The sequence below is a fragment of the Symsagittifera roscoffensis genome, chromosome 9, assembly GCF_963678635.1.
Source record: "Symsagittifera roscoffensis chromosome 9, txSymRosc1.1, whole genome shotgun sequence".
Classification (NCBI taxonomy): Eukaryota; Metazoa; Xenacoelomorpha; order Acoela; family Convolutidae; genus Symsagittifera; species Symsagittifera roscoffensis.
Genome location: NC_087070.1, coordinates 38,667,921 through 38,740,009, shown reverse-complemented (window position 1 = coordinate 38,740,009; position 72,089 = coordinate 38,667,921). Strand labels below are relative to the sequence as shown.

The 72,089-nt window shown below is 35.5% G+C and overlaps 1 protein-coding gene across 1 annotated transcript; it reads right to left on the bottom strand.

Moving 5' to 3' along the window:
• Positions 1-27,048: 27,048 nt before the first annotated feature.
• LOC134853925 (sperm-tail PG-rich repeat-containing protein 2-like) lies at positions 27,049-60,265 on the bottom strand. Its single transcript, XM_063869897.1, has 11 exons — positions 59,679-60,265; positions 39,761-39,890; positions 38,446-38,581; positions 36,582-36,740; positions 35,733-35,954; positions 35,187-35,300; positions 34,726-34,879; positions 32,121-32,261; positions 31,102-31,214; positions 28,068-28,251; positions 27,049-27,385 (listed from the first exon to the last, which is right to left on the bottom strand). Exons 1-11 carry the CDS (start codon positions 59,791-59,793, stop codon positions 27,138-27,140), a joined length of 1,716 nt encoding a protein of 571 aa, XP_063725967.1. The 5' UTR covers positions 59,794-60,265; the 3' UTR covers positions 27,049-27,137.
• Between the last annotated feature and the right edge of the window lie 11,824 nt (positions 60,266-72,089).

Below are 72,089 nucleotides of genomic sequence, written 5' to 3'. Positions count from 1 at the left end.
ACAAAAGCATTTTGTTTTAGTTCGGTTATTTTGAAGAGTTACTCACCCTTGAGTACCTCTTATTAAAAATAGAAGTGTGGTCACAAAGAGTGGATGTAGCACGGTGGGTTAGGCCGGCTATAGAGCATGCTCAGGACGTCCTCTCTGGTGGGTTAGGCCAGGAGTGGGAGTATGATTTCGTGCGGTTTCTTTGAGAAGTCCTGTTATGTGATAACGTTTTATGTTGGTTTTATGTTGGTCTTTCTTACGTTCCTTTGGTTGTGTCCTTTTTTCAAAAATCAAATTGTTTTTGTTATGGGTTTGTCTTTCGACTTTTTTGTGTTTTTTATTTCTTTCTTAGACTTTATAATAGTCTTCAAAAGAATAAATTATCCAGTTTTAAACTGGGTTAATCCGGTTTGGGTACCGTTGGTTTTCTTTTCTTAGTCATGCTGTTATTTTAGATTTGTGGTGTTTAGTAAGCTGCGTTGGTTAGTTTGTTTTAGTATATAAACCCTTTCCAACCGGGTTAAAGGAAAGTTTGAAACTTGTTATCGTGTGTTAGAGTTGTTGAGTGTGAAAGCTTGAAACTGAAATTCATTATTTAAACAATTCTTCGTGGGCGAGCTGTGCGAATTTGGATAGAATTCTTGTGCGAGTGAGTGAAAATATCAAAAGGTTAGTACTGCATTTGCTTCTTATTAATTTACTACATAGAATTTCAATTTTACTGCTAGTTGTTGGGGAAAATTAAGTTACAAATTTTCATCATTATTAGATTTACTGCATTTGGGAAAAAATTTATAAATTAAATTACTGCATTGGTATTATTTTTATTGAATTGTTTGGTGCAAAAAATTAATAGAGTTTTAAACAGTTTGAAGAAGTTTTCAATTTTTATTTTCTTTTGTGAATTTTTCAGATGATCGTTGGATGAAGGCTAAAACTCTAAAGAAGTGTGGTGGGCAACTTAACAGTATGGAAAAGTCCGCGTCAAATGCAAGTCATAGAATAAACAATACAAGCGAAAAACTCGTTGGGTATACAATTTTCAATTTAATTTTTTGTTTTATTAGAGTAAGAGGAAGAAAAAAAGAGAATTGTATAAATAAACTATTTTAAATAGAAACTTGAATGACTGTAAATCATGTAATTTTGATCACCCTTTTGCATAAAAAAACACCCCTTATTTGAAAAAAAAAACGAAAAACAATTCTATTTCCATCATTCGTTCTTTGGAAATACTCCAAACCACGCCGAAGACACAGTTTGAGACTGTAACTGTGATCACTTTTGCTCAGAATATTGTGCAAGCAGCTGCATCGTGCAAGCAGCTGCAGAATATTGTGCAAAAAACTAATAGAAGTTATGTAAACTAAAGGAGAAGTCGAGTTGTAATTTGCGGGCCCTTTAGATAAATTGTGGGGAATCAGCAAACGCATCCTATTATGTATCGATTTTTCTAAAAACTCCCTTTAGCAAAAAAATTAAAAACACGTCAACACATTCAGTTTCAAGATCACATGTAGCCAGTCCACCAGCTTTTTTTACACAAAAAAAAACACTAAACTCACTACAAAGTCTCTTAATGGATCAAAATCGTATTTAAACTTATAGTCGAAAATATATTTTTTAGATTCATAGAACAAAACAACGAACTAATAGTTGCAAACATACTACAAAATACTTTCTACGCTATCGCAACGTTTTTTGGAATAACTTACTCTTACACTCAATCACTTTAGATAAAAAAGAGTTGATCATTTCGAGCACTAGAAACATGACTGAATAGAAAACAACGCAATTGAGGGCAGCGATCGCTCGAAAGCTCATCGAAGTAGCAATTCTACAAAATAAAACAACAGACAAGGCGGCAAACATCAAATCCAGTCCCTTCTATCAAAACCGTATCAAAAAAAAGATAACTGTGCCTAGAACATTTGGTTATCGGAAGGAAGGACAAAAGAAAGAAGACCCTACACTAGACCTTTGAAACGGAACGTTTTGTGGTCAAGAGAGCTTTCAGTAACCCTTGACAAATAGCACAACCTGAGGATATTGAATCAGCTTTCAGAAACAATCTTGTTCCGCAAAATTTTGATTAAACAATCAAAGCTTTGGCTAACCTTTATTATTAAGCATCTGAGGAAAAAAGAATTCCCCGACAAGACTCAGGGCTCTCAGGACCGTCAACTAGTAAACAATCGGGTTCCAGAACTATCAATAAGCAATCGCACCAATAGCGCTAAAAAAAGCGCGCCAAAATTTTTAAAAAAAAGACGATTTAGGACAGAGTGTCAACGTTGAATGGAATCATCTTCAGTTTGGAAGAAGAACCCGATCAACCGTTGCTCAATTTTACCCAAACTAGGGGGACACCAGAAGTACAGTCGCTAGGACCGTTCTCAATCAGCTCTCCATCAGACCTAATGACAATAATCGAACGCACTCCTAACTACAAAAGCCTAATAGCAGAAACTTCGTTCTGCACCTTCGTCAGGATCCTCAACGAACCCAGTGATGATTGAGACGTGCTCATTTTCCGCAGATTTGAAAAGTCCCACAATCAAAACCAGATAGATAACAACATAATGAGGACACAATTAATCGAGCGACATCTCCTCAGTGTTGGATTATACATTTTATAGAGGCTCCAATAAAGTTGATAATTTTTCTCAAATTTGAAAAGCGCAGAATTTAAATTTTCTTTTTGGCGCGGTTATCTATTTTTTTTACTTTTACTCATCGGGATTTGGCAATTCTTATATATTTTTATATTAGCTTTGGTCAATGTTTTTTTGCGAGACAGCGTTTAATCATCTATTTTATTATTTTATTTAACTTATAGGCAACTTTACAATGTGCTAGTGAAAATTTATATGTACAAAATCTCAGCTCTATTACATATGTGCATACACCTCATGAGTTTCCTTCCTGATTTTAGTAGTTTTGATCCTTGTTGTGTCAAACTTTGTTGCCCATTGGGGTGAAGGGTGAATGAAGCAAGTATGAATGTCAGATTGTCTACCCTTTAGTTACTTAGATATAAAAAAAACGTTCTTGCCTTAAAGCAGGGTCACAACAGCGGTTCGCTGTGAAGAGCTGTAGAGCTGTACAGCTCGTATGTTGACCTTTCCCTCGTGGATCAATGGTCTTTAAGTTTTTAAACGTTGTCAGACTGTTGTTTTAGATGTTAGTTTGGTGTGTTTTTCAGTTGTGTGTCTATTCGAAATCCAGTGGAGTACACGGGCCTTTTCTAAGTGATTTCGAAAGAAACACTAGCAACTCAACTTTTTCTCATGATATTCTGTTAATCTTAGTTAGTCGTTTTAACATACCAGTGGTATCATCACTCTTTTTAGTAACATATTTTTTATTATTCCAAAGTAACCATATTCTTCAATTTAGGCTCGTAATCAAGCGAGCGAGCATTCGTCCAAAAAAACGATCATCATCGTTTTCTCCCTAAGAAGCTTCTCATCTTATAGTTCCGGTAAACTGTTTTTTTTTAAACGTAACTAGCGTCATAATCAAGCTATATCTGCAATTCGCCGAAATAATTTTGACTTTCTTTTAAAATGTTATACTATAATAATTTAATTGAAATGTCTCTACGACTCAATAGATCAGAGCCGATATTCCGAACGATAACAGAACTACCCGGAATTGGAAGAAGTCCTCGAACAAGAGACGACATACGACAAAGTAGAAACTTACCAAATAGTTTTATGATCGTACGGCAAAAGCCAACACAAACTTTAATGTTTAGAATCTTATTAGCAATGAATTTAGATTTTCATTTGCAAATATAAAATTTTGAAGTCAATCTTCATGATCATTTCAGGCGCTAAACAAAATTATTAATATGCAATAACGATTGATAAAAAGAAATCAGATCGTTTTCTTAATTTCTGCTGTCTTATATAAAACATGTTTGAAAAATATTTATTGAAAATGAAAATAAAAATTAGTAGCATGACAATAAATTGTTAGTAATCATAAAATCATCTGTTGTCCCAGCTTTATCACCTAAACATAACAGCAATCATAAAGCTCACTAATATCATTAAAAAATTAAATCTTTTTCTTAGATAAATTTAAACAATTTTAAACTTAAATTCACTTAATTTTAAAAACAGGTCACCAAGGCTTATCCTTGGATCTTAATTAATTTTCTATTTCACTAAATTTAAAACCTGATCATCAAGGCCTATCCTTGGATCAAAAAGAACAATTTTGTTCTCCCCCACTCACTTAGCATGTGTCTAACGACCTCAAACGTCGATTCACTATCCAACCCTTCCAAACGACCCAAGATTAATAGAAATTTTTAAATAAAACTAACCATTCAAATTAAGATAAACAGTGAAGAACTTCGGTTATTCATCCTTCACTTGAACCCTCCTCTTACCAGACCCAGGATAAATCTTAGACTTAGTACGTTTAAAATAGTATCTAACGAACTACTTGCGTTCTAATTATACATGAACCTTGTGGATCGATTTACTATTCTCCAACCCTTGAACACAATCACTACCCCTAAGTAAGATTAAGTAAGTTAACACCTTAGCTTAGACTAGCCACGAGAAAGCAAAAAATCATTCTTCGGAATCGATATACTTTTCTCTCCAACCCTGAACAAAAAGACGCAGGTTAAGCTAACCAAAAAATCGTAAGGACTAACAGTCTAAGAAAATAGAAATCACCTAACAACTTTTTGCATCCCTCATCCTAAACCTTATGTCATTCAAAAATCTAGGAAATAAACAAACAATCGTTTTACACAACTGTGAGATAGATAACCAAAAATACGATCTTGTAATCACACCTCATACACAAACAGTTGGATACATTAGAACAAAACGATTAACAATAAAAAGAAAAATAATAAACAAACAAAGACAAATCACACGAAAAAGATTTTCAAAAAATAGAAACGCATTTTCAGAATCAAAAGCCGGCAATTTAGATGAACTCTACAAATTAAAAGAATCAATTGACAAAAATTGTCCCATTCACGATCAATTATATTTTTTCGATTCAGAAACAACCTCAAAAAATTCATCAAAAAGAGGAAAAAAAAGAATAAAAAAGCAAAATAAACACAAACCAGTAGACTTGTATAATTGGAATCAACCATTTAGACACATCGATAGTTATATATTAACAGTCATTAAACAAAAAAAGGAGCCACACTCAAAGTGACGATAGTCCAGATGACGATAGTCCAGATTTACCCCTTCCTCATAGATGCACCCGATAATAGAGGGCAACATGATTTTTGCAAGAATTTACTCTTAAATTTGTTTGAACCCGGAATCAGTCCATGCAAAGCAGAATTCCCAGATGTAAAAATCAAAAGACAAATTATTGAACATTATCTGAAAGATATATGTAATTTAACACAACAATATGGAATCTACACCATAGAATTCAGCACACCAAATCCGAATCATCGAAAATATGTAATTCAAACAGACGATCTTGAATTAGAATTTACAAAAGTATTCTTAGAATATATTAAAAGCATACAATATCATAATTCACAAAGAGCAAACTCCATATTCACTAACGAAGTTTTTGCAATAATATATACCTATATTTCTATATTAGAAAAAACAGAATTTCAAAGTATCTCATCAACTGAAACATCCAAACATACAAAAATACGACATGAAATTACTTTATTTTCAACCTTCCTGCATATAATCAAAGAAAATTTCACTAAAGACGATGTTTCACAACACACAAAACATGACTTACAAAAAATTTTAGCATGGTTTATAATAGATTATTTCACACATAATATAGACTTAATTTCACAAGCAAGAAAAAATTTCAGACCTCAAAATCCAAATGATGATACTGCCATTACAGAACAGTCAGACTACGTTTGGAACCCTGAATGGTCTCATCATGCATTCATAAATATCCCACAATCAATCTCATGTCAAACAATAAGTACAATATCTTACCAAAGAGATTATGTAAAAGTAGTACCACTAACCATCGATGCAACACCATTAAACTACAATACATTTTTACCTGATACGCGAAATAACAGTTTAAACTCGACCGTCATACACAATGAAAACCTTAATGGAACTAGAAATCTTACACAACAAGATATCCAAACACCATCACACTTCATAAAGAAATTGTCCAAACAACAACAACTACACAACAAAGTATTTCACCAATACATCCAAATTTAACAACACCAAAAAATACAAATACTTCATTGGCACAAGTAACCTTGCAATCAACCGTTAAACCTTCGGTTGCTCCAAAATATTCACAAATGGATTATCAAACATATAGACCCATGACAGTACCATCAAAACCACGAAGAACGTTCACAAGAAACACTTTTGCAGAACACAATTATAATTATGCACATTCATCAAAAACAAACTATACCCCACAAAAAACTAATAATAATCATGTAAGTTCTCACTATTGGGATAACCCAATGACAACAACCAACTCAGTAATTTTTCGGACTAATTCACATCCTCCACAGGAACATAGTGAAAATTACCCATTCTTTCAACAAAATAAAAATAAAAAGCAAACACCTCATCATACGGATTACTTATCATCTGATGATGATTATTTACAACCAGACATTTTTGCACCATATACCCAAGAATATCGCAAACAAGGATCGCGACGACCTCATACATATAATAGAATTTTTTCTCCAAATCCAACAGATACACGAAATCAACAACCAATCCATATGCCAAATCCAACTAATACACAATCTTTTCAACCAATTCAACCACAAAACCCAATGACTATGCACTCGTATCAACCAACTCAAATGCAAAATGAAATACCACTCCCATATTACCTTCAGCAACACGAAATAACAAAAAATCAACTTTAAAATTTTTCGCAAATGCCAAATGCCGCAGAATCACTACAGATGAAAATGAATCCATACCTAATGGGTGGATCATCAATAACATCAAATAAACCACTAATGGTATTCACAGGAACAGATCCTGAATATTCTGTAGAAGATTATTTAATTGCAGTAACAGCAAATTTAATTTCAAATATAGGACCTGAACCAATTAATACACCACTACATCAAAATTGGATAAATCGACGCACAGCGTTGATACAAACAACCTTAGATGGCGCAGCTCAAAAATGGTTTTCAGTATTACCTATAGAAATAAAATCAGACTGGAAAAGATTTACACAAGAATTTTCAAAAATGTTTGACTCCGAAAGAAATAAACAACACCAAAGAGTTTTATGTAATAAAAATAGAAATAATCGAAATAGAAGTTATTCGAACAATCGAAATCAGAATTACCCGAACAATCGATCAAGAAATAACTCATATAACAGATCAAACTATCACAGATCAAACGACAATTATCAAAACAGATAACGAAATAATTCACAAAATCGACATTCAAGTTATAATAATCGATATAGAAATTATTCTCAATCACCACATAGAAATAATAACCATTATAAAAATTTTAAACATCGCTACAGAAGTAGTACACCCAAACATCAAAGACATATTAATCAAGTACAATCAAATGAAGAAATAACATCAGACCCCCCAGGTATTGACGACACAGGAAATAACGAACTACAACTAAATCAAATAAACTGTGGATCATCAGACACAGAAAGTGATACAGAAAACACTATCTCTATAAATATGATAGCAGTCGAAAACGACTACGAACGTATTATATATGAACAACCTTTTACATCACATATATATGAAAATCAATTGGAACTCCTTCACAATTATTACATTGAACCCATCAATACTACACAAACTGCACAAGAAATAAACAAAATTAACACGGTAAATAAACCCAATGAAAATGACAAAACAAAATGTTTAAACACAAATCATATCTATCAAAATATACAAAAAGACTCCAATTATTAGATATTTGTCAATCCACAATTCTTAACGAGGAACTATTCATAAGTAATATAATAAGCAAGGAAAAGAGAAACACTGATTATTTCACAAAAACACCATATTTTAAACCAACATTCAATATAAAAAACTACACAAAAGAACAACAACAATTTTTAACGATGTTTAACTTTGAACACTCGCAAATTACACAAATCGAATTTGACAAACTAGCAAAACAACTGTTAAAATATTCAACAGTCTATGCAACATCAAAATTTGATGTTGGGAAAATCAGTTCATCACTACATCTCCCGTTAAAACCTGACGCAATTTTCAAAAAACAAAGAGCAGGTAAAGTACCAATTCATTTACACGATAAGGTAAATAGATTAATGGATATTTTAGAACAATACAAAATTATCTCACCAGTAAACAAAGAAGAACAACCAAAAGGTAACACATTTATTAACCCTGTTATAATCCTAGCAAAAGGAGAATCATTAAAAATAGTTTTAGACGCTAGATATCTCAATTCACTAACAGACGAATCAAAATTCAATTGGCCTATTGAGCCAATACAAGTTATTTTAACAAAAATAAACGGAAAATACTTTACAACCGCAGATATGAATAGCGCATACAATCAAATGCCACTAGATGAACAATCACGACGTTTAACACAATTTGTTATTGGAAATCAACAATCTGAATTCAACCGCCTATTCTATGGAATATCTATAGGACCAGCAACATTTTCAGCTTTTATGAGCAAAATTTTTAGACCACTAATACTTAAGAAAAACGCAATCACCTATTTAGACGATGTTTTTATGCAATCACAGACAAAAGAAGAAATGTTTACAGTTTTAGAACACTGTCATAAAATAATTCAGAACGAAAATCTGAAGGCCGCCCCCGATAAATTACACTTCTTTTTAACACGAGTTAAATTTTTAGGACATAACATAGAAAGAAACACAATCACTCCGTTAAAATCACGCATTAATGCTATTCAAAAACTTCAACCACCAACAAACAAAAAAAAATCCAAGAATTCCTTGGAATGTTAAATTTCTTAAGCAAGTACGTTTACAAAATGCAATTATATTTAAGACCATTCTATAACATCCTCAGACAACAAAATAATTTTGAATGGACCACTGAACATCAAACACGATTTACAGAAATAAAAAAACTTTTAACTGAACAAATTTCAAACACAATCCCAGATCCAAATCAACCATTCTATGCAATGTGCGATGCTTCAAATTTTGGCATCGGCGCAGCATTATTACAATCACACAATGGTACAAATAAAATGAACTTTATATCAGCAAATTCCCGATTATTCACTCAAGCAGAGCTACGACTCTCAACTCTAATGAGAGAATGTACAGCTATAATTTATACACTTACAGAATATGAATTTCTGATACTTGGATCAAAACATCCAACAGTTCTATTCACAGATCATAAACCAATCATTTTTCTCTTTACACAAAAGTCAAATCCTAATCATCGAGTTTATAGATTTCAATTAATTTTAATGAAATTTCCAAACTTACATATAGTTTGGACAGCAGGAAAGAATCTTGCATTACCAGATACATTAAGTCGAAATACACCACCTGAATTACTTACACGAAAAACTACAGTTGAAATACCCAAAAATATAAAATTTTACCTTGCAAAAGACGAAACATCACCCCGACTAGAATGTAAATATGCAGTAAAAACTGACATTGAACAATCACAAATAAATAATCTCCAACACTTCCCACTTTACTTAGATTGCCAAAATAATCACTACGAAGTTGAGCTACTTGGAACATCCACTTTCAAACCAATTCCATACTCACAATGGATAAAAAATAACACCCAACAAAAACGAATAAAACACCACTCGCATAAAAAAGACCTTTTTCCGTTAATTGAAAAAGAAAATTTAACTGATAAAATAAATTTATCAGGACCCCAAACAAATGATTCAAAATACAAAATAAATCAAGTTTTTGACCTCCTTGACCCACTTGACACAATTCCTTTATCTAAATTAGAAATTGAAAACATTTTTTTCCCTCCAACAGATAAAATTACAATTAATAGCTTGAAACAATATCAAAATCTTGACCCAGTAATTAGACAACTAAAATCATGGCACAAATACAAAACTAAGCCCGTAAAGGCAGATACCACAATTTTAGGAAATAAAACACTCCTCCGATATTTTCGAAAATTTAATAATACAACAATTAATGAAAACACAGACCTTCTAGAATATCATTTAAACGATTCTACAGTTCCCTGTCTCCCTTTAAGTATGATTCTAATAGTTTTTAACATTTCACATACACAAAACATTAAAGGACACACTGGATCAGAAAAAAAAACAAATTCAAATTTTACACAAAATTTTTATTTCCCAAATGCACCAATTTGGATAAAAGTACTATGCAATGATTGTATAGTATGTCAGCTAAATAAACCTTATCCAAATCAAAAACAAATAGCACAAAAACAAGATTTTAAAGGACAAAGTTTATTTTTTAACCACCGTATATCATTTGATACAAAAGGACCAATTTCACCATCCTCTGAAGGAAACTCCTACATTATGGTAATTGTTGACGCATTTACACATTATGTAGCACTCAACCCAGTACCACATTGTAAGGCTTATTATGCTTACATAACACTTTATGAACACTGGATAGCCAAATTCGGATTACCCGAAATCTTAGTTACAGACAACGGTACAGAATTCATAAATAATGAAATTATCACACTATGTCATTTATACAACATTAAAGACAAACCGCGTACATCTCATGCACCTTGGACAAACGGTTTAGTCGAAGGTATGAACCGTTCACTACAAGAATATCTTAGATGTATCATAAATGGAAATGATACAAGATACACAGAATGGTCAGCAGATGTAAAATTATTTCCCTTAGCATATAAATCACAAATTACGACAACTCTAGGAATGTCACCATACGAAATGGTTTTTAATCAAAAGCACGTAAACCAATTATGTTTACAGCAAACTCTCATAAAAATACACAAGGTCATTGCCAACCAAATGAAGACTCAATTTGTTATAACCTACCTTTACACAAACATGATGAAGATCATTTTCATCATCAACAAATCCTTAAATTAGCCTCCGGTACACACACCGAATGGATTTTAAATAGAGATAAAAAACACAATGAAAATTACCAAAAAGTAACAAAAAAAATGTTACAAAGACAAAACATTAACGAACAAATAAATTCACGCTTTACACCAGCCTTAGATTTAAAAATTGGAACATTTGTCTTAATACCTAATTTTAATACACAAAAAGGAATTTCTAAAAAATTACAACCCCTTCGTAAAGGACCATACCAAATAATCGCCAAACCCACAGACGTAACATATAAAATCACCGATTCAGACAAAAAAGAAATTGTTCAAAAATCTTTTGCCTTACTACCCAAAAGAATACGCACTACGCGAACTAACTCAATTATATTCTTTCACAGGTTTAAAAGTTATTCAAAATCACCCACATATGGAAAATGAAATAAATGAACAAAACGACATTCACCTTGAAAAACAAAATAAAAAGCCAACTACAACCAAAAACAATACAAAAAAGAGATAAAAAAACACCTCAAAATGAAAGGAAAAATAGAAAAATGATAGAAAAAATAATACCCCAAGAACAAGTCGAGAAATCAGAACATAGAGACTCATCACGATTTAGAAATCAACCACGTAAAAACTACAAAACCTTCATCCCACAATCTAAAATATTAAAGAAAGTTGAATTTCAAAAACAGCTTTAATTTTAAAATTAAAACTATTTGCAACTCTGAAACATTTTGAACTTTCATTTTTCAAAATAACATGCTGCAAACACGCAGCAATTCTAGTTCAAAATTAGCCAATAGGATTCATTCAATCCGTAATCTTCTATAACTCTAACACAAACCAATTAGACGAAAGATATTACACTCCAGGCATATCTATAACTATAACTTTACAACCTCCAGGTCAAAAATAAGCAAACCACTCAAACTTGACTACTAAAATAAATACCACCATAATATCATAACCCTCCCTTACCTAATAACGCAAAGATCAACAATATTTTCCCAATTCAGACCTCAAAAACCCCCCAAACAAAAAATGCTAAATTAGCCTAAAGTAAAAGTACGACCATAATAATTTAGCCTAAAGTAAAAAATTCTCAAAAATACCCCAGATCACCTGACAAATAAAAATAAAGCAAAGAAGACCTCCCAAACACCATGAAATTCGCCCCCAACAATTTTTCACAAAACTCAACTCCTTCACAATTATTACATTGAACCCATCAATACTACACAAACTGCACTAGAAATAAACAAAATTAACACGGTAAATAAACCCAATGAAAAGGACAAAACTAAATGTTTAAACACAAACCATGTCTATCAAAATATACAAAAAGACAGAGAAAAAATTTGGACAATACCATTTCTCTTAGAAAGTCGAAGAAACAAAGAATTTCAACCACCAGATCTTGAAATTGATTTTTTAATTGATTCAGGAGCAGAATCAAACTTAATTAACATTCCCACAAGGAATGAAATCAAAACATTCCACCCAAAATTAACGCCTCTTGCAACCTCTAGTAAACTAGCAACAGCACAAGGATCAACATTAGTAAATTATGGAAAAGTTCAATTATTCCTCCTCCCCACAAGAACGATGGAGCAAAATATAATTCTAAACAAACCATTTAAACAAATATTTCATATCACTGATATTAAACACAATATCATTGGTATACCATTTATATCTAAATATATACCAACAATCAACATCTTGAATAGTAAACTACTAATCAAAGATAAGTACACAAAAACAAAAAATACAGCTCTAACATTTTTTCAAAGATTAAATAAACAACCACCATTCTTTTCAAATTTTTATCCAATTTATAACCAACAACGGAAACACCTGAAACCACTATCAGGAAACATATATAACTTTTCAATAAAACAAGTTCACCAATATAATAAAAGTCAAAATAAACAACAACTCTTTATGTCAGACTTTGAGTTTAAACCTATTCATAAGTTTTTCAAAATCACGATTTCATCTATAAAATATTTGAAAAATACGAATTCAGACATCATTTCGCTACATGTGTATAACCAAGTAACATTACCCTTAGGACTTTTAGGATATTGCGAAACAAACGCTACAATATCACCCATACATGAAAAAGCATACCGCGTAAATAATATACTCCAATTATTAGATATTTGTCAATCCACAATTCTTAACGAGGAACTATCCATAAATAATATAATAAGCAATGAAAAGAAAAACACAGATTATTTCACAAAAACACCATATTTTAAACCAACATTCAATATAACAAACTACACAAAAGAACAACAACAATTTTTAACGATGTTTAACTTTGAACACTCGCAAATTACACAAATCGAATTTGACAAACTAGCAAAACAACTGTTAAAATATTCAACAGTCTATGCAACATGAAAAATTGATGTTGGGTCAATCAGTTCATCACTACATCTCCCGTTAAAACCTGACGCAGTTTTCAAAAAACAAAGAGCAGGTAAAGTACCAATTCATTTACACGATAAGGTAAATAGATTAATGGATATTTTAGAACAATACAAAATTATCTCACCAGTAGACAAAGAAGAACAACCAAAAGGTAACACATTTATTAACCCTGTTATAATCCTAGCAAAAGGAGAATCATTAAAAATAGTTTTAGACGCTAGATATCTCAATTCACTAATAGACGAGTCAAAATGCAATTGGCCTATTGAACCAATACAAGTTATTTTAACAAAAATAAACGGAAAATACTTTACAACCGCAGATATGAATAGCGCATACAATCAAATGCCACTAGATGAACAATCACGACGTTTAACACAATTTGTTATTGGAAATCAACAATATGAATTCAACCGCCTATTCTATGGAATATCCATAGGACCAGCAACATTTTCAGCTTTTATGAGCAAAATTTTTAGACCACTAATACTTAAGAAAAACGCCATCACCTATTTAGACGATGTTTTTTTGCAATCACAGACAAAAGAAGAAATGTTTACAGTTTTAGAACACTATCATAAAATACTTCAGAACGAAAATCTGAAGGCCGCCCCCGATAAATCACACTTCTTTTACGAGTTAACACGAGTTAAATTTTTAGGACATAACATAGAAAGAAACACAATCACTTCATTAAAATCACGCATTGATGCTATTCAAAATTTTCAACCACCAACAAACAAAAAGAAAATCCTAGAATTCCTTGGAATGTTAAATTTCTTAAGCAAGTACGTTTACAAAATGCAATTATATTTAAGACCATTCTATAACATCCTCAGACAACAAAATAATTTTGAATGGACCACTGAACATCAAACGCGATTTACAGAAATAAAAAAACTTTTAACTGAACAAATTTCAAACACAATCCCAGATCCAAATCAATCATTTTACGCAATGTGCGATGCTTCAAATTTTGGCATCGGCGCAGCATTACTACAATCACACAGTGGTACAAATAAAATGAACCTTATATCAGCAAATTCCCGATTATTCACTCAAGCAGAGCTACGATTCTCAACTCTAATGAGAGAATGTACAGCTATAATTTATACACTTACAGAATATGAATTTCTGATACTTGGATCAAAACATCCAACAGTTCTATTCACTGATCATAAAGCAATCATTTTTCTGTTTACACAAAAGTCAAATCCTAATCATCGAGTTTATAGATTTCAATTAATACTAATGAAATTTCCAAACTTACATATAGTTTGGACAGCAGGAAAGAATCTTGCATTACCAGATACATTAAGTCGAAATACACCACCTGAATTACTTACACAAAAAACTACAGTTGAAATACCCAAAAATATAAAATTTTACCTTGCAAAAGACAAAACATCACCCCGACTAGAATGCAAATATGCAGTAAAAACTGACATTGAACAATCACAAATAAATAATCTCCAATACTTCCCACTTTACTTAGATTGCCAAAATAATCACGAAGTTGAGCTACTTGGAACATCCACTTTCAAACCAATTCCATACTCACAATGGATAAAAAATAACACCCAACAAAAACGAATAAATCTCCACTCGCATAAAAAAACCTTTTTCCCTTAATTGAAAAAGAAAATTTAACTGATAAAATAAATTTATCAGGACCACAAACAAATGATTCAAAATACACAATAAATCAAGTTTTTGACCTCCTTGACCCACTTGACACAATTCCTTTATCTAAATTAGAAATTGAAAACATTTTTCTCCCTCCAACAGATAAAATTACCATTAATAGCTTGAAACAATATCAAAATCTTGACCCAGTAATTAGACAACTAAAATCATGGCACAAATACAAAACTAAGCCCGTAAAGGCAGATACCACAATTTTAGGAAATAAAACACTCCTCCGATATTTTCGAAATTTTAATAAAACAACAATTAATGAAAACACAGACCTTCTAGAATATCATTTAAACAATTCTAAAGTTCCCTGTCTCCCTTTAAGTATGATTCTAATAGCTTTTAATATTTCACATACACAAAACATTGAAGGACACTCTGGATCAGAAAAAACATATTCAAATTTTACACAAAATTTTTATTTCCCATATGCACCAATTTGGATAAAAGTACTATGCAATGATTGTATAGTATGTCAGCTAAATAAACCTTATCCAAATCAAAAACAAATAGCACAAAAACAAGATTTTAAAGGACAAAGTTTATTTTTTAACCACCGTATATCATTTGATACAAAAGGACCAATTTCACCATCCTCTGAAGGAAACTCCTACATTATGGTAATTGTTGACGCATTTACACATTATGTAGCACTCAACCCAGTACCACATTGTAAGGCTTATTATGCTTACATAACACTTTATGAACACTGGATAGCCAAATTCGGATTACCCGAAATCTTAGTTACAGACAACGGTACAGAATTCATAAATAATGAAATTATCACACTATGTCATTTATACAACATTAAAGACAAACCGCGTACATCTCATGCACCTTGGACAAACGGTTTAGTCGAAGGTATGAACCGTTCACTACAAGAATATCTTAGATGTATCATAAATGGAAATGATACAAGATACACAGAATGGTCAGCAGATGTAAAATTATTTCCCTTAGCATATAAATCACAAAGTACGACAACTCTAGGAATGTCACCATACGAAATGGTTTTTAATCAAAAGCACGTAAACCAATTATGTTTACAGCAAACTCTCATAAAAATACACAAGGTCATTGCCAACCAAATGAAGACTCAATTTGTTATAACCTACCTTTACACAAACATGATGAAGATCATTTTCATCATCCACAAATCCTTAAATTAGCCTCCGGTACACACACCGAATGGATTTTAAATAGAGATAAAAAACACAATGAAATTTACCAAAAAATAACAAAAAAATTGTTACAAAGACAAAACATTAACGAACAAATAAATTCACGCTTTACACCAGCCTTAGATTTAAAAATTGGAACATTTGTCTCAATACCTAGTTTTAATACACAAAAAAGAATTTCTAAAAAATTACAACCCCTTCGTAAAGGACCATACCAAATAATCGCCAAACCCACAGACGTAACATATAAAATCACCGATTCAGACAAAAAATAAATTTGTTCAACATAGAAACAATCTATTGCCTTACTACCCAAAAGAATACGCACTACGCGAACTAACTCAATTATATTCTTTCACAGGTTTAAAAGTTATTCAAAATCACCCACGTATGGAAAATGAAATAAATGAACAAAACGACATTCACCTTGAAAAACAAAAAATAAAAAACCAACTACAACCAAAAACAATACAAAAAAGCTAGATCAAAAAACACCTCAAAATGAAAGGAAAAATAGAAAAATGATAGAAAAAATTATACCCCAAGAACAAGTCGAGAAATCAGAACATAGAGACTCATAACGACTTAGAAATCAACCACGTAAAAACTACAAAACATTCATCCCACAATCTAAAATATTAAAGAAAGTTGAATTTCAAAAACAGCTTTAATTTTAAAATTAATACTATTTGCACCTCTGAAACATTTTGAACTTTCATTTTTCAAAATAACATGCTGCAATCACGCAGCAATTCTATTTCAAAATTAGCCAATAGGATTCTTTCAATCCGTAACCTTCTATAACTCTAACACAAACCAATTAGACGAAAGATATTACACTCCAGGCATATCTATAACTATAACTTTACAACCTCCAGGTCAAAAATAAGCAAACCACTCAAACTTGACAACTAAAATAAATACCACCATAATATCATAACCCTCCCTTATCTAATAACACAAAGATCAACAATATTTTCCCAATTCAGACCTCAAAAACCCCCCAAACAAAACTGCTAAATTAGCTTAAAGTAAAAGTACGACCATATTAATTTAGCCTAAAGTAAAAAATTATCAAAATACCCCAGATCACCTGACAAATAAAAATAAAGCAAAGAAGACCTCCCGAACACCATAAAATTTGCCCCCAACAATTTTTCACAAAACTCAACCCATCTGTCAAAAAACCAATAAATAATTCGACCACACTTGAAAATCGCCCCAAATAACAAAAAATATTCGACCAAGAAGCCATTTCTTAAATGCTCTTCTCTCGATCAGTCAACACAATTTTCAAAATTTTCATAAACTTTTTAGCAATACTTAAACTTTTATTCATATTTCTCTTTGATACTTTTGAAGCTTTTATAAAAATTTTAATCATTTTTTGCAATATTTTTTTTAAATTTTCTATTCCCTATTTGGAATATATCTCCAACTTTCCCAAGTCATTGATCATATTCACAGGTACGAAAACCCAAAATTTATTTAAATGATACGAACCATTTTTAGTAGAACAGATATTTTTTTACTATTTGTAATTTTTATAACATTTTTATCATCCCTAATATTGACAATATGCAAATGTATAAAAAAGGCAATCATAACATTCGCCTCAGCAACAATTCTTTCAATTCTTTTTCTTGAAGAATACTACAATAAACATAAAATTTTTTACTAAAAGAAATCAATCAAAAAACCCTCAAAAATTGCTAACCAACAATCACACAGTCAGTCTTCACCGACATCATCCCAAGAAAACCCGACAATACCTACAACTACCCAAAACCCCCAAACATCTACACGAATTTCTTTCCAAGATAACCCATACACTTTTGAAGAACGACACGCTCGCCTATCTGAACCATTAGAACCAGTTCAGCGACAGGCACCTCTAAGTGAACCAACATATAACTTGTACCCAACACTACCACAAGAATTAAGTAGAATAAGAAATATTAGTCAAAACAAAAATACATTTGAAATAAATAGACAAATTATACATCCACGACGAAATAGAAATTTTCAAACCCCTCGAGTTCATTTTGATATACCCCAATCCCCATCACCAACTACTCCGGAAAACCCAATTAGCATATTACCGGAAACCCCTACACTTATTTCACAACGTAGCACCTCAAGTCTACCCTCAGATTACTTAGGTTCAACACCAACATCTGAACAAATACGTGAAAATCCTTTTAACCCCCCAAACCAAACATCACGACTACCATATTGGACAACACAATCATTCACACAAGGTGAACCAAATTTAATAAATGATCCAATAGATATTTCTACGGATACAACAACATCATCATCACTACCAGAAACATTATCACTACCGTCAACACCATCAATAAGCCAGATTTCACCGACGCCTTTCCCTCTAAATTTTCCAAATAACCTCGACGCTAGATATCGAGAACAATCATCAACAAATATCCCTTTAAGATTAGATTGGAACACGTTCACAGCACCCCCACCATTATTTGGACAACACCCGGAAAGTAACCGACTCCACAACTGGGCACTCCATAGATTACAGTATAGACAAGACATCCACGAAGACATTCGTGACTATAACATCCAAATACTCCAACAAAATAGTCTACAATTTAAATTTGAAATCACGGTTAAACTAAACAACATTGCTCAACATCCCTACCCATTAAACCTACCAAATATAACAGTTCAATCACTACCACCACCATTCATAACAACTGAAGTAATATGTAAATACGACAGATATACAAAAAAACACAATTGGTTACATCACATTTTATAACCCGTACTCAGGATTATCATACACATGTATATTCTAAAAATATTAATATTTCTCCAACTCCTTTTTCTAATAGTCTCCGATCAGAACATAACTCCTTCTCCCCGCACAGGACCCCAAGACTTATTAGTAACACATTACGATTGTGAAGAAAATGAACAAAAAACACTACACAAATATACAATAAATCAAGTATCACAATGCGAAACGGAACCACAAGCTATAGAAACTACATATGTAATAGCGACACTATATTCAAAAACCCGAGCAACAACAGTTATAGGATATAAATTTACAGCAACATTTTCCGAAAAGAAAGTACATTGTTCACAAGTTTCAAACGGAAATAAAAACCGACTTGACCATGAATCATTCTATCAAAGTAATATAGAACGACTTCTACATCTAAATCCTGCTGATTGTAAAAACGAGTTACTCAGATTAAACATCACAAGAAATAAAAACACCGACAAAAAAATAGTATATTTTCAAGTCTTTGCCGATTCTGTACATCAAGCAGAACTTGAAAGATATGAAAATACCCATACAACGGCGCACACGGAAGATTAACTTATGACATACACGATAAGCACTGGATACCACACATTGGTATAAATAATCCATTAAACTGCAAAGCAGACACAAAAAATAAAGGATATCAAGAAAAAATGTTTTTCGATTGGAAAATACAACTCGAAAAAATACAACTCACACGAGATATATCTGACAACACAATGATCTATCAAGGAATTAGACTACCTTGTAAAAATGATCAAGGTTATTGTAATCCTACAACACGGACACAAGCAACAATTGTTTGGTTTTTCCCGAAGATACATGTACAACATTTCAAGTAGCAAAAATACACGCTCGAATGATAAAATTTCATGAAAAAATATTTTTTACACAATCAATTCCATATGAACAAGTCAATCCATCACGAAAACAAAGTACTGATTTTTGAAATATCCATAATATAGAAAATAAATTAACACGTTTTCAAATATATCAAGAAACAGAACTCGCATGCAAATACAGAAACCCACTTCACAAAACACAATATTCTGAAATATTAGTTGAATACGAAAAAGGTTTCGACATAACCACTGGAAAAATAAAAATTGACCCCTATGCCACAGGTCATCCCCTACACGAAGGAACATCATATATACCAGTTAACTTTCAAAAAAGTAATGGTCAACCTGGTGGACATCTAAAGCCACATGACACTAGAAGCACACGCTTACAAGAACTATCACTAATGAATAATTCTTATTTTGGTAAAATCCACTATGATATCCACTTAGATATGAAGTTAGACTACACGATTAGTCGAATTTTTCAAGAAATGTCACTCTCCGAATTAGAAACACTTCACCAACTATGCGAATTAGAAAGGACACAAATCCTACAATCACTTGCACTAGCAGTACTAAAAATACCCTACGCAGGATATTTACTATCAGGAAATAGATCAAATTTTCTAGACTACGAAGGAAACATTTTATGGTTTTATACTTGTACCAAAAAAGTGTCACCACTATATGTTTTTGAAGATAAAAGATGCTATAAAAGAATCCCTATCTTTTATAAAAATAAAGTACATTTTGTTGACACCCTTTCAAGACGAACATATTTTTGGGATACCGCAGTCCCATGTGGATCAGAGAATAGCCACAATGTAGTACAATTGAACCCTGATAAAGATAAATATTATCTTCTTACCCCATACCCCACGTTAATGCAATCACTCAAAAAATTTTCACCCGAAAGCATCAGAGCTATTGCTCGTAACCCAAATATTGATTTACAATCAATTGGAATATATTCAAAATCTGATATCCAACACCACATTAGAACACAACAATTCCAGGAATTATTAACAAAAATGGACACTATACAAAGACAATCAATTGACCAAAACTTACGCAAACTTGCCAAAACCGCAGGATTTGCAGATATCTATACACAAGGTTAAAGCGGATATTTTAAAGACATTAAAGACTATATATATCTAAACGGTGAAAAATACAGACCACAAGATATTTCACCCATAAATATTTTTAGCTTTGTTACACTAAAAAATGAAATTCTCGATTTTCTAGGATGGCCCTATTACATCTTAGAAAAATTAACTATATTTACGCAATGTTTAACTTTATAGAATTTCTTTTTTCACTTTTACAAGGAATCTACAACACATGCGCTATACACACACAAGTAAATAGACAAGCAAGTGTAGCACGCATACTATTTGCAGGATTTTTTGGAATTTTTTCATCATCAATTAACAAAATTCATCTAGACGTACAAATCAAAAAATATAATACAAAAATAGCGACAACACAGAACACATACGACGAAGAACATAATAACATAGAAGTAACGCCTACAGCAGCACAGTTGCCACAATTACCACATAGCCATCCATTATCTTTAGTCCCACGTAATTTCCGAAACCTAGCAATAACATATAACCAAAATTTTAGACCAAACATATCGCAAAGTCCCATACAACATATAATGACACATCATTCACAAGATGATAATACATATGAACAAATTATAGAACAACCCCATACCACCGCTTTTCAGTCTCAAAATAATCAATTTTTTAGCCCACGATGAGCCGACAACTTGGATCCCTACACCGCTCAAATTCCCATCCAACCAACCTCAACACTCCAATCACAATAATCCTACTTTTTGCTTTCACGCCACCCAATTTTCCAACTAGTAATATAACATCAAGCATGAATTCGGATACTAATTCAGATATTTCAGTTTTGTACTCCATTTCACAACTCAAAAACCCTAATATAGAAACCCCTGACGAATTTGCAGACTCCGAACCATCTCCATCCAATAATTTTCAAACCAACTCCTCAGTTTTTTCAAAACCCCCTTTTCAACCAATCCCACCAAATAATCCACTCCCGCCCGTTTTTACTCCCTCTTATGCTTCACAAGTAACCCCAACCTATTATCCATTTCATTCCGACCGATCATCTAATTCTCCCGATACTCCCCAAATCTCCCAAGAACTTGATAATTTTATCACCCTACAATAACAACTAATACACCCTAACACCCTCACATTAAATCAAATTTCATTCACAATAGAATCCTCAAACCCACCTACTCCTACACCCTCCTCAGCCTATACTGCATCATTAGCACAATCATCAACATCCACCGAATCATCAAATAGCACTAACCGAGCTTATCGCACCTTTAAAAGAAAATTCCCAAACCATCCATTCCCGACCAAACCAGGAACAGCCCGCGAATACATTAATCATCCACACCACACCAACACGAAAGATTTTCTAGCAATCACCTTACTTTCATTTCCACAGGGTACTTTAAACACACCTAACGACACTAACGACACACGCAGTTTTGTCGATGAACATGTTTTAATGTCTACACTTCATTGGACAACATATTATCATTTTACTAATCCCCTTTGCCTGCCACTATCTAACACAAATAGCGACATAGAGAAGAATAAAGATATGCTATATAGACTCACCGCAACACTAACACCTAGACAATTTACTTATATAGGATATAAAAAATCACTAAAAACATTCACTGCACCCCGAGCTAACGAATTTACACTAGAATATTACGACCATAATATCATCCGAACTAATCAAGACCATTTTTTAGATGACGACCGCTTCGCTAACTCACAACTAACAGAAAAATTTGTCATCAAAACATCGTATGTATTCACACTCAATATTTTTGATAGAAAATATGATCACATCATTTCTGAAGCACTAACTGATATGCAAGCTTACGAAAGTTTTAAAGAAAAATTTCAATTATTTTCACTAACTTTTCAATTCCTTGCACCACATGAACGCGATTTGCACTGTTCACACGACATTATGTTACGCACTAAACAAACTCACACATATACATGCTATCGCTTCATACAAAATCATTTTGATCTACATACTCCATCAAGACAACCACACCACCGTTTTCAGTTTCTTAACTCGAAGTACACTTCACCATTTTTTCTAAATTTCACCTATTGCATCAAAGATACTAACCTCCACGGCATCCTCCGCAATTACGACCCAATAACACAAATGTAAATATTTTGTCCCATCACGAAGACCTTTAATGCTGAAGAATCCAGACCCTTCCTTATCCCACATGAATTTATCCAACCTATAGAAATCCCTATATTAGAATTCATCCACAATACTAAATACAATCAAAAATTATATAACCTCATTCAAAACACACCTTATGAGTTTGCAGTTGGCACCGAAGAACTAAAAACTATTAAAGCACTTCAACTGCTTTGGCCACTGCTTCAAACTGAAAAAACATCATTCGCATACTAGCAAAGTTACTAACAAAATCAGACATGATACACGACATCTTCCCCCACGGTTTTTTCCCAGACGATTAACAGGTAAGTATAATTTCAAATATTCTTTACTAATAAATTTAAATTAATACTAACCATTCTTTACTCATGTTTCTTTTAGATTTTTAATCTTCATACCACGATCATCTGCAAAAAACAGAAAAGAAAAATAAAAAATATAAACTTGTTAAAATTATTCTAAACTTCATTAATATTTTTCACAAAATAATCTGATAAAATTTATACCGAATGTAGTAAATTAATTTATAAATTATTCCCCCATAAAGCAGTAAATTTAAAAATGATGAAAATTTATAAGTTTAAATTTCCCCCAAAAACTAGCAGTAAAATTAAAATTCTATGTAATAAATTAATAAAATAAAAATGCAGTACTAACCTTTTGATATTTTCATTCACTCGCACAAGAATTCTATCCAAACTCGCACAGCTCGCCCACAAAGAATTGTTCAAATAATGAATTTCAGTTTCAAGTTTTCACACTCAACAACTCTAACACACGATAACAAGTTTCAAACTTTCCTTTAACCCGGTTGGAAAGGAATTATATACTAAAACAAACTAACCGCAGCTTACTAAACACCACAAATCTAAAATAACAGCATGACTAAGAAAAGAAAACCAACGGTACCCAAACCGGATTAACCCAGTTTAAAACTGGATAATTTATTCTTTTGAAGACTATTATAAAGTCTAAGAAAGAAATAAAAAACACAAAAAAGTCGAAAGACAAACCCATAACAAAAACAATTTGATTTTTGAAAAAAGGACACAACCAAAGGAACGTAAGAAAGACCAACATAAAACCAACATAAAACGTTATCACATAACAGTACTTCTCAAAGAAACCGCACGAAATCATACTCCCACTCCTGGCCTAACCCACCAGAGAGGACGTCCTGAGCATGCTCTATAGCCGGCCTAACCCACCGTGCTACATCCACTCTTTGTGACCACACTTCTATTTTTAATAAGAGGTACTCAAGGGTGAGTAACTCTTCAAAATAACCGAACTAAAACAAAATGCTTTTGTGAAAACAACTAACTAAATTCATAATTAAAAAACTGAACTAATAAAATTTTTATACAATGTAAATTATACCTTGCAGTATATAGATCAGCACACAACAACAAAGACGAACATCCAAAGACAAAATGACCCCACTACACTCGAACAAGAACGGCCAACCACAACCGATATGCCGTCCACAATCACAACTCAAAGGATTTAGAGTACGACTTGACTTCGCAGAAAAGGACTTCTTTGAACTAGACCAATGACCACCTCGATGTTCAAGTATATGTACAGATCCGAGTTACAAGGCATCCCTCCACGCCAGACGAGGTTGAACACAAAACAAGTTCTCTACATAATACAGAAAAACCCGTCAAGCAAACCATTTTGAAATCAGATTGATTTCGTTGGGAAACACAGTCGTTGTCGCAAGAAGACACAACGATTAATTCCCCAAACTCCAGCGTCCTGGAACTTCTCTAACAAGAGAAACCGGACAAGAATACGATGTTCGCCCAATACCAACGTTCATCATCCATCCTTTGAATTGCAGAAAGATAATTTTAAAAAACTCTGTAAAACCCGGATGGGTGGAACCTGATCCAAACTACATTTTATGATTGGATAAATTAGATATTTTACCACTGTAAAGTATTTAATATTAACCAATCATGATCCATCTAACTAACAACCCACTTATTTGTAAGTGCTGAAATTACATGTAATTTCAGCACCAGAGAGATTTGAATTTAACTTAGAAATTAGTTGTCTCTCCAAGAGAACTTCAGCAGCCGCAACAAACCAGTATACCCTAGATCTATTGAGCCTAGCAGAGACTAGTTAAACACCCTGAGACTAGAAAGTATAAGAGTAAGATTAGGATCGGTATTAGACTAAGAAGTTGCACGAATCTATCCGGCCGAAAATAAGATAGCGTGACGAGCAGACGGTGTACCCTATCCGAAATTACTCTATGAGTTAACCACATTGGTCCTAACTCAAACTGTACAATGTGCTAGTGGAAATTTTTATGTACAAAACCTCAGCTCTATTACATATTTGCATACACCTCATGAGTTTTGTTACTGATTTTAGTAATTTTGATCCTTGTTGTGTCAAACTTTGTTGCCTATTGGGGTGAAGGGTGAATGAAGCAAGTATGAGTGTCAGATTGTCTACCCTTTAGTTACTTAGATTAAAAAAAAACGTTCTTGCCTTAAAGCAGGGTCACAACAGCGGTTCGCTGTGAAGAGCTGTAGAGCTGTACAGCTCTTATGTTGACCTTTCCCTCGTGGATCAATGGTCTTTAAGATTTTAAACGTTGTCAGACTGTTGTTTTAGATGTTAGTTTGGTGTGTTTTTCAGTTGTGTGTCTATTCGAAATCCAGTGGACTACACGGGCCTTTTCTAAGTGATTTCGAAAGAAACACTAGCAACTCAACTTTTTCTCATGATATTCTGTTAATCTTAGTTAGTCGTTTTAACATACCAGTGGTATCATCACTCTTTTTAGTAACATATTTTTATTATTCCAAAGTAACCATATTCCACAATTTAGGCTCGTAATCAAGCGAGCGAGCATTCGTCCAAAAAAAACGATCATCATCGTTTTCTCCCTAAGAAGCTTCTCATCTGAGTTAGAACCGATGTGGTTAACTCATAGAGTAATTTCGGATAGGGTACACCGTCTGCTCGTCACGCTATCTTATTTTCGGCCGGATAGATTCGTGCAACTTCTTAGTCTAATACCGATCCTAATCTTACTCTTATACTTTCTAGTCTCAGGGTGTTTAACTAGTCTCTGCTAGGCTCAATAGATCTAGGGTATACTGGTTTGTTGCGGCTGCTGAAGTTCTCTTGGAGAGGCAACTAATTTCTAAGTTAAATTCAAATCTCTCTGGTGCTGAAATTACAAGTAATTTCAGCACTTACAAATAAGTGGGTTGTTAGTTAGATGGATCATGATTATTAAATACTTTACAGTGGTAAAATATCTAATTTATCCAATCATAAAATATAGTTTAGATCAGGTTCCACATCTTATAGTTCCGGTAAACTTTGTTTTTTTTTAAACGTAACTAGCGTCATAATCAAGCTATATCTGCAATTCGCCGAAAGAATTTTGACTTTCTTTGAAAAAATTAGGGTCATTGAATGTTTGGTTTGGGTCAAACATGCTTTTGATTTGATCTATCTAGTCGCAAAAAAAACGTCAACAAATAGTTTTAAGGTTATGTGTGAAAGATTGTTGCTGTTCTGACTTTTGAAGAAGGTGCGGAAATTTTTTGCTAAGGGTGGTTTTTTCAGTTCAAATTTGGCGATCGAAATATTTTTCTTATATTCTATAAATGATGATATCAACGCTCTTTCAATCAGCTTAGAACAACTTTTTATCCCGAATTTAATGACAATTACAAAAGTTTAAAGCGAGAGTTGGTTTCTGACTAATGATTTGGTGTTTGGTCTTTCTTTCACGAAAAATTTAGAAGTTGAAGCGTGTAACCTATAAAAATTTTGAATTTTTCCTGCAAGAATATAAATGAGATGATCATCATAAGCAAGCCCATAGCTATTGTTTTGTCTATTGCTCATATGCCAAGCAAGAATGCCTGGTTTCCTCCTGCTAACAACCCATGATCTTCGTACTTTTTATTCACAGGGTTATTCAGGGTTGCGTTGAAAGTGCCCCTCAGCACTGTGTCCGCATAGAGGGGACTGAACTCGTATGCACCTGGCCCAGGGGCGCGCTCCTTCTCCTCCTTGAACCGCTTGTCTCTGGATGCAATCAGACTGAGTTTGGCGTTGCTGGGTATCTTGGCAACGTATGTTCCAGGACCTAAATCAGACTTGTTATTATAACTTATGTCTTGGCTTGTTTTATAACTTAAAAACATTATGTCTTTTTAAACTTTAAAGACCATGAGCTGTTGTAATCCTTTCGTAATCTTTTGAGGATGTTTCAAAGCCATACGCTTGTTTTGCCTGGCGGGCACCCTTTCAATGCCCCATCAAAAACGACGCTTTTAGGCACTTTTGGAAAAAAAGCTTTTCATAAACTTAGTATAAATTGGCGCCAAGACACTTTGAAGAAAATTTAGGAAGTGCTTAGACTAAAATGGGTATTGTAATAATGATTAACGTTACAAATGGTTATGTTGAGAAACATAATGAAAGTCAATTTTTAATTGAAATTTTCTCTTTTCATACAGAAAAATTTGCATGCTCGCCACAAGATTTCTATTAAGTTTGCCACTTTTGGCACCAGAAGTGCTGAAAACCCGCTCAGAAGTGTCAATCAAGAATGGTATGCAGAAAACGGTCCTCGCCAAAATAATAAGTCTTAGATACTTAGTAGGAAAACTCCAATAACACGCAGGTCAAATGGGACCAAATATTTGCGAGAGCCTTCGAAAGTTGTTCCTCGAACGAGCGTTTGAACAATCGAACATTCGGCTGCTGTACCACTTATAAATGAGAATTGAGATTTTAACTACAACTTCTAAGTAGTTTACGCCAACCTGGATTCTCGACATCGGTAGTGAGGAATCGGGCTTCCAGGGGACCCTTGAACCTCTCCGCACTGACGTAAAACCCCCCCGCTCTCCTCTTGGCCGATTCAGACCTGGGGTTGTGGTGCTTTTGGGGCATTTGGGTCTTGTCATAAGACTTGGCCACATTATATGCAGCTGGTGGAGCTGTTTCCTGCAAAATAATGGCAAAAAATTGAATAAAAATATTATTAAAGTTATGATTATTTTTGTCATTAACTTTTGTGTTAGATGTGGCCGGTAGCTTTTTTGATGGGAACGTCTTTGACTCACACTAATGAAATAATATATTTGCAGAGAAAAGATTTAAACAAGGACGCAAAATAAACAAGACTGCTCGTATCAGGGCGAAGCCCTGAATGTTCCGACTGCCTTTTAAGGTTTATGGAGCAGTAAAAACATTTGAAAATTCAATGAAATAAAACAAACCAATTTTTTTTTTAATTTGAAATTTTTTATGAAAATCATCCCACCACACACCATACAAAGTACAAAAGGATAGATTTCGCTCCTTGTAACAAACCAATTATGGCACATAAACTTCTTTTAACCAATTTGGAACGATTTCTAAGACGGATTAACTCTCCGCTTACGCGTTAATAGCGCGAAATATATCGCGCGTTATTTGTCCCAAACTGGCCAAAACGAAAATATTTAAACCCCCGTAACTTTACGACAAATGATCACAGAAGAAATATCTTTTCAAATTTAAGCCCAGGACAACAAAACCTTTCGAATGATGTAAAAAAATTCTGTCAAAAATGGCTAGTTAAAAAGTCGAAATTTGTCTGAAGAAAAAAAAACCCACCCGAGCACAAATATTCTGTTAATTTCGTATCGAAAGTCGGAACAAAAATATTAGTGCTTTGTTTTGTTTCAATAGCGTTAACTGGGGATTTTTGTCAAAATTTTGCGTTTAATTGGCAAAAATTATGGATAAGAAGATAATTGGTGCTCAATTTAAACGATTTCAGTTAGTTTCCATTTTTATCTCCAAACGAGTTCAGTTTATCATTAGCACTTTCTGGTCCTAATCAATACTCGATTTGAACATCAAACAAGACTGCTCGTGTATCAGGGCAAAGCTCTAAATGTTCCGACTGTCCCTTAATTCATATCGAATAGTTTTAGGAAAAAAATATATTGAAAACTTATACATTTTTGACAATATCAAAAGGTAAAACTTTGATTCGTACAAAAATAAAACGACCACCAATTATCTAGCCTCCATTCAATTTGGAACGATTTTGTTGTGCGAGATAACTCGCCAAGCATAAATATTTCGCGTTACGCTCTCGGCACTATGAATAAACTCTTCAAAGTGCGCATAGTTTAGTCCAAAACATGGCATGTTTGAAAAATTTCAAACCCCCAGAACTTTTAGAAAAAATTGATCAGAGGTGAAGTATCAATAGGGGTTACAAAAAAATTTTGCTGAAAATTATTATTTCGATCGGTGAAAATTGACTGAATAAAAAAAACACACCGAGCATAAATATTCCGTTTTCTTCGAAAGTCGGAACAATAAATAACTAGAAAAGTTAATTGTGGGACAAGCGGCATAGGACAAGTTGTCATATGTGGCAATTTGGCATAGGACACGTTTTCATGTAGGCAATTCAGTATAGGGCAAGTTGGCATAGAGCCAGTGGTCCTGGGTAAAATAGTCCTGAGACCATTATAATCATAACAAGACTGCTCGTATCAGGGCGAAGCGCTGAATGTTCCGACTGCCTTTTAAGGTCTATGTAGCAAAAAAAAATTGAAAAAACTTTAAAATGTGTCAAAATAAACGACATTTTTTTAACTTGAGATTTTTTTTTGAAAATCATTTGCCCACACGCCATATAAAGTCTAGAGTAATAGATTTTGTTTCTAGTAACAAACCACTCGTGGAACATAAGCTTCCTTCAAAGAATTTGGAAATTTGGATCAATTTCTAAAACGGAATAAATCTCCGCTCACTCGTTAATAGCGAGAAGTCTATCGCGCGTTATTTGTCCCAAATTGGCCAAAATGACAATCCTTAAACCCCCATAACTTTACAAAAATTGATCACAGGTGAAATATTTTTTCAAATTTAATGTCAACACAACAATACTTTTTGAATGATGAAAAAAACTCAGTCAAAAATTGCTAGTTAAAAAGTCGAAATTTGTCTGAAGAAAAAACCACCCCGAGCACAAATATTCCGTTACTTTCCTTACGAAAGTCGGAACAATAACCGTAATCATTGTCATAAGGATCATACTAACCATGCTATTCATCAAAGTATGAAAAAAACCGCCGGTTGATTGGCAAACAGAAGAGAATGTTTCGATCTTATTGTAGAAAAACTACAAAGAAACAACTTTTTTTTTCAAATTAGTGTCCTTTTTTGTGCGTGGTTTGATAAACGGAGCTGCACAAACCTCACGGAGCCCAAAACATATGCATATTTAAAAATTTGCCGAAAAATCACAAAAGAACAAAAACATTATTCAAAAAATCATAAACACTTCCTGAAAAATTTTTAAAAGAAATTTTTTGAACTTTAGAAGTTCTCTCATTCCCAAAATGGCGCTAAAAATTTTCAAAAACTAGTTTACCTGATCAAAACTACTTTTAAAAGGCTTTTATTAAAATCTTCACAAGTTATCTTTCATTGAAAAGTATACTCGCGAGCTTTACTCACTCGAAATTGAACTAAAACTCAAACTCAATTCACAGCCAGTTTTTTTTTTCTTCTTTAACACCGGTAAAATTTTTTGTAATTTTTAAAATTTCCTTAGAACACATCTCAAACTGCTTGAGAAATCCCAGTTCGATGACTATTTGTGGTATCTGACTTTGCGTTGAAAAAAAAACCTAAAACATACCCGAATACAAAGTTCCCCCTCATTTTCAATAGTCGGAACAAAAAGAATCACATCAAGTTAAAAAAAAACATCAAAGTAATGTTTACTTCCGGTGGGTGGGCAATTGGGCTGAGAGTGTTCTATTGGTAACTAGTTTGAGTACTAACGGTCTGAATGGCGGGTGGTTCGTGTAGTCTCTTCACTCCACTCACGAACATGGAAGACTTCTTGTTCAGTTCAGGCGCCAGATCGTCCTTCGAGGTCTGGTAGTGAGCGGGACCTGCATCAAACTCATCACTTGTTCACTTACGCTCATACAGGGAAAAGGACAGATTTTTTTCATTCGGTAATTTACTTAAAGGTAATATACTATTTTTACACATCAGATGAAAAGTTGATTTGTTTTCTTTAAAAAATACATAAGCTTTTGGTTGAGTTTCGTTTTGAACTAAAACGCTCAAGATCATGTGTAGTGAAAGCAAGAAATTGAAGAGCACAACAAATTTTTGAGGACTTAAGGTTTACAATTGATAAATGACCTTCTGCTCTTTTTCAATGCACCATCCCCCCCCCACACACACACACACATATCTTATCGTATAAGCAGGGGCGGATTTAGGCGAGACCCCCTGCCGACCCAAAGGGGTTAAGAAATCCAGTTTTGGCCGACCAACCTTAAAATTTGGCGCCAATATATACTAATTTTGAGGGGGGAGCGCGCGCCGAAAAAACGCAATTTTTCGGTCAAAATTTTCTAAAAAGTGCCTAAAAACGCTTTTTTTGGCCTATTTTTCAAAATTTTGCCTGCGGCGCAGAAAAATTGGCCAAAATAGGGACAAAACAGTGCTTAGGGAGAGCTCGAAAAATCCATTTGGTCGACCTAAAAAAAAAGCTCGACAAAATGTTCGAAATTTTTTTGAAAATCCGCCCCCCCCCTCGAGAAAATCCTAGATCCGCCCCTGCGTATAAGCATGAATTTTATGGTGCAACAAGGGGTTTCAAAAATTTAAGTATGAAGTCTTTTATATTTGTCATGGCTTAATTATTTTGCATGCCAATTTTTGTAACAATTAGACAAAGGGAAAAGAAAGATATTTTTAAAGTTCGCAGATATAAAAGGAAAAAGAGCCTGGCTTTCTTCACTAGTTGAATATTGTCTCGAAGCGACCATCTCTGTTGTTCTTACCTGGGGTGTTGTATTTGGACTTGGGCACGTGGGTTGTGTTGCGTATTTCTGTGCCCCCAAACGCCCCCCTGCGCATACTCTCCAAGTAGGCCTTCCTAAGATTCTGCTCCCCCAGACCCACAATGTTGTAGCTGTTTGGGGCTAAACACACCAACTACCATCGAATAATTCAGCTAATTATACACTCCGTATAATATCTATTGATGATGTTGTGAATTGTATTTTAGTTATCTTAATTCGACTCGAGACACTTTTCTAGTTAAAAAGAGAAGAATCAGTTTTAATTCAATTTATTCTATTTTTATTATTTTAATTTTAGTAAGTCAACTTTAGTTTGCCAGCGGTGTTTGAACACTCTTCATTAGATGTACTCAGCCCTATTACATTTTATAAACGACTGATTGATTATACCTAAATTCAATCTTTATGAGAGGTCATAACAATCATTTAAAAAAATTGTTTCCAAGTGAGGTCATAACACAAACAAAACTAGAAATAAGAAGTCCTTCTACAAAAACACCACTTGAGAGAGCGCCAAAAGGTTGGAAATGGGTCGAGTCCCGTCCGCTCTCGACCGCTTAATTGAAGTGCATCAGTCGATCATGAAAAATACAGAGCACTTAATCTGCTCGTTATAGGGTAAAAACCGCATTGTTCTCAGAATGCATATCTTCCAGAAACTGTTTCGAGAAATTTCATTATTTTGTAAAGGCCTGCTGATAGCCTCTGCGATTCACAAGAATCACAATTAATAAAATTATTTTTCTTGCAAGTCCTTACCAAATTTGCTTTCATTCTGAAAGGTTTTTATTCTTCTCGCAAGAAATAAGCAATATTTAGAATTCTACTTTAAAGTCATTTTTCATTGGATTTTGCTGTTTTTGATACTTTCAGAGTTTTTGTTCCGACTTTCGTAAGGAAAGTAATAGAATATTTGTGATCGGGGTGGTTTTTTCTTCAGAAAAAATTCGACTTTTTAATCAGCCCTTTTGACAATTTTTTTTAAATATCATTCCAAAAGTATTGTTGTTCTGAGCAATTTGAAAAGATATTTTACCTGTGATCATTTTTCTTAAAGTTACGGGGTTTGAATATTGCCATTTTGCCCGATTTGGGACAAATAACGCGCGATATATTTCGCGCTATTAACGCGCAAGCGGATGTTTAATTCGTCCTAGAAATTGTTCCAAATTGGTTGAACGAAGCTTATTTGCCATAATTGATTTGATTTGATTTGTTACTTAGAGAAAAATCTATCACTTGGTATGGCGTGTGGGGAATGATTTTCAGAAAAATTGTTAAATTACACTGCATTTTTTAATGTTATTACTGCTCCAAAGACCTTAAAAAGTAGTCGGAACATTCAGGGCTTTGCCTTGATAGAGCAGTCTTGTTGTAATTTCTGTTAGTCTGGTAAAGCAGAGACTGCTGAAACAGGTTTCCCTTAAGATATAGAATACAGAAAATTCAGAATTACATAGAAACCATTTGTTTATAAAAGTATATCTATATTCTTAAGGAACATTTTAAAAAAAAAACTACAGTTATTGTTAAAGAAAACTTGTTTTTGTAGATAGTGAAAAGCTTTTCACTGCTAGTTTTGTTTATCAAAAACAATGATTTTTATTGAAGAAACAGTTTGTAATTTCAGTTGCACAAAAACACATACTATTCAACGTCAAAGAGAATTTATGCGGTTTTAGGAAAACAAGAAATCCTACAAGTTCACGTTAAGTAAGTTTTTGTTGGCTGCATAAAAAAGCCATAAATCTTGAAGACAATTATCGAGGAATTTATATCTTGCTAAGAGTCTTGCAAAGGTTTGCATTCCAAGTAGCGTCTAAAAAAGACATCATGCCGAATTTTACAGCGAACTGAAAATCTGAGCAAAAAACTCAAATACTAAAAAACTGGATTTACCTTCTGAAGTTTTTTAATCGATTATTTAATTTCAAACTTCTTAATTTTCTTAAATTCTTTTCGAGTTTGTTTAAACTAGTTTGTTTTCTAACTTTTCTTGTTTTTCAGCACTTTGGACCACTATTTTTCTTTACGTTTTCGACTAAGGAATCTTTTTCATCGACCAATTTTTTTGCCTCAAATATTTTTGGCTCCCTCTCGGAGCAGTGTTCCACACCGTTCTTTTTTATAAAGTTAATTATTTTGAAATAGTTCGACAGAATAAATTGTTTTCAAGCTTACAATTTAAAAAAATACAAATTTTTGTACGTTTTCTAATCCAGTTTCAAGCTTGAATGAAAGTCATTTGATTATATGGACCGTTTTCCAATGTCTCTGATGCTCGCTAAAATACACTATGAAAATAATTGGTTAATTGTGGTTTCTGCGATTCGCAGAGGATCTATGAAAGACTATCCAGCCTGTCTAAGTGTAAGGTCTCTTTAACTATTCACCCCCTTTGGTACCTAATAAAGAATTGCCCAGCCCCCCCCCCCCCCCAAAAAAAAAGAACTAATTCAACGATTATGCATTAGGTGAATTTTGTACCTAGTAAAGAATCCACCCACTTTTGCAAAGGGGGAGGGTAAATAAAGAGATCCAATCATAGGCCTTTTCCCAACTAGCTGGACTTTGGGATGCTCACGTGGTGCTTCCGAGGCGCTCTTGGTGAATCTGAGGGCAGTCTGTCCGAAGGGGGATCTCTTCAGTCCTGTTATCCTCTTCGTCGCCTCCAGTGCATTTCGGGGGTCATTGTACGACCCAGGCCCGGGCTCAATTGACTTGCTATCTTTGAATCTCTGCAGCAAGATTAAAATATTAGTTGCTCCCTCGACATTTTCAGCACTCTTAACTTCATCATGAATTAATAAAAATAATACCAGATCTCCAAAACGTTCCCCAAATTAGCTAAATCTTAGTGTTTTTGAACGAAAATTTTAGTGTTTCCTTTTCAAATTGGAGTTGATATTGAAGAAATTTCATGAAACAAAATTTCGCTGGCCGTTTTAGTTAAGGAATACAAGGTAGAATTGAACAAACACATTCAGATTAAACAGGTGTATTACCATTCACCCCTGGAATTGATAAAATGTTGTGAGCTCATACCCTCTCCTGTGTCATGAACGGGGGCTGCTCGACCTCTATTCCCTCTGTGTTCACAACGGGGGGTCTCTTTTCAAACATACTCTTGGAGTCGTACTTTCCCGGACCGGGCACGCCCTGAAGTTTAAACAGATTAATTTGTTATAATTAAGCATTATTAATAAATTTAAAAAAAAGAAACAATTCAAAAAAAGTTCAAGAAATTTATATAAAAAATTGGTTCTTTTGAAAAATCGACCCCCCTTCCTTAATTTTGCTGTATTCTGATTTGACTAACTTGAACTAATTAACAATCACCCTTTCTTTCTTGAAAAGGAGAGAGGTTGTTAAGTAGATCCAAAAATACTGCTTGAAAGAAATATATTTATCTTATTTAGATAAAAACACGGAAAAATAACAATAATGGCGAAAAACGCGGAAATTGAAACTCTGAAAGGCTGCAAGAAATCAATTAACTTATCTAGTACTAGATAAAAAATCTGCAATTTTGCACCTCTTTTAGATTTTCAGCTTCCGTATTTTTCGCCGTTTCCTTGATTTTTCAATTACCCGTTTTTCTTCTGCCTTTTGGATGCTTTCTGTGAACCTTGGCACGTGACTTTCTGGTCTTCTAGTCTCCATGTATTTGGCATTCACGTTTTCCACCACATAAACTTCAGGGTTGTGGGGGTCATATTCGCCTGGACCTGGCCCCAACTTGGCTTTTTCTGGCTTACGGGGGGCATAGCCTCCGAAGTTGGGCGCGCGTTGGCTCAAGGCGGAAGGCAGGGCCTAAAAGGGAGACCAATTGAAACAAGATTGGTTTAATAACATGTCAAAAAACTTGGTCGCCAAATCGATTGAAACATTTAAAAAAACTGAATGCAAATCAGCTCAAATTTCAAATCTTGCTAATATATGCTACCAAAATCTACAATTGATACTTGAAGGCAATTTCAGCTCTTTTTCTTCCTCCCCCCCCCCCCCCCCCCCCCCCCATCACTCATAAGCTCATAAGCATCAATTTTATGGAGTAACAAGGGGTTTTACAATGTTAAACATGAAGACCAAATATGTTTGTCATTGCCTAATTAATTAGAATGCCAATTTTCGTAGCATTCGGATATCGTAAACAAAATTTTACTTGTAAAATTTTGCAGGTGGGAGGGAAAAAAGAGCCGCAATTTCCCTGACAAATGTAAGGTCAACTTAGTTTCTATGAAAAAATTCAAATTTAGTTTTCAGGGTGCATTGTGAACAGTATAGTGAATATGAAATCGAGGGTATAATAATCACGCAAAAATTCATAGCAATTGAGCTCGTGAACTCATGACGATATTGAGATAGTGATGAAGTCTAAAGAGGCAAAAAAGTATTCACTCTTGCCATGATCAACAACCCCTCCCCCCTCCCCTTTACCTTCTGGTAAAAAGCAGGTCCGATAGTTTTGTCCTGCAGAGGGGGCTCCTGTTTGCGCAACACCCCCTCCTCCGTCTCTTCGTACCCATACGCCTGTGCCTGGGCGGGGATGGAGGGGGCATCTGGCTTACGCATGACGACCACCTTACTCTTTCGTGCCTGAAATAAAAACTAGTCAACCAGTGCTGATATAATTGAAGCTTATTTGTGTTGTCGAGAATTAAAAAGAGAGATCACCGAATTAAAACTAGCGAAGACAAAGACCACACCAATGAATCAGAAGATTCATTAAAAGACTGCCGGAAGCAGCGCAAAGCCCTGAGTTTTCCCAATCAGATCTCAGGAAAGTCTTTGAAAAATTTTCTTTGAAAAAGTCTTAAAATTTTGAAAGTTTTCGAAGAAAAGGCCATTTCTCAGAAAAAAGTCATAGTTTTGAAACAAATTGAAAAATTAAAAGTATATATATATACAAATTTTACAAAAAAATTTTAAAAAAAATTTGCTGTTTTGCAGAAGATGTTTCAAAAATTTTCCCACCAAATGCTTTGTAAAACTTGAAACTTTTTAATTCGCGACTAGCAATTGATTTTTAATTTCAACTAGCGTACGTCAAATTAATTCCAACTAGCGTACGTCAACTAGCGTACGTCAGCCAGGGAGCTTCAATTGAGATACACGCACGTCACTTGACCCAAATTAGCCAAATTGGCAATTATCACATGTGAAATAATTTTTTATTGTTTTCGGGGCATTATTACCTTTCAGATTATAAAAAGCCGGAGCGGACTAGTTAAAAAGTTAAAATTTTTCTGAAGAAAAAATCGCCTTTCTTCAAAATTTGGAACAATAACCAAAACTAAAATTAGCCAATTTAGATGGTCTAATTATTGCGTTAATTTACTCATAATGAAAACAAAAGATAAGTAATTAGTTCATAAAAGCAAAGAATGTCCTTTGCACTAGGAATAATATTTTATTAAGCAATAATTTGTAATGTTGTTGCAAAAAATAAAATCATGCTTATATAGGTTTTTTGTGATTAAATGGTTAAAAAAAAGTTTATTTTTGATATTACATGGTCCCCTCTTTGTACTATTTTGAGATATCCATTTTTGGTGACGGTCCTTAAAATTGTTCTAAAGGCGCCTTCGGCGCCAATATATACTAATTTTTAGGGGGTGCGCGCGCCGAAAAAACGCGATTTTTGGTCAAAATTTTCCAAAAGTGCCTTAAAACGCCTTTGTTTGGCCTGTTTTTTCAAAAATTTGCCTGAGGTCTTTTTAATGATTTAGGAGAGATCAGAAAATCAATTTGGTCGACCTAAAAAAAAGGTCGTTTAAAAGGTTACTGATTTGTACAGTTAAATTTTTGTTTGAACAAAAATTGCTAGATAAGATTGAAAACTAACGGAGAAAACTTTGGTGCTGAAAATCATCTTAATATAACTAATTTGTAGTTCTGGCAAAAAAAAACAAGATTACGCAGTTTTTGCATTGGGATTGCAATAAGTTTTGTTGGCTCATTTTTGTCAATCGATTATACAATTTTTAACGATTTTTAATAACTCCGAGACTGCTTAAAACTAAGCTGCTGTTTGTTCAGACCTAAACTCAAAATTTAAGATAAAAATTACGAAAAAGTTAAAATGTTCAAAACGTGATTAGCAGCTCTGAATAAATAGCTTGTAATTTACATGATTTCTGTTTCACAATGAAACTCTTATAGTAAGTTTTTTCAATTCAATTGGCATGTTAGATAATCATAGTAATCATAATAATCATAAGAAAATTAATCATAATCATCATAATAATAATCATAATAATAATAATAATAAAAAAAATTTTAAAAAATAGATTTTTTTAACCTCTGGCACAGTGTGTGATCTGGCTACAGGAGCCGACTGGTTTCCGATACTGTTGAACGAGCTCGTGTTGTACTCGGAGGGTCCGGGCACTTCCTTGTTGAAGTTTCCGAAACGCTTCGTCTGGCTGTTGAGGGTGCTAAGCAAACAGTTTGCTAAAAAACTCGATAACGAACTCATCCTCAATATTATGATTAGAAACACCCCCTTACATTTTTGAAGTAAAGGTTATTTTTATCTCCCTTTTTCAGTTTTTTTTTCAGTTTTTTGAGTGAAAGATTAATCCTAACTTACCCTTCAACTAGTTTTTCTCTTTTTTTTGAGTATGACTATTTTATCAGTGAGTTTTTGTCGTAATTTGGCGTTAAAGTTTTGTTCAACAATGCAAAAAAAGTCTGACATTTTTTCTTGGCACCAATTAAACAATTAAAATATTCATCGCAACTCGAATTAAGACTGAAAGGGCTTCACTGTGACGTGTCACGTGACTTTAATTGTATTTGTTGTACCTGGGCTTGGGTGGAAAAGTTACATCTAACAGTACAAACTTTCACGATGTTCAGCCGGTAAGTTTAGACAAGAAATCAGAGTCACGAATACATGTATTTTTTTTATTCATTTGGCTCTTTTCTATCAAAACTGTCTTTTAGAACTATAAAATATATTATTTCAATTACATTTACCCGGTGTCTGGGTGGAGGGATGTTCTTACGTGAACAAATGTTCTATTTTGACAAATAGTTCGAAACTTCCGATCAATTAGAATTATTAGCTCCAGAAGTCTGCCTGAATAGTCTTTATGCTTTTTTTCAGATATTTTTGTTCGATGAATTCGTGAATTTTCTGATTATGAAGACTTTTCTATGGACAAAAACGCAAAAAATATATAGACTTTTTCATTACTGAGTTTTGATTGAATAATATAACAGTCTGTTTTTCGACTTTTTTTGTCATAAAGGATTCTCTTTTGTGAAAAATAATTAAGTTGCCACTTTCTCATTGTAGCCTCCAGCCTAACAATAAAAATTTATAGCCATACCGCATTAAAAAATTGTATTAAAGGAGAGGGGGGGGCTATAATAAATTTTTTGAGTTAGCAATAGTATTCCTTGATATTGTTCCCGAGTCGAGATTTTTCACCTAATTTGAAGCAAGATTTGAGCGGTTTGAGCGGTTTTTTTAGACGATTGCGCTCAAAATATTGCTTCAAAATGAGCGGTTTGAGCGGTTTTTGAACGGTTTATCTAAAAAAACCGCTCAAAAACCGCGCTAGATTTGAACGTGTTTTAGCCCCGGATTAATGGTCCTTAAAACGTACCTCGTTCCCCGAAGCAGAGATGTCTTGTCGAGGTTGTATGAGCCAGGACCTGGTGCTAACAAAACTGTGTTCTCACTCGGCAGAAAACTGTTGTTGCGGGGCGCCAGAGATCCAAACGGCGCATACCCATCTATTAATCATTGAAAATTAGAAAATGTCATATATTGTTGGTTATATCAATTTCGGTCAGCAAATCTGTAATAAACAAAAAAATAATTTCATTCGTTTTCAAGTAGGGATTAGACTCGACTTTTATTCACAGAGCTCATAACTAAAAGTTTTTTACAGTTGCTACGTCGGTCTTGAAAACACTCCAATTAGCTGCCTATCGAGTGATGTCTTCATGAGCAAACAACAACGAACACAGTTGAATTTCTGTCTACCCAAAAGTTTTCACCAAAAAATTGTTATCACAAACTTATAGATCCGTATGCGATGCAGAATTGAATTTAGACGACTGTTTTGACCATTCAATAAGTTCTCAATTTGTGTTTTGTGTAATGCACAGAAATGATTAAATAATGAATGAACCCTATTTTTGAGTTTGTTCTTATAGTGACTCGTATCTCTTTCTGACTCGTAAATTCTTCTGAATCCCAACCTGAATTTACGTTTGATATTTGAGAATGCGTCACGAAATTTTTTATCTCACTTTATTACAACTTAGAATCTATTTTGAGACTTCCATTTTAACTGAATTTAAACATTAGTTAAATTTTCAACAAAAGCTTGACCAAAAACAAATTTCAATTTCTCTGTTTTGACACCTTTTTTAATCAACCCTGAGACGAAACGTTTAGGGCAAATTATATGATAGAAGGAGTTCCTCCTGCGCGAAGGACCGAATGCGCAAAAAAATGTTTCAACCAATTGGAACCTGATCTAAACTACATTTTATGATTGGATAAATTAAATGTTTTACCAATGTAAAGTATTTAATATTAACCAATCATGATCCATCTAACTAACAACCCACTTATTTGTAAGTGCTGAAGTTACTTGTAATTTCAGCACCAGAGAGATTTGAATTTAACTTAGAAATTAGTTGGACTCTCCCGAGCACTTCAGCAGCCGCAATAAACCAGTATACCCTAGATCTATTGAGCCTAGCAGAGACTAGTTAAACAACCTGAGACTAGATAGTATAAGAGTAAGATTAGGATCGGTATTAGACTAAGAAGTTGCACGAATCTATCCGGCCGAAAATAAGATAGCGTGACGAGCAGACGGTGTACCCTATCCGAAATTACTCTATGAGTTAACCACATCGGTCCTAACTCATCTGGTGCGACCATAAGTCTCGAACAAGACCTTAATAGCTTAGAATTAACCAAAATAGATTAGAAATTAGACAAAAACATTTAAAAAATGTTATACGACAATAATTTAATCGAAATGTCTCTACGACTCAATAGATCAGAGCCAATATTCCGAACCATAACAGAACTACCCGGAATTGGAAGAAGACCTCGAACCAGAGACGACATACGACAAAGTAGAAACTTGCCATATAGCTATATGATAGTTAGGCAAAAACCAGAACAAACTTTTATATTTAGAATACTACTGGCAATGAATTTAGATTTTCATTTGCAAACATAAAACCTTGAAGTTAATCTTCAAAATCATTTCAGGCGCTAAACAAAATTATTAATATACAATAACGATTGATAAAAAGATCTAAGACCGTTTTCCTAAAACTCTGCAGTAATATACAAAACATGTTTGAAGAATATTTATTGAAAAATAAAAAATAAAAATTAGTAGCATGACAATAAATGGTTAGTAATCATAAATCATCCTGTTGTTCCAGCTCCATCATCTAAAACATAACAGCAATCATAAACCCACTAATATCATCAAAACACTAAATCTTTCCTTTACACACATTTAAAATTTTATTAAAACTTAAATTCACTTAATTTTAAAACCAGATCATCAAGGCTTATCCTTGGATCTTAAATCATTTTCTACTTAATTAAATTTCAAATTTGATCAACAAGGCTTATCCTTGGATCAAACAGAACAACTTTGTTCTCCCCCACCCACTTAATTAGTGTCTAACGACCTCAAACGTCGATTCACTACCCAACCCTTTCTAAAGACCCAAGACTAATAGAAATTTTTAAACAAAACTAATCATTCAAATTAGGATAAACAGTGAAGAACTTCGGTTATTCATCCTTCACTTGACCCCCCCTCTTAACAGACCCAGGATAAATCTTAGACTTAGTAAGTTTAAAATAGTATCTAACGAACTACTCGCGTTCTAATTATACCTGAACCTTGTGGATCGATTTACTATTCTCCAACCCTTGAACACAATCACTACCCCTAAGTAAGATTAAGTAAGTTAACACCTTAACTTATACTAGCCACGAGAAAGTAAAAAATCATTCTTCGGAATCGATATACTTTTCTCTCCAACCCTGAACAAACAGACCCAGGTTAAGCTAACCAAAAAATCGTAAGAACTAACAGTTTAGGAAAATAGAAATCATTTAACAACCTTTTGCATCCGTCATCCTAAACCTTATGTCATTTAAAAACCTAGGAAATAAACAAACAATCGTTTTACACAATTGTGAAATAGATAACAAAAAATACGACCTTGTAATCACACCTCATACACAAACAGTTGGATACATTCGAACAAAACGACAAACACTAAAAAGAAAAATAATAACGAAACAAAGACAAATAACACGAAAAAGATTTTCAAAAAATCGAAACGCATTTTCAGAATCAGAAACCAACAGTTTAGACGAACTTTACAAACTAAAAGAATCAATAGATAAAAATTACCCACTTCACGATCAATTATATTTTTCTGACTCAGAAACAACTTCAAATTCATCAAAAAGAGGAAAAAGAAGAATAAAAAAGCAGTATAAACACAAACCAGTACATTTATACAATTGGAATCAACCAATTAGACACATTGATAATTACATATTAACAGTCATCGAACGAAAAAATGAGCTCAACGCACACCCCAGGTGAAGAAACTCCAGATGATGATGAAATCTTTCCTTTTATAGTAGACGCAGATACTGATAGAGGACAACACATATTTTGTCAAAATTTACTCGTAAATTTATTTGAACCCGGAATTAGTCCATGTAAAACAGAGTTCCCAGATGTAAAAATCAAAAGACAAATCATAGACCACTACTTAAAAGATATATGCAACATAACACAACAGTATGGAATCTACTCCATAGAATTCACCTCACCAAACCATAATAATAGAAAATATACAATTCAAACAGACGATCTTGATTTAGAATTTTCAAAAGTTTTTTCAGAATATATAAAAAGCATCCAATATCATAACTCACAAAGAGCAAACTCCATATTCACCAATGAAGTTTTCGCAATAATATATAGTTATATTTCGATATTAGAAAACGAAATCCCAATAACAAATGTCTCACCGACAGAAACATCTAAACATTTGAAAGTACGACATGAAATCACACTACTCTCTAGTTATTTAAACATCATTAAAGAAAATTTCACGAAAGACGACGTTTCACAACATACAAAACACGATCTACAAAAAATTTTGGCATGGTTCATAATAGATTATTTCACACACAATATTGATTTAATTGCACAAGCAAGAAAAAATTTTAGACCCCAAAACTCGAACGATGATACCGCTATCACAGAACAATCAGATTATGTTTGGGACCCCGAATGGTCTCATCCCGCATTTATAAGCTTCCCACAATCAATCTCAAGTCAAGCAATAAGTACGATATCTTACATAAGAGATTATGTAAAAGTAATACCATTAACCATTGATGCAACACCATTAAACTATAATACATTTTTACCCGATACACAAAATAATAGTTTAAACTCTACAGTTATACACAATGAAAACCTCAATGGAACTAGGAATCTTACTCAACAAGATATCCAGACACCATCACACTTCATAAATGAAGAAATTGTACACACAACAACTACACAACAAAGTATTTCACCAATACGCCCAAATTTAACAACACCAAGAAATACAAATCCTTCACAAACACAGGTAACCTTACAATCAACCGTTAAACCTTCGGTTGCCCCTAAATATTCACATATGGATTACCAAACATACAGACCCATGACAATACCATCAAAAACACACAAAACATTCACTAGAAACAACTTTGCAGACCATAATTATAATTATACACATCCATCAAAAACATATAACCAACCACAAAGAAATTTTAACCAATATACAAGATCTCGAAATTGGGATAACCCAATGACCCAACCTAATTCAATAAATTTCCAAACAAATCCTCCACAGGATCACAGTGAAAATTACCCATTTTTTCAACAAAATAGAAATAAAAAACAGACATCTTATCAAATGGATTATTTATCCTCAGATGATGATTTCTTACAACCAGATATATTTGCACCAAATACTCAAGAATATCGTAGACAAGGAATACAGAAAACACGTACAAATCATAGAAATTTTTCTCCACAACCAATAGATGCACAACATCAACAACCAATTCAACAACAAAATCTAATTAATACACAATCTTTTCAACCAATTCAACAACAAAATCCAATGACTGCACACTCGTATCAAGCATCACAAATGCAAAATGAAATACCACTCCCATATTATCTCCAACAACATGAAATAACAAGAAACCAACTTTCAAATTTTTCTCAAATGCCAAATGCAGCAGAATCATTACAAATGACAATGAATCCATACCTTATGGGTGGATCATCAATAACATCAAACAAACCTTTAATGGTTTTCACAGGAACAGACCCTGAATACTCTGTAGAAGATTATTTAAATGCAGTAACAGCAAACCTGATTTTAAATATTGGACCTGAACCAATTAATACGCCACTACATCAAAATTGGATACATCGACGCACAGCGTTAATACAAACAACCTTAGATGGCGCAGCCCAAAAATGGTTTTCAGTACTACCTCTAGAAATAAAATCAAACTGGAAAAGGTTTACACAGGAATTTTCAAAAATGTTTGACTCCGAAAGAAACAAACAACAACAAAGAGTTTTATGTAATGAAATTCGCAGATTACCAAACGAAACCATCAAGCAAATAGCAGTACGAATCGAAACACTAGTTCGAAAAGCATATTCATTAAATACACATGACTATAAAAACACAAAGATGACAGAAATCTTAATGATGACCTTAACACCACAATTAAGGAAAATAGCAATAAAAAAGAGAGCATCCCATCCTTCTTCAATTCGAGAACCCGATTTAGATTTTCGAAAACTAGTAGACAAATTAGAACAAGCAGAAATCACGATGAAACTAGAAGAAACGGAAAATCTGAAATTACAATACGTTAACAGAATTGAAACGACTCCCACTAATATTAATAATATACAGGAATCAGAGACAGACCTCGTTGAAAAAATCACTGAAATACTCAATATTTACGAAAAGAACCCAAACTTTAAAGGCAAACCATCTTTCAAAAAATGGTGTAATTATTGCCGACGATACGGAGATAGTATTTCCGAATGTAGACAAAAACAGCAAGACAATCAAAATAAACCTCAAAAATATAAAGAACCAAATAAATCATTCTATCAATACATGAAAAAAGATCAAAATCTACCGAACAAAACAGTCTACAGCAACAACAGTTCAGGAAAACCACTCCCGAACAATACAAATTATACAAGAAATCAATCACCATATAACTCAAGTTATAGAGGAAGATCACCAGAACGAAGAAACACGAATAATTCATCACAAAATCACTACAATAGACCAAATAGTCGAAATAACTACTCCAGATCAAATTCAAATACACAACGATTTGTTTCTAGATCTAATTCCCAATCAAGAAATAACTACTATCCAAACAACCAATCACGAAATTCATCATACAATAGGAATAGAAACTACTCCTATAATCGAAATAGAAGTTATTCAAACAACCGAAACCAGAATTACCCGAACAATCAATCAAGGAATAACTCATATAATAGATCGAACTATAACAGACCAAACAATAATTACCAAAACAGATCGCGAAATAATTCACAAAATCGACACTCAAGTTATAATAATCGTTATAGAAATTATTCCCAATCACCACACCGGAATAATAATAACTATAATAATTCTAATAATCGCCACAGAAGTAGTACACCTAAACATCAAAGACAAATCAATCAAGTACAATCTAATCCAGAAACAACATCAGACCCTCCAGGTATTGATGACACAGTAACTGATACGTTACAACTCAATCAAATAAACTGTACATCATCAGATTCAGAAAGTGATACTGAAAACACTCTTTCTATCAATATGATAAAAGTCGAAAATGACTATGAATCTGTCATATATGAACAACCCTTTTCATCACACATATATGAAAATCAATCAGAATTTCTTCAAAATTATTACACTACACCCATAAATTCCACACCAACGACGCAAGAAACAAATGAGATTAACACTACAAATCAAACCAATAAAAATACCAAGACAAAATGCTTGAATACAAACCACATTTATCAAAATATACAAAAAGAACAACCCAGAGAAAAAATTTGGACAATACCATTTCTCTTAGAAAGCCCAAGAAATAAAGAATTTCAACCACCAGACCTTGAAATAGATTTTTTAATTGATTCAGGAGCAGAATCAAACATAATAAACATCCCCACATGGAATGAAATAAAAACTTTACACCCAAAGCTAACACCTCTTTAAACCTCCAGTAAGTTAGCAACAGCACAAGGATCAACATTGATAAACTACGGAAAAATCCAATTATTTCTCCTCCCCACCAGAACAATGGAACAAAGCAAAATTTTAAATAAGCCATTTAAACAAATATTCCATATCACTGACATTAAATATAATATCATTGGAATACCATTTATTTCGAAGTATATACCAACAATTAACATACTAAATAGTAAAATATTAATCAAAGATAAATATACAAAAACAAAAGAAACATCCTTAACATTTTTTCAAAGATTAAATAAACAACCACCATTCTTTTCAAAATTCTACCCGATATTTAACCAACAAAGAAAACACCTAAAACCACTATCAGGAAATATCTATAATTTTTCAATCAAACAAGTTCACCAATATGATAAAGAACAAAACAAACAAAAATTTTATATGTCAGAATTTGAATTCAAACCTATTCACAAATTTTTCAAAATCACAATCTCATCCATAAAATATTTGAAAAATTCGAATTCCGATATCATTTCCTTACATGTCTATAACAACACACCTTACCAAGTAACATTACCTTTAGGACTTTTAGGATATTGTGAAACCAACGCTACAATATCACCAATACACGAAAAAGCCTATCGCGTAAATAATATACTCCAACTACTAGATATATGCCAATCTACAATTCTTAATGAAGAATTATCTATAAATAATATAATAAGTAACGAAAACAGAAATACGGATTATTTCACAAAAACTCCATATTTCAAACCTACATTCAACATAAGTAACTACACAGAGGACCAACAAAAATTTTTAACAATTTTTAATTTCCAACATTCACAAATAACACAAGACGAATTCGAAAAATTAGCCAAACAGCTAATTAAATATTCATCAGTCTATGCAACATCAAAATTCGATGTTGGAAAAATCAGTTCATCACTACATCTCCCGTTAAAACCAGACGCAGTTTTCAAAAAACAGAGAGCAAGTAAAGTACCAATTCACTTACATGATAAAGTGAACAGATTACTTGATATTTTAGAACAATACAACATTATATCACCAGTTAATAAAGAAGAACAACCAAAAGGCAACACATTTATCAACCCCGTTATCATTCTAGCTAAAGGAGAATCATTAAAAATCGTTCTCGATGCTAGATACCTCAATTCACTCATAGATGAATCAAAATGTAATTGGCCCATTGAACCAATACAAGTTATTTTAACAAAAATAAACGGCAAATACTTTACAACCGCCGATATGAATAGTGCATACAATCAAATGCCACTAGATGAAAAATCACGACGTTTAACACAATTTGTTATCGGAAACCAACAATATGAATTCAACCGCTTATTCTATGGAATATCCATAGGACCAGCAGCATTTTCAGCTTTTATGAGCAAAATTTTTAGACCACTGATACTCAAGAAAAACGCAATCACCTATTTAGACGATGTTTTTATGCAATCACAAACAAAAGACGAGATGTTCAATGTTTTAGAAAAATATCACCAAATACTTCAGAACGAAAATCTGAAGGCCGCCCCCGATAAATCACACTTCTTTTTGACAAGAGTTAAATTCTTAGGACATAATATAGAAAGAAAAACAATCACTCCATTGAAATCACGCATTGACGCTATTCAAAAACTTCAACCACCAACAAATAAAAAGAAAATCCAAGAATTTCTTGGAATGTTAAACTTTTTAAGTAAATATGTTTATAAAATGCAATTATATCTACGACCATTTTATAACATCCTTAGACAACAAAATAATTTTGAATGGAACACAGAACATCAAACACGATTTGAAGAAATAAAGAAACTTTTAACTGAACAAATTTCAAACACAATTCCAGATTCAAATCAACCATTTTATGCAATGTGCGATGCTTCGAACTTTGGCATCGGTGCAGCACTATTACAATCACATAATGGTACAAATAAAATGAACCTCATATCAGCAAATTCTCGATTATTCACTCAAGCAGAGCTACGACTCTCAACTCTAATGAGAGAATGTACAGCCATAATATATACACTGACAGAATATGAATTTCTGATACTTGGATCAAAACATCCAACAGTTCTATTCACAGACCATAAACCAATCATCTTTCTCTTTACACAAAAATCTAACCCAAACCACCGAGTTTACAGATTTCAACTAATTCTAATGAAATTTCCAAACTTACATATAGTTTGGACTGCAGGAAAAAATCTTGCATTACCAGACACCTTAAGTCGAAATACACCACCTGAATTACTTACACGAAAAACAACAGTTGAAATACCCAAAAACATAAAATTCTACCTTGCAGAAAACGAAACATCACCCCTATTGGAATGCAAATATGCAGTAAAAACTGATATTGAACAATCACAAATAAATAATCTACAACATTTCCCACTTTATTTAGATTGTCAAAATAATCATTATGAAGTTGATTTACTTGGAACATCAACTTTCAAACCAATCCCATATTCTCAATGGATAAAAAATAACACCCAACAAAAACGAACAAAACAACACCCGCCTAAGAAAGACCATTTTCCACTAATTGAAAAAGAAGATTTAACTGATAAAATAAATTTATCAGGACCACAAACAAATGATTCAAAATACACAATAAATCAAGTTTTTGACCTTCACGACCCACTTGATACAATACCCTTATCTAAATTAGAAATCGAAAACATTTTTCTCCCCCCAACAGAAATAATTACAATTTCAACACTGAAACAATATCAAAACCTTGACCCAGTAATTCGACAGCTGAAATCATGGCACAAATATAAAACTAAACCTATCAAAGCAGATTCAACCATTCTAGGAAACAAAACACTCCTCCGATACTTTCGCAAATTCAACAACACAACAATTAACGAAAATACAGACCTTTTAGAGTATAACCTGAATGAATCTACAGTTCCATGTCTCCCTTTAAGTATGATTCTTATAGCTTTTAATATTTCACATACACAAAATATTAAAGGACACTCTGGATCAGAAAAAACATATTCAAATTTTATACAAAATTTTTACTTTCCAAATGCACCAATTTGGATAAAAGTACTATGCAATGACTGTATAGTATGTCAACTAAATAAACCTTACCCAAATCAAAAACAAATAGCACAAAAACAAGATTTTAAAGGACAAAGCTTGTACTTTAACCATCGTATCTCATTTGATACCAAAGGACCAATTTCACCCTCATCAGAAGGAAACTCCTACATTATGGTAATTGTTGACGCATTTACACATTATGTAGCACTTAACCCAGTACCACATTGTAACGCTTATTACGCTTACACAACACTCTATGAACACTGGATAGCAAAATTCGGACTACCAGAAATTTTAGTTACAGACAACGGTACAGAATTCATAAATAATGAAATTATCACACTATGTCATTTATATAACATTAAACACAAACCACGTACATCTCATGCACCTTGGACAAACGGCTTAGTCGAAGGTATGAACCGTTCATTACAAGAATATCTTAGATGTATCATCAACGGAAATGATACAAAATATACCGAATGGTCAGCAGATGTAAAATTATTTCCCTTAGCATATAATTCACAAATAACGACAACTTTAGGAATGTCACCATACGAAATGGTTTTTAACCAAAAGCCACGCAAACCAATAATGTTTACAGCAAATTCTCATAAAAACGCACAAGGTTATTGTCAACCAAATAAAGACTCAATTTGTTATAACCTACCTTTACATACACACGATGAAGATCATTTTCATCACCCACAAATTCTTAAACTAGCCTCCGGTACACACACCGAATGGATTCTAAATAGAGATAAAAAACACAATGAAATTTATCAAAAAATAACAAAAAAGTTATTACAAAGACAAAACATTAATGAACAAATCAATTCACGTTTTACACCAGCCTCCGAATTAAAAATTGGAACATTTGTTTTAATACCTAATTTTAATACTCAAAAAGGAATTTCTAAAAAATTACAACCCCTTCGAAAAGGACCATACCAAATAATTGCAAAACCCACTGATGTCACATATAAAATTACCGACTCAAACAAAAAAGAAATCGTTCAACATCGAAACAACCTATTACCTTATTACCCAAAAGAATACGCACTCCGCGAATTAACTCAATTATATTCTTTCACAGGATTAAAAATCATTCAAAATGAACCACATCTGAAAAACACAGAACAAAATGATAACCCCACCGAAAATCAAAACACAAAACCAACCGCCACCAAAAACAATACACAAAACCATAAAGAATCCCCAAAACAAAGAAAAAATAGAAAAATGACCAAACAAATAATACCCCAAGAACAAATCGACAAATCAGAAAATAGAAAAACAACAAGACTCCGAAATCAACCACGTAAAAACTATAAAATATTCATCCCCCAATCTAAAATTTTAAAGAAAGTGGAATTTCAAAAGTAATTTTAACATTATACTTCACAATCTTGAAACCTCCGAAACATTTTTCATTTACATTTTTCAAAATAACATGCTGAAAAGTACGCAATAATTCTAGTTCAAAATAGACCAATAGGATTCATCCAATCCGTCACTTTCTCTAATTCAAACTAAGACCAATTAGACGAATCATATAGAACTCCAGGCACATCTATAACTATAACTTTACGACCTCCAGGTCAAAAATAAGCAAACCACTCCAACTTGACAACTAAAATAAATATCACCATAATACCATACCCCTCCCTTATCTAATAACCCAAAGATCAACAATATTTCCCCAACTCAGACCACGAATACCCCCAAAACAAATTTGTTAACTTAGCCTAAAGTAACAAAATGAACATTTTAATTAGCCTAAAGTATAAAAATCTCACCATACCCCGGATCATTTGACAAACAAAAATAAAGAAAAAGACGACCTCCCAGTCACCATGAAAATTGCCCCCAACAATTTTTTACAAAACTCAACCCACTTGTCAAAAAACTAATAAATAATCCGACCACACTTGAAAATCGCCTCAAACAGCAAAAAATATTCGACCAAGAGATCATTTCTTAAATGCTCTTCTCTCAATCAGTTACTCAAATACTCATAAATCTTAAACATTTTTTTACAATACTTGAAACCTTTATAATATTTCTTTTTGATATACTTGAATCTTTTCTAATAATCCTAATCATTTTTTGTAACATTTTTTTAATTTTCTACACTATACTCGAACTATTCCTCCAACTTTCCAAAACCCTTGATTATATCCACAGGTACGATTTATATAACTTGTCTAAATGATACGAACAATTTTCAGTAGAACCGATATTTTTTTATTGTTTGTAATTTTCATAACATTTTTATCATCCCTCATTTTGACAATATGTAAATGTATAAAGAAAGCAATCTTCACATTTGCCCTAGCAACAATTTTTCTAATTATTTTTTTGGAAGAATATTATAATAAACATAAACCTTCCCACTAAAGTAACAATTCAAAAATCCATCAAAAATTGCTACCCAACAGTCACAGAATCAGTCTTCACCGACATCATCCCAAGATAACCAAACACCACCTTCAACTACTCAAAATCCTCAAACATCTACACGAATTTCTTTTCAAGACAATCCATACACTTTTGAAGAACGACATGCTCGTTTATCAGAACCACTAGAACCAGTTCAACGACAAGCACCTTTAAGCGAACCAACATATAACCTATACCCAACACTACCACAAGAACTAAATAGAATAAGAAATTCTAGTCAAAACCAAAATACAGTCGAAATAAATAGACAAATTATACATCCTCGACGAAACAGAAATTTTCAAACTCCCCGAGTTCATTTTGATATACCTCAATCCCCATCACAAAACACTCCAGAAAACCCCATGGGTATATTACCAGAAACCCCTACGCTTCTTTCACAACGTAGCACCTCAAGCCTACCATCAGATTACTTAGGTTCAACACCAACATCTGAGCAAATACGTGAAAATCCTTTCAACCCCACAAACCAAACATCACGATTTCCATATTGGACTACACATTCATTTACACAAGGTGAACCAAATTTAGTCAATGACCCCATAGATATTTCTACGGACACAACAACATCCTCATCACTACCAGAAACATTATCACTACCATCAACACCATCAATAAGCAAGATTTCACCACCACCCTTTAACTTAAATTTTCCAAATAATCTCGACGCCAGATATCGAGAACAATCATCAATAAATATTCCTTTAAGACTAGATTGGAATACATTTACAGCACCTCCACCATTATTTGGACAACATCAAGAAAGTAACCGCCTTCATAACTGGGCACTTAATAGATTACAATATCGCCAAGATATTCACAACGATATCCGTGATCACAATATTCAAATACTCCAACAAAACAGTTTACAATTAAAGTTTGAAATCACAGTTAAGTTAAATAATATTACCCAACATCCCTACCCATTAAATCCACCTAACATAACAGCTCAATCACTACCACCACCGTTTATAACTACTGAAGTAATATACAAATACGACAGATATACCAAAAACACAATTGGCTACATTACATTTTATAATCCATACTCAGGATTATCATACACATGTATATTCTAAAATTATTAATTTTTCTCCAACTCCTTTTTCTAGTAATCTCAAATCAAAACATAAACCCTTCCCCTCGTACAGGACCACAAGATTTACTAGTAACACATTACGATTGTGAAGAAAATGAACAAAAAACACTACATAAATATGCAATAAATCAAGTATCACAATGTGAAACAGAACCACAAGCTATAGAAACCACAGATGTAATAGCAACACTCTATTCAAAAGCCCGAGCAACAACAGTTACAGGTTATAAATTCACAGCAACATTTTCCGAAAAGAAAGTACATTGTTCACAAGTCTCGAACGGAAACAAAAACCGACTTGACCATGAATCATTCTATCAAAGTAATATAGAACGTCTTTTACATCTCAATCCCGACGATTGTAAAAATGAATTACTTAGACTAAACATCACACGAAATAAGAACTCCCAAAGAAAGTTAGTTAATTTTCAAGTTTTTTCAGACTCTGTACATCAATCACAACTTGAAAGACACCAAGGACATATAAAACTAGACGAAAAATACCCGTATAACGGCGCACACGGACGATTAACCTATGACCTACACGATAAACATTGGATACCACACATTGGTATAAATGACCCATCAAACTGCAAAGCAGACACAAAAAATAAAGGATACCAAGAAATAATGTTTTTCGATTGGAAAATACAACTCGAAAAAATACAACTAACACGAGATTTATCAGATAATACAATGATCTATCAAGGAATCCGATTACCTTGTAAAAATGATCAAGGTTATTGCGACCCTACAACGAGAACGCAAGCAACAATTGTTTGGTTCCCCGAAGATACATGTACAACATTTCAAGTAGCAAAAATACACGCTCGTATGATAAAATTTCACGAAAAATATTTTATACAATCAATTCCATATGAACAAGTCCATCCATCACGAAAACTAAGTTCTAATTTTAGAAACATAGACAATATAGAAAATAAATTGACACGTTTTCAAATATATCAAGAAACAGAACTTGCATGTAAATACAGAAATCCACTTCACAGAACACAATACTCTGAAATATTAGTTGAATACGAAAAAGGATTCGACATGACCACTGGAAAAGTAAAAATCGACCCATATGCCACAGGTCATCCTCTAAACGAAGGAACATCCTATATACCAGTTAATTTTGAAAAAAGCAACGGACAACCTGGTGGACATCTAAAACCCCATGACACCAGAAGCACACGCTTACAAGAATTATCACTAATGAATACTACATATTTCGGTAATATCCACTATGATATTCATTTAGATATGAAACTAGATTATACAATTAGCCGAATTTTTCAAGAAATGTCACTCTCCGAATTAGAAACACTACACCAACTATGCGAATTAGAACGAACACAAATATTACAATCACTTGCACTAGCAGTGTTAAAAATACCCTATGCATGATACTTATTATCTGGAAATAGATCAAATTTTTTAGACTATGAAGGAAACATCTTATGGTTTTATACTTGTACTAAAAAAGTATCACCACTATACGTTTTTGAAGATAAACGATGTTATAAAAGAATCCCTATCTTTTATAAGAATAAAGTACATTTCGTGGATACACTTTCACGAAGAACCTATTTCTGGGATACCGCAGTCCCATGTGGATCAGAAAACAGCCACAATGTAGTACAACTAAACCCTGATGAAAATAAATATTATCTTCTCACTCCATATCCCACATTAATGCAATCACTCAAAAAATTTTCACCAGAAAGCATTCGCGCTATTGCTCGAAACCCAAATATAGACTTACAATCAATAGGAATCTATTCAAAATCAGATATTCAACATCACATTAGAACACAACAATTCCAAGAATTATTAACACAAATGGACACTATACAAAGACAATCAATAGACCAAAATTTACGCAAACTTGCAGAAACCGCAGGATTTGCCGATATCTACACGCAAGACTATAGCGGATATTTTAAAGACATTAAAGATTATATATATCTAAACGGTGAAAAATACCGTCCCCAAGATATATCACCAATTAACATTTTTAGCTTTGTTACACTCAAAAATGAGATCCTCGATTTTCTAGGATGGCCCTACTACATCTTAGAAAAATTGACTATTTTATACGCAATGTTTAACTTTATTGGATTTCTTTTCTCACTTTTAAAAGGAATCTACAACACATGTGCTATACACACACAAGTAAACAGACAAGCAAGCGTAGCACGCATACTCTTTGCAGGATTTTTTGGAATCTTTTCTACATCTATAAACAAAATTCTTTTAGACGCACAAATAAAAGAATATAACACAAAAATAACAACACGACAAAATACATACGACGAAGAACATAACAATGTAGACATAACGCCAACGGCACCACAATTACCAACCCTACCAAATAACCATCCACTATCCCTAGTCCCACGAAATTTTCGAAATTTAGCCATCACACATAATCCAAATTTTCGACTCACCACATCACAAAGTCCCATCCAACATATAATGACACACCAGTCACAAGATGATAATACTTATGAACAAATTATTGAACAACCCCATACCACCGCTTTTCAGTCTCAAAATAATCATTTTTTTAGCCCACGATGAGCCGCCAACTTGGATCACTACACCGATCAAATTCCCACCCAACCAATCTTACCTCTCCAATCCCAATAATACCACTTTTTGCTTTTCCGCCACCCGATTTTTCACCTAGTAATGTAACATCAGGCATGAATTCCGACACTAATTCACACATCTCAGTTTTATATTCCATCTCACAACTCAATAACCCGAATATTGAAACCCCCGATGAATTCGCCGACTCAGAACCATCCCCATCCAATAATTTTCATAACTCTTCTAATTTTTCTCAACCCCCTTTTCAACCCATATTATCCAATAACCCTGACCCAATCACTCCCACACCCTCTTATGCTTCCCAAGTTACCCCAACCTACTCCTCATACCATTCTGACCAATCATCTCATTCTCCAGACACCCCCCGAATCTCCCCAGAGCTAGATAATTTTATTACCCTTCAACAACAACCCTACCACCTTAATACCCCAACCATAAACCAAATCTCCTCCACAATAAATTCATCCAACCCCCCTACCCCTACACCCTCTTCAAATTATACTGAATCATTAGCACCATCATCCACATCAACTGAATCTTCACTCAACACTAATAGAGCTTACCGCACTTTTAAAAGAAAGTTCCCCAACCATCCTTTCCCAGCAAAACCAGGAACAGCCCGTGAATACATCAACCACCCCAAGCATACTAACACAAAAGAATTTTTAGCCATCACCTTACCCTCATTCCCACAATACACCTTAAACACCCCCCACGACGCTAACGAAACACGCAACTTTGTAGATGAATACGTTTTAATGCCCACTCTCTCTTGGACCTCATATTATCATTTTACTAACCCTCTTTGCTTACCTTTATCTAACACTCACATCGATATAGAGCGAAATACGGACATGCTATATCGACTCACTACACCACTAACCGCTAGACAATTTACTTACGTTGGATATAAAAAATCACTAAAAACACACACTGCACCTAGAGCTAACGAATATACACTCGAATACTATGATCACAACATCATCAGAGCTAACCAAGATCAATTCTTAGACGACGATCGCTTCGCTAATCCACAAATTACCGAGAAATTTTTCATCAAGACACCATATATATTTACACTAAACATCTTCGACCGAAAGTTTGATCACATTATTTCAGAAGCACTAACAGACACACAAGCATACGAAAGTTTTAAAGAACGCTTCCAAATATTTTCACTAACCTTTCATTTCCTTGCACCACACGAAAGAGATTTACACTGCTCACACGATATTATGTTGCGCACTAAACAAACCCACACATATAGTTATTATCGCTTCATCCAAAATCACTTTGACCTACACACACCCTCTAGACAACCACACCATCGTTTTCAATTCATTAATTCCAAATACACTTCACCATTTTTCCTAAATTTCACATATTGCATTAAAGACACTAACCTCCATGGTATTCTTCGTAATTATGACCCCATAACCCAAATGTACATCTTCTGTCCCATCACCAAGACCTTCAACGCCGAAGAATCCCGACCCCTCCTTATCCCGCACGAGTTTGTACAACCTATAGAAATCCCAATTTTAGAATTCATCCACAACACTAAATTCAATCACAAATTATATAATCTAATCCAAAACACACCTTATGAGTTTGCAGTTGGCACTGAAGAACTAACCACTATTAAGGCACTTCAATTGCTTTGGCCACTGCTTCAGACTAAAAATATCATCCGCATCTTAGCTAAACTACTAACAACTTCAGAACTAATTCACGACATCTTCCCCCACGGTTTTTTCCCCGACGACTAACAGGTAAGTATGAATTAAATGAATATTACTAACTAATTAAAATATTAAAAACTTACCATACTTTATTCATGTTTTCTTTAGATTTTTAGCCTTCATCCGACGATCACCTACAAAAACCACAAAAGACAAATAAAAATCGCAATTTTCATCAAACAGATTTCAAAAATTCTATTAATCTCTTACACTTATAAATTTATAAATTTAATACCAATGCAGTAACTTCATTTCTAAAATTTTCCCCCACAAGCAGTAAATCTAATTATAATGAAAATTTGTATCTTAAAATTCCCCCATAACTAGCAGTAAATTTCCAAATTCTATGCAGTAAATTAATAAAATGCAAATGCAGTACTAACCTTTTGATATTCTCATTCATTCGCACAGAAATTCTATCCACACTCGCACAGCTCGCCCACGAAGAATTGTTTAAAATAATGAATTTCAGTTTCAAGTTTTCACACTCAACAACTCTAACATATAATAACATGTTTCAAACTTTCCTTTAACCCGGTTGGAAAGGAATCATATATTAAACAAAACTAACCAACGCAGCTTACTAAATACCACAAATCATAGAATAACAGCATGACTAAGAAAAGGAAACCAACGGTACCCAAACCGGATTAACCCAGTTTAAAACTGGATAATTTATTCTTTTGAAGACTATTATAAAGTCTAAGAAAGAAATAATAAAACACAAAAAAGTCGAAAGACAAACCCATACCACAAACAATTTGATTTTTGAAAAAAGGACACAACCAACAAAACATAAGAAAAACCACAACAAACCCAACATAAAACGTTGTCACATAACAGGACCCCTCACAAAAACCGCATGAAATCATACTCCCACTCCTGGCCTAACCCACCAGGAAGGACGTCCTGAGCATGCTCTATAGCCGGCCTAACCCACCGCGCTACATCCACGCTTTGTGACCACACCTTTATTTTTAATAAGAGCTACTCAAGTGTGAGTAACTCTTCAAAATAACCGAACTAAAACAAAAAGCTTTTGTGAAAACAACTAACTAAAATCATAATTAAAAAATATTAAACTAATAAATGTTTTATAAAATGTAAATTACATTTATGCAATACATAGATCAGAATACAACACCAAGGACGAACATCTAAAGACAAAACGACCCCACTACGCTCGAGAGAGAATGACCAACCACAATCGATATGCCACTCACAATCACAACTCAAAGGATTTAGAGTACGACTTGACTTCGCAGAAAAGGACTTCATTGAACTAGACCAATGACCACCTCGATGTTCAAGTATACGTACAGATCCGAGTAACCAGGCATCCCCTCCACGCACAATCTCCACGCCATTCCCAAACTAAATCAGACACAGAAAAGTTCTCCACGCAGAACAGAAAAACCTGACATAGCCAACCATTCTGAAATCAGATTTGAGTTTGTTGCGAAGACTTAGTCGTTGTCACTAGAAGACACAACGTCTTATGTCTCTAACTCCAGCTTCCTGGATCTTCTTTAACAAAAAGGAAACAGAAGAAGTAAGATGTTCGCCAAACACCAACGTCCATCATCCATCCTTCGAATTGCAGAAGAACTATTCTAAAAAACTCTGTAAAACCCGGATGGGTGGAACCTGATCTAAACTACATTTTATGATTGGATAAATTAAATGTTTTACCAATGTAAAGTATTTAATATTAACCAATCATGATCCATCTAACTAACAACCCACTTATTTGTAAGTGCTGAAGTTACTTGTAATTTCAGCACCAGAGAGATTTGAATTTAACTTAGAAATTAGTTGGACTCTCCCGAGCACTTCAGCAGCCGCAATAAACCAGTATACCCTAGATCTATTGAGCCTAGCAGAGACTAGTTAAACAACCTGAGACTAGATAGTATAAGAGTAAGATTAGGATCGGTATTAGACTAAGAAGTTGCACGAATCTATCCGGCCGAAAATAAGATAGCGTGACGAGCAGACGGTGTACCCTATCCGAAATTACTCTATGAGTTAACCACATCGGTTCTAACTCACAATCGAAAGAAATACGCGATGAAATCAGTCAGCTTTGGACAGTTTAAAGGGCGCTGATTGGTTGAGAGTTTTCGCGTATTCGGTCCTTTGAGAATGAGAATATATCCCCCAACCCAGATGGTGACTGACCATATTTCCGTTTGGATATGTCTGCAGGCACTGGGACATCGTAAGCCCCCGGACCAACAATCTCAGTAGTGCCTGGCTTCACCTGAGACACTATACGGGGAGCTCTGTCATACATCACGATCCAGAACTACACTAACTAATAATTTTTGAAAATTGACAATTATTTAAAGTAAAAACTATGCTAGCTAAATTTTACAATTTTTTGGGATCAATTTAAAAGTGAACAGTTATCTAAGAACCGCAAATAACCAGATAATCTTGAATAAATTTGTATCGGTACACAGAAAATACGTTAAAATGCAATAACTTGAATAGATCACAAAGGCAAAACTGACTTTTTAAATTGCAATCCTGAATTTATGGTATTATTTGAACTCGACCTTTTTTCCACTATGGTTTGATTTTGTAATCTTGTTTACCACAATACAGTTAACAGTTGGAGCGTTTTTAAACGCGAAAAGCGCACGTGTTTCGTTTGAAAAGCGGTTGGATTTGTTTGATGGTAAAAATCTGTTTAGATGTGTATGAATAGATTAAAACAACAAAAAACGTGCAGATTATTTAGCCGGTGCTTGATTATATCTGCTGCGAATAAAAAAGATCTTTTGTGACGAATTCTGATTTCGCAAAAGAATTACAGCATGACTGCGGTTTTTGATTCATTTTTTTCTCCTGTGTAAATTATCATTAAAGGGTCGAATCAAGAGTAAGCGTTGAAAAATTAGAAGGTGGTTCCGTCCCCGAGCTACTCGGTGGCGTCCCTTTTGAGGGAAAGACCAAATGACGGAAAAATAGGTACTACAATGATAGTTTGGTAGTTAAATTAACAGGATCTCTTGACGTAAACAAGTTTAGAGCTCGCAAATGGTTAATTGATAAGTATGTGACCATTCAGAAATGGTGGTGTGTCACAAAGCCGAACACCCAAATAGCCGTAAAACAACTCGTTCCAGGATAACCGGTAAACAAACTTCGAATGAATCCGGTCTGAGTTAAAAATGAATCAACGAAAAATATTAACTCCTTCTGTCATAAATAATAAAGAAAAACTTTTTTACATTGTAGCCACTTGTAGCTCAATAGGTGTTAGATAGGAACCAGGACGTTTTCTCTAGACACAAGGCGGACTTGGGGTGTTGTAACTTTGTTGAACATCAAAATAGAGCTAGAGGAGTCGGCGGTACCGCACAATGAGGGTCGAGGCTCATGGCAGCTCTCAAATAGGATGCAAGTAGGAAAGAAACCGAAACATTACTGGAGTAAGAAATGATAGAACCATTTAACTCACCGTGGGCGTCCGGAGTAGTGATGGCTAAGAAGAAAGAAGATCAATTGAGATTCTGCTTGACTTCGATATCTGAACTCCGTGACGTTGAAACATGCCTATCTCATCGCGAGAATAGGCGAAAGTATTTCAAAAATGTGGGATGATCTAGATTGAGCATTTTGGCAAGTACCCCTTAGGAAACAAGAAAACCGTGGGCGTGTGTAGTAGTGATGGCTAAGAAAAAGGGACCAACCAAGGTATTGTTGTGACTTTCGGTATCTGAACTCCGTCACGGCTGCCGATTGATGAGAGGCTGCCGAATTTTGAGAGGCTGCTGAATGATGAGAGGCTGCCGATTGATTAGAGCCTCTCGAAACTAGGAGATGCAAAATTTTTTACATTTCTTGATTTAGGGTCGGCTTTTTGGCAGATACCACTGAGGAAAAAGGACAAGGACAAGACAGGATTTGCTTGAAAACTGGAACTGTTTCAATAGAAAAGGATGCCTTTTGGCCTGTGCAATGCGACAGCTACATTCCAGAGACTGGCGTCACAACCACTAACAACGGTGACAAAGAAGTATGGCAACTTGGTCATGTGTTACGTGTACGACGTAGTAATAGCAACGCCAACTCTGCATGAAGTGTTTATATGCATGAAAATGGCAGGACTGAAGTGCAAGCCGTCGAAATGCCAAATGATGAAGGACTCAATAAAATACTTTGGGAGAATAGTGGTGTGTAATGGCGAATAACAAAGTGTACCCGATGCAACAACTCATGAGACACAAGGGCAAGAAGTTTACTGCAATAGCGCAGCAGGAGAGTCCTTTCAAAAATAAAATTGTGAAGCTCCGATATTGGGCATAGTTGTGTGAAGCTCCGGTGTTAGGCATGCCATGAGAGAATGGCATGTATGTCCTGAATACAGACGCATCAGTAGTCTTGAATTCTGGAATACTGCATCAGGAGAAGGAGTGGAATGCCAAGACCGTCTTTAGACCAATAGCGTGGGGAAGCAAAGTCTTGAGCTACACGGAGATGGAGGACAGGGCGCTCAAGGAGGAGATTTTTGCGGTAGTAACTTTTGTGGAAAAAAAACAGAGCCTATCTGGGCAGCGAGCCATTCAAGTTACTGAAGGATAAGAGAATTTTGTCCTGGTTGAAGACGTACTCAATGGATCAAAGCTTTATAGGGAGATGGATCGTACGTCTAGATGGTTACAACATGATGATTGTGCACAGAACCAGATACAAGCATCAGAAAGCAGACAGCTTGAGCAAAAAGACGGAGTTCTAGGAGAGACAAGAGGAGAGGGAAGCTGACAGACGTGAAATTAAAGAAGTTTTTTCTTTTTTGGAAAGAAGACTTATGACAGTCTGCCTCTTACAAAATCGCTCGATAAATCAGGGTAACCAATAGAAGATTGTCCAAATTTACCTGCCGATGACCAGAAGACAAGAATCAGTCGGCAATGCCTACGGAGTACTAAAACCGAAACAAGTTAGGCAGTCGTTAAAGGCAAAAGGTTATGGCCTGAATAATGACGAGAAAGGAAAAACAGCGGTGAAGCATGATCTGATGAAACTGTTGCAGAAGCTGGCGAAAAACATCTACATGGATTCGAGTAGGACTAACAATGAGCCGGAGATCTTGATACTGAAAAATCCGAAGTTGGATACGGGTGGAGATAGATAGTCAGAAGACAATGAATCTGAAAATAAATAAGTGGTTCGATTATTAGTCGAGAAAAATTCCTGAAGAGATCCTCACGCAGATCACACTGAGAACTAAGAGAGTGTTTTTCGAGAAAGACGCTGAAGAGCTTGGAGCAGATCAAAGTCCCGGGAGTGGATGATGCATGCGAAGAAGAGTGAAGGACACAATTCGTCCGGGGAGTCAAAAATGGCTGACGAAATCTCCACCAAGAGTGAAGATGAGTCAGACAGCCTGTGCATGAAGCTGAGGAACCAGGACGGAGAGATTTACATGGATTTCTCGTCCGGAACGTACAACTTAGACTCTAATGATGGAAGTGGGTGAGAGGAGCTGGAGATAATAGCGGTTTCAAGGAAAACCTCCAGGCAGTTATTATGCAATCCGAACATAAGGAAGAATGTAGAGCCCGAGAGCAACGGTGGAATCTTGAGCAAGATTAGATGTGTAAAGTTACAAGATGACATCCACAACCCGTGGGATATGACAGGACAAAGTATGGCATTAAAAAAAACAAGTGAAGGCAATGTATAGACCATCGGACCTGATTAGGGCACAGAAAAACTACAAAATGACAAGCAATCTCTTCAAATGGATAACAACAGGGGAAAAAGAAAAAGGTGATCTCGAGAAAATTAGCTGTAAAATCTTGAGCCAGTTCTACAAGGAACGGAGGGATCAACTCTACCACACGGCGAACGGTGTAGTGGCCTGCAAGAGGAAGTATGAAGAAAAAATCCTGCGCAAGCAAACCTCATCATACTACCGCAGCTGTATCAATCACAGGTGCTGCTTTAATGGGGTATCAGGGTACAGACAAGGTGCAACAGAAAAAACTTCTTCGGTTTGATTGGCCGGGAATGAGGAAGGCTTGCAAAAGGTGGATCAATGCTTACTTGTCGTGCCTGCAGGTAAAAAATCCCAGAAAAATGAAATCACGGGTACAACCAGATCCCAGTGATCATAGATCATTTCACGAAACTAGCGGAAGCGGTACCGTGTCAAACAGACTTGGCAGAGGAAACTTGTGATCAACTAATCAAGCATTGGATCTCAAGATACGATTGCCCCATGACCTTTGAATCGGTCAATGGGAAGACTTTCGTCGGGGATCTGACAAAAAAATTGACGAAGAGATCTCACATCGCTCAAGGACACTCGACAACCTATCATCCACAGACGAATGAATTGTTGGAAAGGCAGAACACGTCACTAGCAAACATGCTGAAGGTATACTGCTCTAGGTAAATGAGTGAATAGGATGAGTATTTGCCTCAAGTAGTGGGCTCGTATAACAGAACGCAACACAAAACATCGGGGATCAACCCCTTCATGATGCCATTGACGTTCAAAGAACAATGCCATTGACTTTCTTTTATCCAAAATACGAGGGATAGAAGACTTTACCTCAGGCTTACCTGAGAGAGGCAGTGAAGAGACAACAGGATTGAACGATCTGTGCAGACGCAAAACAGCTCAAGCACAGATGAGACAACGCAACAAGTATGACGAAAGGATACTACAAGCGAAGCCATATACGTGGTACAAAACCTAGGGGTGTTTCAGATTGTCATACCGCCAAAGGCGACCAAAAACTTGTCGAAAAAATGGAGAGCACCTTTCATGATAACAGAAATACATCAACAGAGTAGGTTCTATTGCTTGAGTACAGGACGCGCCACGCATTACAAAATGTGAAGACTCTTGTTCAAGCCCATGACGATGGATACGTGGAGGGTAGGAGGCAAGAAAACTTGCATGACTTACAATAGATTTGAAGACGATTTCTTGATAGACAAAATAAAGCCAGATGAGATCGGAGATTAGATGAGATGGTGTGCTTAGGTGAGCTAGTTCTGGACCAAGAGTGGCAGATTATCAATGATGATGATTCGTTCTGGGAGAAGGATCTTGGTGTGCGAGAGCGGGAGTTGGATCTGGAACATTGCGAAACAGAAAAGAGAGAACATACGAACTTGAGGATTCTGGAATGATGTATAACCTGTCGACAAGTGAGCAAGAGGTAAAAACCAAGCAAGAGGTCGACGTATCTGCAACGAAGTACATCAAAGAGATAGATCCCTCATTTGGCTGGATAGCGACGGAGCGACACCTGGACATACCCTCAAGTAATCTAGAGTGAGCACCATCGACAGGGACGTTGATAAACATTTTTGTCCGGGGAGTGGTAGTAGGACTTGCTCGAAATTTTAAAGATTAAGAAGCTCAAGGAGACAAGGGAAACCACTAGATTGGTGATGGAACAAGAGGAAGCCAAGCCCGCTTTTGGAAAAAAAATTCCAGACGAAGTTCACAATACAGTACGAGTACTCGGAAAGCAGCTTGATCACAGACAGCAATTTTATCTTGTCAGACATAACCAGTGCAATCGGCATAACCGCGGAAACGAGCCTAAAGACCTGGCTAGAAGTTGATATCAAAAGAGAATACCAGAATGTGGAGTTCCTGTTCAGACAGAGGACGGGGTTGGGTGGCTCAGCAGCATTTCCACCCTCTGTATCACAGGTGCCAGGCAAATATCTGTTTTTCTTGGTGACGAAGGTCAGAGAAAAAAATGTGGTGGATCCTGAACACTTGGTACTGGCTTTGACGCGACTAAGAGACTTTTTGATGGAAACAAAAGTAAAAGAGGTCTCGATACCAGTTTACGATCCAAATAGAAGCAAGCTGTATGCTATCATGCACGTGGTTTTCGCTGAAACAGTACACGTACACAAGAATTTTTACCTGAGCATTGCCTGAGTCTTGAGCTGGGACTTGGGCCTTGAGTTGCGACAAGAGCCTTGGGTTGTGACAAGAGCCTTGAAATGGGACTTGTTAGGGTAAAATGGAGGTTGGTACCCAGTGAACGATTAATTTTTTTTCAACCAAGGAATATCTTGGTTGCTAAACTGAAATTTTAATCCAAAATACACGGTGCTAAACTATCATATGAACTGCATGATTTTATATTTAATCTACCTTTGGAATGGTGCACGTAAATATGGTGCTATCGCAAAAGCGAGAGCATTAGTGCGGATTCAGAGATTCACACTACGCTGTCACTTGAGACAGAAGCAGATATTCTTGATTGAATAACCTTGGTTGGTATTTCTCCTCTTGAGTAATTGATGATGGTTGTTAATTCTGGAGTGACAATTTCTGGTTCGGTACTATCTTGAGCACTCTGCAATCTTCAACTATGGCCAATCTTGATGAAATGTATAGGCATCTGATGAATCTGGACTATTCACTTGTGGACGAGCGGATGGCGGTTGAATGCCATTCTTTAGCTGGAGTCACAACCAGAAGGCAGGGAGTCTGAAATGTAAACTGTACTGATGGTGGGTTACACGTAAGATGGGGTCTCGAATCAAGAGTAAACCAGGTGATTGTCGTGGAGCACCCTTGCAGGCTCGAGAGGATTTGAGCAGGACCGGAAGTTGCAAGAGGAGGCGGACACCGCGACCACTCGAAGTCGGAATTTGAGCAAGTCCAGAAATTGGCGCAGGAAGCTGCCACGCGGGACAGGCTAAAATCAGAGCTCGATCCAGAAATTGCAGCAGGAGAAAACCAAAAATGAGGACCGGAAGGCTTGAGTCGAAGCTGTAACTTGTCGAATCTTGATTAAGTGGCTCAGGAACAATTAGCAAAGATTTAGAGACGTGGACCCCTCCAGAGCCCACGCCGTCCTTGAGAGATCTGGACTTGAGTCAAACTAAGCCGCTCGCAGTGGATGTGGCACTACCTGGCCTGACACCCACTTCAACCTGTGGTATCCAAGGTAGTGCGGGAAATTCCCATCTCAAGGAGTTCCAGGAGAAACTGCAGGCAACAACACCCTAGAGCACCCCGAAGGAAGGCGAACCAGTCACTTGGAAGAAGCAACCGGTAATTGGTGCGAACATATTCAAATTACAAGAAGGACGTCAACGGGAGATGCAACCGGCACCACAGGGAGGACTGGACATATGCCAAATGGGAAAGGAGAGCAGCCTTCCACAAAGTGGTCTGGGTGGACTACCTGACGAAACCGAGAATACCTCAGGGCGCAGTCCAACTGATAATAGGGTGCAGCTTAGTCATGATTATCACGAGAGTCGGGACGCACTCGCAAATATGTGTCTTGAGCTTCTCAGGTGCAGCGATGCCCTAAATGTTGACTTCACTGGAAATACCAGAAGGGAGGAAGATACAGACCGTCAACATGATGATGAGCTCGAAAAACGTTTCTAGAGGCAAATCTAGGAAGATAAAAACTGCCAGAGAAAGTGAGCTGCTCGTTACAAGAGGTTAGAATCTATTTGGATCCTACGATACTGACTTTTTGTACGGTGCCATACAACATGCTGCTGGATGAGAATGGACTGAGCATGAACGAGAGGGTATGTCATATCAATGAGGTAATACTTGAGATCCAGAGGTGGCCCCCCGCATGATGGAGGATTGCCTACCAGGCGGATGTTCATCTGATGGCATACACTTTGATCGACCCAAAGGCATCGAGTGGCTGAACAATGTCTTTCAGAGACATATGAACAATCTGGAGTCGGATTTGCCGGAAACCGAGCAGTTGTTTTTAGCCCACCTCCAAAACCTCCTAATTCCCAGTCAGACCATGGAAGCCACGCAAGGAGAAAGTCGATTCTAAAGACAGTTCAGCGAACAGCAGATGTAGGCAGCCAGGCTCGACATCCCTAGAGAAGGACAAAAGAGGCTCATCGCAGCCACAGAGCTCAGTGATGTCTTCCATTGTAGTGGTTGAGAGAGGCCATGAGACGAAGTCGTCAGGAAAACTTCTGGAGGGCATGAGAAGGGTACGAAACTTAGAGAAGGTAAGGGACCTTGACATAAAAGAGTTGGCATGCAGACAAGAATGGACAAAGGTTCTAGAACTCAAGAGCTTTTCTCATGAGGACCTGAAAAATCACATTTGTGTGGACTGGCTAAAAGCGCACGAGGCGCGTATTTTTCGAGAAAGGACATTGGAAACGGCGGATTCATTAGGTGTCCCGAGTATTGCGATTTTGGCGTCGAATGAGCTGTCGAATGATGCGAGTTTTTGAGAGGTCAAATGATGCGAGTTATTGAGAGAAATTTGGAGCAAATTAGCCAAAGCACTGGTCGCCTATGATTGTTTGGATTCGGGAGCCGCTCGAGTAATAATCGTCGCGATTTTGAACTTCGCGGGAACGGCGGAGAAGTTCTTCTGGCCGGAAACTCTTGGGTATGTTTTGCCAGGTGCAGAACTGTGGTGGCAGTTACGTCGGAGACGCCATGCGAGCCCGAGCTGTGGTTTATGCGGGGATGAATGACCAACGAGGAATGGAGAACCCACGCCGAACAAGATCTGGGAAGCGGTACAGACCTTGCGATGAACGAAACACAAGAGCTGGTGGCGGTTATTCTAGGATCGAAGACAGGAGTAGTGTGTACACGTCGTCGCCTGGGTAAGCGAATATGCCACCGACCGTTCAGTTTGTCTATGCGGTGCTGGTCCTGATAGCAGAGAGCAGCGAACTGCGAATGCTGATGGCTGCCCCTAATTGTGAAATGGAACCAGAGGACTTGAAACTTTTGAGGTCTGAATTAGCGGCAGGTTGGACAGATATGTCTCATGCCCTGAGAGACTTTTACGAGATTGCAGAGGTCTTGATAGTGAGACTTGATCGATGAGGTTTTGTGCTTAGAAGTCTCGAATCTGGCGAGGCAATTGAAGCTCAAACCAGAAATCAACGACGACAATTACGTGATCAACTACTTGACCACGAGCTTGTGTGCCTGGAACATTGATTTCACAGTCTAAGCGACGTGTACATGACCGAAGAAGTGTGGTCGAGGCAGCGAAACAGCGAGAGTCGTTGGTGTATCGCCTCACACAAAAGCGAGGATGGCTGCCGTTCCTAGTGCCGAGGCTTGAAATTGTTAGTGTTAAAACAAAAGTGACAACTCCTATTTTGATAATGCAGTTGAGGGAGTTCATGCAGAACCAGCTTAAGCAGGCGGAGAGGAAAAGATTGACGGTGGGAACGTTTGTCTCGTTGGCGAGTGACACTACCATCAACCATTTCTGGAGGGATCACGCAACAGGAGTTTTGAGAACAAGGAAGGCACATTAGATATTGGGATTCTTAAGTCCATGCTTGGAAAAGAAGTACATGGATGAGTTGTTCTCTTTGAAGCCTTCATTTGATACTTCTTGAGCACGTCGACCAATTTGTTACTAGCATTATAATTGCTATTCTATAGAAGCCTGTTCAACATGGGGCCAGCCTTCTTGTTCGGTAGGGTTGTGGAGACCTTGGGCCTCCTAACGCATGGGAATCTGGTGGTTTTTCATTGTCTAATGAAATATGTGTTCCCGATTGCCATGGCTAAAGTTCATACCAGCCTCAAAACCTACGTGTAAAAAAATACCGCGAGACTGAAAACATTCCTGGCAGAGTATCGCCTGGTGCAGAACAGGCACTTGACGGGAGAAGAAATGTAACCATTAACTAGAGAGTAGGTTGTTCAAGTAAATGGGGGTATGCCTCTCATGACCGACCTAACTCTGGCCATGCGATCGGATCCCCTCAAAGTAATAAGAGGGCTAGGAGAAGTAGTGACTTGCGTCTATGGACCGGCAGTGACCTATGCCTTTCCAGATTCCTTGATTACGGCGTTTCGGCACTCAGTGACACATTTGAGCATCTGAGTTTAATCAGCATTCTAGATGGGAAGGCACTAAATTGGTGCAAACAAGAACACATGAGAGCTCAATTGAGCGAGACGGTGTTCTTTGGAAAGATCAAGGACCCTGAGTTGATAGTGTTGATTTTCAGAGGACAACTGCAATGCAGAATGGGGAAAAGCGACAGGGCCCAATTGAAGCTTACCCGAAGTTCTGTAATTTAAACCCTCCTGAGAATCAGGCCGAGGAAATCTTGACAAAACCGCCTTGGACGGAGGCTTCGAGTTAATAAGGAGAAAACTGGGCGTCATTCTTAAACGAGATGTCGCTTCCAGAGTATCACATCGTGGGGCGAATAACCGTGGGATTGAACAATGCCTTGCTGATGAAGTCTGTGCAGGCTAGAAAGGTGGTGGGGCGACAACATAGAGTGTTCACGCATGACTGAGATCCCTTGTTTTATGGGTACTCAGCGACCGCGTACTTTCACTCCTGTGAGACGAAGATCAATTCGTGTACGGATGCAGCAAGAGTCTTGAAGCGGCCGATGCCACCAAGATGGGATGCGCGTGAAGTTAAAAGTGTGCTTGAGAAGGCCGGAATCGACAAAAGGATTCAGTATACAATGATGGCCGGGTCATAGTGGAAGAAGGGTAATTAGGCTTGAAAGAGGCATTGATATGCAGCACGAGTAAGTATCCGGCGCCTTACGGGTTGGAAGAGGTGAACGAGGGACACAAGCTTGACGCAGCTGGCGCCCTCTTCATACCTCTCACTAATTACAAGAGGCTGAATCCGATCGCATCCTTGCCTCTGTCGATTGACACTTCTGGGGACAAAAGAAAACTCCTTAGGGAAAGCAGGTTTGAGGATGCTTGAAGCGAGAGCGCTCGGAAGCGACAATGGAGGAAAGGATGAAGGAACGCTCATCAAGCCGATGAAGAAGTGGACACGGGGGCAACCCCAGCTGAAGCAATTACGACTGAGACGTACAACACTGGCACCAAACGAGAACACTACAGAATCTGAATGAAGATGAATGGGCCAACACGGCCACGCCACCTTTGGGATCACCTCGAAGGAATCTGATGTTGCAGCTCGGGAGTCAGGACAGCGATAGGCGTGGTATTCATGAGCGACTAGAGTAAAGAAAAGAACATCATCGAGGGAAACAAGACTTCGCTCCTGAGTACTCTGGATCAAAGTCATGGCAGAAGTTCTTGCTAGATTTCAATTAATTTTGATGGGAACTGGAATTGTACAAAGTGACAAGAGAGGAGCTGCTCAGCAAAATTATTCATACCCGGGAAACGAGGCCGGACATTACTCCTAGATCCTGTACAGACAGCTCCACTCTAAAAAGATAAAGTGAAAGCAAAAACGAGTAATAAGGGTATACCTATTGTAATAGCTTAAAATAATTTTATACCTAATGCTAAAGGGGGTAAAAGATTCTTGCGAGAAGAGAACAGGGAATGCAAGAGTCAGCGGATCTCTCCGCCAAGCCCTTGACGGCGAACCCATTCGCCAAGACTGAGGGTCAGTTGCTGTTCGCATGGTGTCTGGCTGGAGTTTTACTGGAGGGTCTGACTTCGAGCGATAAGATGAACTTAGGCGATGAGGTCTACATGTCTACCGAGTGATGACGCACTATGTCGTTCGAGTCGATTCTGCACTCGAGACGATTCTGCTTGGCGAGGAGGAAAGATGCTATTTGTTTCCTGAGATGGAACATGTCGGTAAAACCTGATGCGGTGATGCGAGCTTGCTATCAGAGGGTAACGAAAAATAGGGCGTTCGAAAATAGAGTTTCGAGCATCAACCTGAAAGTTTACCAAAACGCAGGGGTTGATAAGGACAATGATTCGAAGCAATCTCTCGACAAACATGCGAAGATTGCTGAGATCAGAAGATTCTCAAACAAGAAGTTCGTCAGTAGCCATGATCTGCATCGTGCCTTGATAAAGGTGGAAGAGCACTCGACGAAACCTTCCAAACGGAGAGAACATCAATTTGTCTCTGGAATTATGGGTTAATCCTATAACTTTTTCTTGAGCACAGAATTGGGAGCGACGTATATGAACTTCGAAGTCTTCGTGTTGCTGCAGTTTTGAACGGAGAAGATAACTGAAAGTAACGCGCTAGAAAGAGGGATACCGATCCTCGGCTTGCTTCGTGAAAATGAACACGAAAACATCTGTTTGCCAAGCTTTGAAAAGAGGATGGATTTGAGGCTCGGTGGTGAAGAAAACTTTTTAATCATAAACTTAAACGAGGAGAACACGGAGCGGATAAATTTGTTACCAGGAAAAAAAAGAAGACCCGTGCAACCTGAACGTGATTTAAAAGTTGATTTTGCCGCATCATGAAGAGTCTCAAGCCAAATTGGAGGAGTCTAGAGACGAACTGACGATGAAGATGGAGCCAGGCATTTGTCTTGATCTAGCCACTGGAGGAGACGTACACTCATGTATGGACGGTCGTGAATGTGGATTCAGTCATTTCAGAAGAAAGACTTGGCTACGTGGTTAGATGATGTTGCGGAGAAAGAAAAGAGTGATGTGCAAATCCTACCTGATTGCTACGCGAAAACAACTGTGAACTTAGCAATGGCACTAGGATACTTCTCGAGACTGTGTAGTCTGGAGTCGCTAAAGATGCTAGAGCCTGAACACCATCTATTCACGGCATTCACGAGTACCTAAGTGTGTACAGCTAGCGAGGATGTCACATCACTCGCACCGATTGCTTAGTA

Excerpts from the sequence above, each read along its gene's own strand:
- LOC134853925 (XM_063869897.1), bottom strand. The coding sequence starts at position 59,793 with ATGTATGACAGAGCTCCCCGTATAGTGTCTCAGGTGAAGCCAGGCACT. Across the intron at positions 32,262-34,725 it reads GAGCGCCTCGGAAGCACCAC|CCCCAAACAGCTACAACATT; the intron begins GTGAGCATCCCA and ends TGGTGTGTTTAG. Across the intron at positions 31,215-32,120 it reads GTCCAAATACAACACCCCAG|GTCCCGCTCACTACCAGACC; the intron begins GTAAGAACAACA and ends AGTTTGATGCAG.